Here is a 72,089-nt window from a genome sequence, read left to right as displayed (position 1 = left end):
TCTCCGCGCCGTGCAGCGCATCGATGCTGACGCCGTCGGGCGTGCCGGGTTGGCTTCGCTCGCCAGGAAGGAACAAGGTTCCCGTCTAGAGCAGATCTACGGAAGACGGTGCACCTCGCCCCATGGTGGGCGCCAAATGTCCGGGGTTGGGTGCGACATATGCCAACAGATGGCTTATCATGGTGGGAGCGAGTAGAACATCGCCGGTGCCTGGAAGCGGGATAAGGTGTAGACATGAACGCCGGCGCACTTTACCCAGGTTCGGGGCTCTCCTAGGAGATAACACCCCTTGTCTTCCTCTGCGGGGTCTCCGCATGATCATTAAGGCACAAGTGATACAATAGTGCTCCTTGAGCTGTGTGCTAGAGGTAGAATGAGGCAGGGCTAGCTCTCTTCTTCCTCTGGAGTAGTGGCTAGTTCTAATGGAGTGGGAAGCGTTTGCATGGGTGCCTTGGGGGGTTTATATAGGCCTACCACCCAGGGGTACAATGGTAATCTGGCCAGGTGCTGGGCCCGGCTATCAGTGTCTCTGGTCGCCGGCTTCTCCGCCAGTCGCCGGGGCCCGCCGCCTGGTGGGCCCCACCGACTGGTCTGGTACGGAGCCGTCAGGCCGCTCCCGGCGCTGGCGGGTCTAGTTGGTGGCTGATCACTGTAGCCGTGCTGCTAATGATGCATGCTTGGTCAGCAGAGTGTGGCTACAGTCCCACCGCCTGGTGGGAGATCACTGTAGCCACACCATGTCTTATCTGGTTGATGGTGCACGGGCCCCGAAGGAGGAACTGGCCGCCTGCTGGAGGCCGGCTCCCTCAAGTCCGGCTGGTCTGGTTTCTCCCGTCTTCCAGGCTCTCGCTGCCTGGTAGGGCCCGCCACCTGCAGGCCGTACCGACAGGTCGTCGTGGGGAAGAGGACTTCGCCTGTCAAGGGTGACGTCGAGGGGGGAGTGGCAATAGTGCTGCACTGTGTTGAGATCTCCGCCTGTACGAGGCACTGTAGCCATGCCACGCCCAGGATTCGAGGGTGAGGGACTACACTATAGCCTTGCCCTGTCTTGTCCTCTTAATGAGGGGCGCAGACTCTGAGGGCGCTGGGTGGGCGTCTGCGAGACGCCGGCCTCTAGGGAGGCTATCTGCTAGGAGCCGGCCGGTCTTGGTGCCGTCTGCTGGTGCTTGGCCGTCTTCGGTCAACCGACCGTTGAACCAGCCGGCCACTGGAAGGCGGTGCTTCATTATGAGGTTTCGTGGGGCGAAGCCGGCCCAAAGTCTTGGCAGGTTCAGGCGCTCGGGTGAGGCTACCCGTGGCCCATTACTCCGACAGTGAGGGGTCGAATGAATCCTATCTCGACTATAAGAATACGCCTCCTGCTGTACCAATGCTATTTGAACCAGCTCCCTAGCCCTACGTGTTTCAACCATCGCTGGAGAATCGCCTTCCACTGGGAGAGCCACCAATCGTGTTGCCGCAGCGATCATGTTATCCAAAGGGTTGGAATAATGACCCGGTGGTGTTGCCACATGCTGAGGCGGAGTATTATTTAGACGAGGTGGCTCTGTCACACGCGGTTGAACCGGCGCTCCAGCCCTAGGCACTGCAACCCGGTTTATCTCTGGCGGGTTACTGGTCCCCGCTCCAGGCGTGCAAAAGAGGTTCCTCGCCTCGTAAACCGGCAGCAAACGAATCCGGTGCCTCCTTCTCATGATTTCATTTGACATGTTCTGATCCAATGAGAGCCAGAAGGAACTAGCCTGAATATGTTGTGCCTGAGCATCCAAAATAGCCCGCTCCGTCATCAACCTAGCGTCCTCTGCCGCTAGGTCTTCCTTGGCTTGTGCTACCTCGTCACGAAGTTTTGCAATTTCCGCATTATCCTGAGCTTGATTCGCCGGGCTAACCTCTGCTGTTAATAAGGTTGTCAGCTTATCCAGCAAATCCATCAAAACCTGAGCTAGCGGGCGCACAGGGCCTCCTTCCCGGCTGCCATCACCGCGGCTGACCCAGAGATCATTGCTACTGCAGTCGAAGAATTCTGCCCAGGCTGTGTAGCGGCCATGAAGATTGCGACCCTGTTCGGCGACTCATAGGGGTCTGGAATACTGTCATCCTTGGAACAGCCCCCAAGCCCACCGTCTTGCAGTTGATACAATGAAGTAGTCTCGCCCGTGGATGACTCACCGTCATAATAGATGGCCGTCTTGCCGCAAGACATGGATCCTTCATCAAATTCAGCCCCATGGATGAATCCCACAAAGGCACGTTTCATGGCAGGCTGAGCTCGAGCGGGTCTTGCACATTGAGCTGTCTCGATGATGTCGGTGCACATGTCCGGCCCAGGGCCTGGCTCACTGATCTTGTCGATGAAGACGTGAATTCCACCGAAGGAGACCCGGTACCCGTACTCAATTGAGTCGGCCTCGGGGCCCCAGCCTGCATCATCGATGTAGAGCTTGCCGTGACGACTCTTGGTCATCCGGCCCATAGCGTATCCCTTGATCCCTTTGAAGCTGCCCTTTAAGAACTCGAAACCACCATGCGCTGGCCCCATGGTGGGCGCCAACTGTCGTGGAATAGTCACGCCAAATGTCCTAGTGTGAGGACTTAGTCGTGGTGCCATCGCAACTAGGTTAGCTTAAAGGGGTTAAACGGGACAAGGGACACATGAGTTTATACTGGTTTGGCCCCTTGTGGTGAAGGTAAAGGCCTAATCCAGTTTGAGGTGGTATTGCTTATGTCTCAATTACCAGGGAGCGAATACGCTTGACCTAGCTTTCGATCTCTTCTTTCTTGCCCTGAACTGCCGCCGGGTCGTCCCTTTATATACACAGGCTGACGCCCAGTGGCTCATGGAGTTCTGACCGGCTCATAGACAACGTGTCTAGCTCGGTGACTAACTATACTTGCCTTACAATATAAGTCATACACATATGGCGGTTTACCCTATGGGCCTTAAGTCGCTCTTGGGCCTTCGCCCCATGAACCGCCATCTTCAATATCCTCATGGGCTTCATATTGATGAACTGCCATAGGTATAACCCGGCCCCTCCTGGGCAGGTCATACCTAATAGTTATATCCCCAACATGGCGGTTCTAACTCCGGCTTCCAGGGTCACCAACACCATCAAGGTAATCAGGGTGGTTACAATCAAGGCAATCAGGGTGGTTACAATCAACAATCCGGTCAGGGGGGGTTAGCAGCAGTCTGGATATCAAAGTCATCTGAAGCAGTTGAATAGTGGGCACTATCACGTCTTCACCACAACTTTATGCAAGCGAGATCAGAAGCTTCATAAAAGGGCTGTGAACACCGTCGAGCCAGCAGTTCCCCATTACTTGCGATGGTCTGAGCAACCCATTATGTGGAGTCGAGATGATCACCCGCCCCGGGTTGATAATCCGGGTTAGTTGGCCTTGGTGGTGGCGCCTCAAGTTGGTGGATACAAATTCACTAAGGTACTCATGGATGGGGGTAGCAGCATTAATATCCTTTATTATGATACTTTCCGTCGCATGGGGTTGACTGACAAAAATCTTAAGCCGTCCAATACTGTTTTCCACGGAGTGGTGCCTGGTAAGTCGGCGTACCCTGTAGGCAAGATTGAGATGGAAGTAGCCTTTGGGGACGAACATGATTCCAGGGCCGAGAAATTAACCTTTGAAGTGGTCAAGATCAGAAGCCCGTACCACGCCCTGTTTGGACGGCCGGCTTATCGCTGCGAGGTTGATGCTATTGCTGGGCACTTCAAGGGTTATCAACTGGAACACATTGATCACAGGAAGAATGAGGCGGCTGATGCCTTAAGCCGGTTAGGGTCCTAGTGTAAGCCGGTACCACCTAACACTTTCTTGGATATTCTGCATAACCCTTCTGTCAAACTGCCAACAAAGGAAGATCTGGCTATTCCTGACCCGAAAGCGCACTTGGTGGCGGCTCTTCACGCTATCCCTGACTGGACAGTTCCATATTTGGCTTATATGACCCGGGGCGAGTTACCCGAGGATGAAACTTTGGCCAGGCAGATAACCCAGCGGTCTAAATCAATGACAATTGCTAACAGAGAGTTACACCATCGCAGTGTCACTGGGGCGTTTCAATGTTGTGTTTCTCCTGAAGAGGGTCGTGAAATTCTTCGTGAGATTCATGAAGGACATTGTGGTCATCATGCCGGCTCTAAATCTCTCATGGCCAAAGCATTTCGTCATGGATTTTATTGGCTGACGGCTCATGCTGATGCAGAGGATTTGATTATTAAATGTGATGGTTGTCAGAAATTTTCATGGCGAGCTCACGTGCCAGCTCAAGAATTGAGGATGATTCCAATTACTTGGCCATTTGCAGTTTGGGGGCTTGATATGGTTGGGCCTTTTAAAAGGTCCAAGGATAAAAAGACACACCACTACAAAAAAAAAGACACATCCGTGACATTTTGGGCCGAACGATTTTTTTTTCTGTCATACTTATGACACTTCTATGACGATAATTGTGACAAAATCCGGTATCATCATAGATGTGGTGGGCTCCTACTTTTATGACAAAAAATCATGACAGAAAATGGGCTTTTCGTCCTAGGCAGGCCGGAGACGCAGCTGCATGACATTCTTTGGGCCGTCCATGACGGAAAAAACCATGGTGGAAGCAAGGGCGAGGAAAATTTCAAGGAGTTCCCGGTTATGGTGGGTGGTCGGGGGCCGAGCGATGCGTGTTTCTCTTGTACATGTACGCGTGTGTGTGCGAGGCGTTGGGCTCTAACTGAACCCGAGCGAGGCGTCGCCTAACTGAACCCGAGCGATTGCACTGCAGGCTACGCGTTACTGGACCTGAGCGATCGAGCGATTCCTTCGCTACTGCTGCTAACTGAAGCCGATCGATGTTGCCTCTAGATGAACAGTGAGCGTTGCAGGGGGGTTTGGATGAACAATGAGTGTTGGGGGGGGGTGTTGGATGAACAGTGAGCGGTGGGGGTGGATGAACAGGACCCCGTGGCATTGCCTCTGGATGAACAGGATCCCGATCGATCGAGCCGGTTGGGGCTGGATGAACAGGACCCCGTGGAGGGCTAGATGAACAGGATGACCCCATGGAGGGCTGGATAAACAGTAGATGGTGGATGGGTGGGTGAACAGTAGCCCGTGGAGGGGTGGTTGAACAGGAGCCCGTGGAGGGGTGGTTGAACAGTAGCCGATGGAGTAGCGCGCGGTGGAGGCTGGATGAACAGGAGCCCGTGGATGAATAGTCACAGGTGGAGGCTGGAGGAGGTCGACGGTGGATGAACAGTAGCCCATGGAGGCTAGAGGAGGTCGGCGGTAGGGATGAACAGTATCCCGTGGAGTCCCGTTTTGCGGTACGCCACACTCCTCCCGATGAACAGGACCCTCGTTTCGACCATAGCGCTCCAACACAAGTCCGTTTCGTCCGTTTTGCGGTATGCCACACCCCTCCCGACCAACAGGACCCCCATTTCGACTGTAGGAGGTCCGTTTCCTCTGTTTTGCGATACGCCAGACCCCTCCCGATGAACAGGATCCTATTTCGAACGTGGCCGGTCGAACACAAGGCCGTTTCCTCCGTTCTGCGGTACGCCACCCCTTGTTTCCATCACCCGTTCCGTCCAAGCCCTCCTGATGAACACAACAATGCATTCTGTTCCGACCCAGCCGGTTGGCTCGCCATGAACACGACGACGACGCTGTTTCTCCTTTCCGACCCAGCCGGTTGGCTCCCCATGAACATGAGCCCTGGCCGTACATATGCGCGAGTAGGCGTTCGAAACCCCGCCCGTATGTACATATACGTGGCCGTATTTTCTTTCTTGCACACTGGCCGCTGTACGTACGTGTACATGCTACGTGCGCGCCTCTACTACGACACGTGCGCGCCTCTACATCCACCAGTATATACGTACACGTTCGCGACCAGAATGACAATGCTACATACTCTTCGACCAGGTGGGTCCCGACTGTTAGGCACTTCCTTGCGTGCGAAGATGTAGCTGGTGGGTCCCAGCAGTCAGGGGGGCGAATCGGATTTTTTTACCCGGATGCACTTCCTTGCGTGCGAAGGTGTAGCTGGTGCGTCCCAGCAGTCAGGGGAAAAAGTTTTTTTTGCGAAATACGGTGGCCCGTCCGGTGGGTCCCTACTGTAAGGTGGAGGAATCATTATTTTCTGCATAATAAGGAGGCACTTCCTTGCGGCCGTCGTGGACCCAACTGTCAGCCTCTCCATGTACAATACTCTTCCGATGGAAGTCATTCCTTGACCACGTTGACCATGCCGCGCCGAGAGCACCAAGGAGGTGGACGACGGTGAGGCCTAGGAAGGAAGGGGACGACATGGAGCTGGGGAAGAATCGACAGTGGATGCCCACGCGTAGAGGAGTATGAGGGTTCACTCATTCCGCTGCGGTGTGAGGCTGCCGTCGCTGCAAAATAACAGGGGGTGTGGGTGAGTAGACGGATGGCCTGGCCAGCTGCAGGAGTAGTAGGGTGCGGTGAGGCCTCCGCGGCATCACAGCCGGCCACGGGAGGCAGGAGCACGCGGCACGACGAGCGCTGCTTTGGGCGGCTAGAGCAAGAAGACCAGAGGTTGAAGAAGCGCTACGGCCGTTGGATGGACATCGTACGGTCACTGGAGCTAGAATCGTTCATATTGACTAAGTTGACAAAGCCCTCCATCCCCATCAACTTAGTGGGCCCACAAGTCACACCAAGGTGGGTCCCAGCTAGCAGGGGGAGTATTCATTTTTTTCTGCTTAATAAGGAGGCACTTCCGGTGGGTCCAAGATGATTGCGGGGGGAACATTTTTTTGCGAAATACGGTGGCCCGTCAGGTGGGTCCCAACAGTCAGAGGGGAAACATTGTTTTCGCAAAATATGGTGGCCCATCCAGTGGGTCCCTGTTGTCAGGTGGAGGAATCATTATTTTCCGCGTAATAAGGAGGCACTTCCTTGCTACGGTTGTGGACCCAGCTGTCAGCCTCTCCATGTACAGTACACTTCTGATGGAAGTCGTTCCTTGACCACGTCGCGTTCCATTGCATGCATGCGTCCATGGGCGTGGTGCGTCCCCACTGTCAGCCTCTCACGTACAGTCATCTTCCGATGACTCTCGATTGTTGACCACACTGACCACACCGTGCCGAGCGCACCAAGGCCGATGGACGACGACGAGGCCCCAGACTAGAATGACCCAGAGATGGGGAAGACGGGGCAGTGGAGTCACAGATGGAGAGGAGTGGGAAACTTGACTAGTTCGGGTGCGCGGCAGCACAGCCGCGGTGCCACCCACGGGAGACAGGAGCAAGAACAGGGTTGAAAAGGAGCACGGCTGTTGGATTAACATCCAACGGTCCAGCTTCTAGAATCATTTGTTGGTTAAGTTGACAAAGCCGTGCGTACACGTCTGCTTAGTAGGCCCACAAGTCAGCCACCAAATCTGATGGGTCCCAGCTGTCAACGGGATGAATAATTTTTTTCGCAAAACAAGGAGGCACTTCCTTCCGTGCGAAGATACAACCGGTGGGTCCCAGCTGTCAGGTGGAGGAAACAATTTTTTCAGCTTAATAAGGAGGAAGTTTCCTTGCGTGCGACCATGGACCTCGTGGGTCCCAGCCGTCAGGCTCTCCACGTACAGTCCTCTTCCGATGACTCTCGTTTGTTAACCACGTCGCACCGAGCGCAGTGAGGCGATGGACGACGGCGAGGCCCCGGATGGGAACTACTCGGAGATGGGAAGACGCGGCAGTGGAGTCGCAGATTGAGAGGAGGAGAAGGGTTATAACTGGTTTTGTTGCGGCGTGGGGCTGCAGTCTGTGGAGAATAACAGGAGGTCTCGAGGGGTGGAGGGATAGCTTGGCCGGCAGTGGGGTAGCGCTTCGCAGCGATGCGTGCTAAGCAGAGCTGCTAGCCGCCAGAGGCCAGACCAGGCAGTCCCGGCGACGCTGGAGGAAGAAGACGAGAGATTGAAGGTGCATGCCGGACGTTGGATATAAATCCAATGGCTGTGGATGTCACAATCATTTGTTGCCCAAGTTGACAACATCCTGCGTAGGCTTCGACCTATTGGCCCACATGTCAGCCTGCAAAAATGTGGCATATATTTAACCCATATTTTCTAGAATGTACAGTCCATTTGTTGGGTTGGGTGAACAAATAATTTCACGTCAATCAGGCCCATTTATATTTTCTAAGAAATCCCATCCCATTTGCACTTCCTTGAAATACACGAATTAGCTGGGCTCATTATATATATAATGTTATGTTAGAAGGAGCAATTAATATCAAAGAATAAACCGGAGAGGCACATTTTATATATATATATAATTAACAAATTCGAGCTATTGCTCAAAATAAAAATGAGCTCGTTATTATTAAATTGGTCCTTAAAATCTTTGCAAGCTTTTGTAGGCAATCACCAGGATTTTCCTTGCGTGTGAGTCAAAAACAACCAGGATTTTCCTTGCCAACTTTTGTTAAACATTTACTTTTATAAGTTAATAACACGTGGGATGTTTTTATAATGTATATATAAGTCTCTATAAAATATATGATAATAGTAATAATATAAATATATATAATGTGGTTAGAAGGAAAAACATAAATTGGACACAACATTATTAGTCTTATATATAGATAAATAGAACAAAGACCTGCGTTTTATTAAAAAAATACATTGGGCTGCCGATCTTTAAGAAAAAGCCCATAGGCTGGTATGGACCTCAAAAAATAAGTTGAAACCACTGTCTCCGTATGTCGTGGGCTACACATGTTAAAATACAAAACCTAGCCTAGCTGATACTTGTTCGCCCTCTCGAAAAAATGATACCAGATCCTCGAGCAAACTGGATTAAAGAGGGGGCCGGCGGCACGACTGAAGAAGCACATCAGGAGCAATTTTTCTTCTTCAGTGGATGGCTCTCGATAGCATTTTTTTACTTGCCTCTGCACCATACAACTTGTATTTTTAGCCTCCCAGTCCGTCGTGGTGGACCAGCAACCCATTTGCTTGGCGGGCCAACCTACACAAACCGGCACTCGATTTTTCATCAAGCCCCCAAAACAACGCAGTACTATGTTTGTTTTGAGGCTGAAAACATTACTACAAGGGTTGAGCAGGGGAGAGGGGAAGACAGAGTAATAAAAAGATTAAAAAGAGCTGATGCGCCGTTGCTACCCTAACAAAGCAGGCGCAATTCTTCTCGAGAAGAAGGTGTGCCGTTGACACCCACACGTCACATACCCCATAGTAGGCATACTAACAAGTTCACACATAAATACAATAGAAAAGGTAAACATTCATATCAAACTCAAGTTCACAGGACACGTTCATATTCGTAGCCAACATTCACTATCAACAACTCAAAAGATTCATATATACACAAGCCCGGCATATCTATGCATCCAAATGATTGATAGATCACATGACAATATTCATACATAATTCACAAAAATATTCAAATATACACATGTTCAGTATGTTTATGCATCCAAATGATTGAGATCACAACCAATATGATCCATGGACAAACTTTAATTACCTAGGGTACAGACTGGTAAATGGTGTTCAGTCAGAGGTAATTCTTGCTAAAATTAGTTCTTGTACGAGTAAACTTTCGAGTACATAAGAGGCATCACAGACAATCTGAACTTTGCTTGTAGGTTTATCCTCAAATAGTGGCCTTGTGCCGAGCGAGGTTTGAGCAACTTGGCCACTACTTTCATCCAACTAGTTTACTGGCTCATCTTGGTCCTGTAGCTCGCCAAAATTCTACATTGCGAGAAAGGAGGCGGTTGAGAAAATGAACCACCCAATTTTTTTGTGCAGTTCAACTAAAATGGAGCATCCCTGGCATGCAGACTGATTAAGTGCCAGATAAATATACACATCAACCAACTTGTCTAGAATCTTTAGACTCCATGCCATATAGTTCGCTACCATATCTGCCGATAACCAAAAGGCACAAGTTGGGACCAAAGGCTGGACTGTGTTCTTATGGGCTACGCGCCAAGCAATATTTTTGGCGTTCACTCTCCTAATACTTGGGAGTTTGACAACTGGTTGACGCTAGTTGATACTTGAATGAATATAGGCACTTCTTGTCAACATCGATGCTTGTCAGAGTGAACTTTGGAGTACATGGCAGCAACATAAGTATCTGTCCATCTGATCATTTTGTGCAGTTCTACTGAAATCACCCAATGCAATGATTTGCCTGCGAGTTCAGGCTCCAAGTTACTCCTTTATAAAATCAGCAAACAACACAATACCAAATTACCAATACACGACAAGCACAATAATCAGGATAAAGACCAGTACCAACCTGTGTGAGGTAGCATATCAATTACTATTTCCTTTAACTGGAAGTCGAGATAAGCAAAGCGACTGACAGCGAAGGAAGAAAGCAAGCCGAGATTAGCGACTGACAGGAAAGGACGGAAGCTGTCGAGGCAATGAAGCACCCAAAGTTTTTGTGCATTTCCATGAAAATCGAGCATCCCTGTTGGCACATATATTGAGAGAGTGAGATTACTGTAATAGTGGGACTAGTTGATGAAACATACACTAACAAATAGAAGCACCCTCATTATCTTAATGGGTAAAGTTAGCAACATAGTAGTCTTGCTTAAAGAGAGGTATTAGTTTATTTAATCAGTGCCAATTAGCTCAACACTCAAAGCATCGCCATTTATCATAGGTTGCAAAACTTTAAGATGCAAAGATAAAGGAGTTTCTCATGACAGTAGCACGATACAAATAGAGATGACAACAAACTAATATGGAAGGCCTTAGGCCCGTACCAACCTGAGAAAAAAAGCTTATTCATGTAGTCCCATAAGAGATGATAAATCACTCACTGGAATCACTCAATAGTATATATTTTTATGCACTTCAAATGTATGGTTGAAATCACTCTTGTTTACCAGTGCTGAGATTATATCGAAATATTATCAAGAACTTCCAGCAGAGTTGAAGCACTGGCTGGGATACAGTTCATTGTATTGTCTTGTGTAGTTCCACTAAAATGTACGATTGGCACAACATGATCCCTGTTTGCACAAGTAGGAACAAGGTGAAACCTTCATTAGCTTAGTGAGAAAGGATAGGAAGACATTAGCATATTACTCAAACAGTAGCATCAAACTCATGATGGACAATACGCAAAACATTGTCTCATTGAACCAACGGCTATAAATTGACATGCAAAACAATAGCACTATTATGTCATGACACTAATAATATTCCCTCCCTGCTCCACCACATGATTCACCCCCATAGACAAACATACACACGTACATGATTCATCATAGGGTCCTACTAAAGATTTGTTTAACTCCGACAGGAAAATTAGGCAGCAATAAATTAGTGGTACTTAAGTACTCCTAATTAATCAAGTGAGACAGCAGAATTGGAAGGGTGAAAGTGCAACTATCCCTGGGTGGTTTTGGTAATTCCTAACAACATATATCTCATTGAGCTAATGCTATTTCAAGATAAATATTTCAGGAAAGCTCAATGATTAGCATGGCATGGATGCGAAAAGTGGATCCCTCAAAATGCTAAGGACAAAAGGATTGGCTCAAGCTCAAAGCACAAGACTCTACATCTTCAATTTTAGTGATCCAAGATCACATTGAGTCTATAGGAAAAGCCAATACTATCAAGGAGGGATGAGGTGTTGCTTAATGAGGCTCTTGCTCAAAATGCTTAGTGATATGCTCCAAAGCCCTCAACTACTTTCTCACATCCACATATGACCCAAACCAAAAGTCCAACTCGGCCCCACCGATTCTTTCTATCCGGCGCCACCGAGTTCAGATGTCATAGCCACTGCCACAAACCCTAGTCAAATCGGTGTCACCGATAGGGATCTCGGTCTCACCGAGATGGGATTGTAATCTCTCTGTTTCCCTTCGTAACGTTTCGGTCCAACCGAGATGAGCGATCGGTCCCACCGAGATTGCAATGCAAACTCTCTGTTTCCCTTTCGTAACGTTTCGGTCCAACCGAGATGAGCGAATCGGTCCCACCGAGTTTGCCTGACCAACTCTCTGGTTAGCTTATTACCAAAATCGGTCCCACCGAGTTTGTGTAATCGGTCTCACCGAGATTACGTTATGCCCTAACCCTAACCATATCGGTCCCACCGAGTTGACATGTCGGTCCCACCGAAAACCCTAACAGTCACATTATTTGCTAAATCGGCCCGACCGAGTTTGACGATTCGGTCCCACCGAGATTGGTAAGTTGTGTGTAACGGTTAGATTTTGTGTGGAGGCTATATATACCCCTCCACCCACTCTTCATTCGTGGAGAGAGCCATCAGAACATGCCTACACTTCCAACATACATTTTCTGAGAGAGAACCACCTACACTTGTGTTGAGGTCAAGATATTCCATTCCTACCATATGAATCTTGATCTCTAGCCTTCCCCAAGTTGCTTTCCACTCAAATCTTCTTTCCACCAAATCCAAATACTGTGAGAGAGAGTTGAGTGTTGGGGAGACTATCATTTGAAGCACAAGAGCAAGGAGTTCATCATCAACACACCATTTGTTACTTCTTGGAGAGTGGTGTCTCCTAGATTGGCTAGGTGTCACTTGGGAGCCTCCGACAAGATTGTGGAGTTGAACCAAGGAGTTTGTAAGGGCAAGGAGATCGCCTACTTCGTGAAGATCTACCCTAGTGAGGCAAGTCCTTCGTGGGCGACGGCCATGGTGGGATAGACAAGGTTGCTTCTTCGTGGACCCTTCGTGGGTGGAGCCCTCCGTGGACTCGCGCAGCCGTTACCCTTCGTGGGTTGAAGTCTCCATCAACGTGGATGTACGATAGCACCACCTATCGGAACCACGACAAAAACATCCGTGTCTCCAATTGCGTTTGCCTTCTCAAACTCCTCCCCTTTACCTTCATATGCAATTGTTTTACATTCCGCTGCTATACTCTTAGAATTGCATGTGTAGGTTGATTGCTTGACTTGTGCTAAGTTGCTAAAATCTGCCAAGAACTAAAATTGGGAAAAGGCTAGATTTTTATTTGGTCAAGTAGTCTAATCACCCCCCCTCTAGACATACTTTCGATCCTACAAGTGGTATCAGAGCTTTGGTCTCCATTTGCTTTGATTTCCATAGCTTTTGGTAGTCATAGCCTTGGTTTCACAACCTAGGAGAGTATGGCGTCTAGCGAGGGAAATTACCACCGTAGAGGTCCTTACTTTGATGGTACTAATTTTGCTAGTTGGAAGCATAAGATGAAAATGCATATTCTTGGACATAACCCCGCCGTTTGGGCTATTGTGTGTATTGGCTTGCAAGGTGAATTCTTTGATGGGAGAGAACCGAACCGTGAAGCTACCGCGGAAGAGTTGAAGATGCTGCAATACAATGCTCAAGCTTGTGATATCCTCTTCAACGGATTGTGCCCCGAAGAATTCAACAAAATCAGCCGTCTTGAGAATGTAAAGGAAATTTGGGACACTTTGATTGACATGCACGAAGGTACCAACTCCGTCAAGGAATCCAAATTGGATGTGCTTCAAAGTCAACTTGACAAGTTCAAAATGAAGGATGGTGAAGGTGTCGCTGAAATGTACTCTAGGCTTGCTCTCATCACAAATGAGATTGCCGGCTTAGGAAGTGAAGAGATGACCGACAAATTCATCATCAAGAAGATCCTAAGAGCCTTGGATGGAAAATATGATACCATGTGCACATTGATCCAAATGATTACAAAGATCTCAAGCCAACGGAAGTCATTGGAAGAATTGTTGCTCATGAGATGTCACTCAAGGATAAGGAGGAGCTCCACAACAAGTCAAGTGGTGCTTACAAAGCCTCATGTGAAGCTCCCACATCATCAAGTGAGAAACAAACCTTCAATGAAGAATTGAGCCTAATGGTGAAGAACTTCAACAAGTTCTACAAGAGTAGGAGCAAGGAAAGAAGTTCCAAGTCAAGGTCCTACGATGAAAAAAGATCTTCTAGTCGTGAGCGTAATTGCTACAATTTTGGAAGACCCAGACACTATTCCAATGAGTGTACGGCTCCCCACAAAAGAAGAGAAGATTCTCCAAAAAGAAGAAGTAGAAGAGAAGAATCACCATCAAGAGAAAGAAGGAGTAGAGATGATCATTATGAACGAAGAACATCCCGGAGAAGCAAGGATTCAGAAAGGAAGGACAAGTCATCAAGGAGCTACACAAAACGAAGACATCAAGCTCATGTTGGTGAATGGGTATCCGGCTCCGACTCCGACAATCACTCCGAGAGAAGCTATCACTCCGACTCCGAATATACTCAAGATTAAGGTGTTGCCGGTCTAGCACTTGTGTCAACCAAGTCCTACGACATATTTGACTCACCAAATGAAGGACTTGGAAGATGCTTCATGGCTAAAGGCCCAAAGGTATCACACCCCGAGTATGTTGATTTCAATAGTGATGAAGATGACTTGTTAGGTGATGATGATTTACTTGTTGACAACTCTAGTGATGAATACTATGATGAAACGTCAAATAATCATGCTAATCAAGATAAAACGAATGACAATGATAAGGAGAAGATTGAGCTCCTAACTAAAGAACTAAACACTCTTAAGTTAGCTCATGAAACTATCTTAGGAGATCATCGAGAACTTTTAAGGACTCATGAGAAGTTACGCTTTGAAAAGCTCAACCTTGAGCAAGAACATGAGTTTTTAAAGGCAATCAATGATGATCTTCGCAAGAAAAGTTCTTCTTACATTGCCAAGCGTTTACTCTTATCTACTTACATGCCTCAAGTCAAGTCTAGTAACAAGAACAAGAAAGATTCTTCCTCTAGTAGTAACAATAATCATGCTAAATCCAATGTTGTTGCTTCTAGTAGTTCTCTTGATTCCACTAATGATTCTCTTAGCCAAGTTACACTTGAGCAAGAAAATAGCTTATTGAAGGGAATTATAGAGAAAGGTGTTTACAAGAGCCTTGCCGGGAGTAAGCAATTCGAGGAAATTGTACGCAAGCAAGGAAGGCACCGGAAGAACCAAGGTGTTGGTTTTGAACGAAAGTTCAATGCCAATGGAGTTGAGTGGGAAGAAGATCAATACCCCAAGACGAAGTTTGTTCCTCAACAAGAGAAGTATGATCCTACTTCTTTCAAAGGGACACAAGCTCAAGATGATCTTCCACCACAAGACCACAAGCAAAAAGGCAAGGACAAGCTTCAAGAGGAGATTGATGCATTTGAAGAAGCTCCTAAGGCCTTGGTCAAGTGGGTTCCCAAGACTACATCAAGTTCTACTTCATCAAGTACGACTACAACTCCAAGGATTCCCATCAAGATGATGTGGATCCCGAAGAAGAAGAACTAGAGAGTTCTTGAGGGTGACTCCGCCAACATACTTCACTCTTATCATTTTGGCGAGGACAAGTGCAATCAACTTCCACATCTTGCACTAGTTCAAGGAGTCACAAACCCTCTTGTTGGTAAGACAAGGGACAAGGTAACCTAATGCTTTCATAGACATCATCTTGTGTGTGCATCACTCTATGTCTATGGATATCCTTGTTTGTTCCTTGTGGGACTAACCCGTGTAGGTATTGAAAGTGCAACTCACTCCAAAGGATTGCTCCAAATGATCTACATCAACATTGAGCATCCACATCTTCAACACCTACATGAAGTCATCATCGACAAAACCCAAGGTTAGTTCATCCCTCTTAGGGGGGATCTCACATCTAGCGGGAGCTTTACTCTACGAATTGAGCTAAAGCAACTCTAATGGTGTGAACACAACAATGCTTTATGTAAAAGTGGTAACCCCACTTGTGCTTAAACGATGAGTATGGCCTATGATCAAATGCTCTCATTTGACTCCTAAGTCAATATACTCATATATAGATAACCTAGTCATCGCTAATTGCTTGATAGATGCTAGAATTGTGTGTGCATGCTTTGTCACATATTTCATTTGCCATTTTATTGTGTGAGCATGTTGGTTGCATAATTTACTCATTCGAGAACATCCACTTGTAGTTTTGATTGTTTGGTTTCCTTCTTTTGCCAAGTGGATGGACAAGAGTGCCTAAGAACCTTCTCTAGCTATCTATGCTTTTCTTGGCTCAAACTCTATTCATGCTATATCACAAAGTTTGATCAAGTCAGATTCGAACCACTCTGTGTGAGGAGCACTCAGAGTCCCCGATTCGTCATAGACTTAAACTTCCAAAACCTCTTTGTGCGTTTTGGTCTGACCGATTCAACCTTTTCGGTCATACCGAGATCACTAAGTTGATCTAGGTTTTCAATCTCGGTGCAACCAATTAGAACTTTTGGGTCACACCGAGTTGAAGTAACTGCTAGCAGTAATGCATCTCGGTGCCACCGAGTTGTTCCACTCGGTCACACCGACAGGGTCAGGCTATATACCCCCGGGCCAAAATTTGGAAATTTTTCCGAAACCCTTCGCCCACGCACAGCCTGCTCTGCCTCTTCGGGTCTCCGGATCGTCCTCCTCGTTGCCAGCGACCTCCCGCCGCTGGTTTCCACTGCCGTTAACAGGATTCTGCTCCGCCATTGTCGCCGTAGCAAGTCCATCACTGCATTAGGGTATGGATTTGAATCTTTGTGCTATTCTTAACTCCGATTCCTAGCACATTGCATTGCCATGAATCTTGCCACGTTTGATATCTTCCTATCCAGCAAAAATACTCCATAGATTAGTCTTGGATTGAAAATTTAGGGTTAGGTTTCCAACGAATTCATCTCAGACCGACCGAGTTGTAGAAATTGGTTCCACCGATTTGGCTCAGGCCATTGCACATGTGATTCTCGGTCTGACCGAGAATTACAAATCGGTGTGACCGAGATCGATTCTTTGTGAAACCCTAGCAGTCTCGGTGCCACCGAACTGTGACTCGATCTGACCGAGTTCACTAGTTTAGGTTCCAAAAGCTGCTTCGGTATCACCAACTTTACAAATCGGTAGCTCCGAAATGCTTTCCGTGGAAAACTAAAACTAAGTTTTTGACTCATTTTTTTTGCAAAAACCACTATGCTTTGTGATGCTCATCTACTCTACCTCATCTACATCTATTCATAGGGTTTGCTGTCAGAGTTTGCATCATGTCACATCAGAGTGACAGTCAGAACAAGTCTGAGGAGCAAGTTCACATGAGTGAGGGCACTAGTCCCTCTAGTACCTCAGATGATGCCAGCAGGAGGACACCCATCAATTCGCCCAAGGCAGCAACCAGGGCAAGGAAGAAGAAAACCTCAGATTCTTAAGATGAGGACTATGTGGCTGTTGAGGATGAGGCCACTTCGAAGAAGGTGCTGAAAAAGGAATATGGCACAACTGCTACCACAAAGCCAGTAATGAAGACAAAGGCTCCTGCCAAAAGAATTCCCATGTCTAAGGCCAGAGCCTCTACTCAAGTAACTTTGGGATCAAAACCCAAAGAACCAGTTATGGCTAAGAAGAAAAGGAAAGAAAGGGTCAAGAAGACCATGGCCAGAGTTATTGGAAAGCCCTCAATGATGGAAGAAGAAGAGGAAGAGGTTGCTGCACCAGCACCTAAAGGTCAGAAGCTGATGGGAGATGCTATAAGATCAGGGGCTGCTACATCTATGCCCAAAGATGCTCCTAACGCTGCTGCACCTAATCCCAAGTCTGCACCTAAGAGGAATACCAGGAGTATTCCAGCCGAAGAGAAGAACAAGGGCCCAGTGCCTGAGGCTGCTGCTGATGAAGAAGATGACGCACTTGTCTTGAGAAAGTTGAAGCCCAAGATTCCTGATCATAATGATGCTCTAGTTGCAGAGGATATGAAGCTCAGGAAGGATGCATGACTGAGACTGTGGAGACAGACTGATCCCTATGCTGTCAGAAGAAGAACTGCAGTGGACTACATGTTCCACACTAAGGAACAACAAGATTTCTATGAGACAGTTTTGCTTGACAAGAAGCCCATAGTATGTGACATGAGATGGGTTGACTGGGAGTACATCAGGAAGAATGAAGAGCACTATCCAGGAGTGTATGATAGCTTCAATGCTTGTGGAGTAGATGACTTTGTTGGCCAGAAGCTCACCAAGTGGAATGATGAGCTCATCATGCAATTTTACTCCACAACTCACTTCTACCCAGATGGGAAGATAGTCTGGATGTCTGAAGGTACTAGGTACGAATCCACAGTTGAAGAATGGGTTGAGTTGATAAATGCTCCAAAAGAGAATGAGGATGACTTGGATGTCTATGCCAAGAAGAAGAAAGACCACAACTCTATGGCTCACATGTACAGAGAGATCCCAGATGCTGCACTAGAGACACATAAGTTTGGATCTGTACATTACCTGTTGTCAGGATTACCTACTATCAACTGGATCTTAAGGCACACTTTGCTTCCCAAGTCGGGTGATCACAAGATGATCAGAGGCCATGCAATGAACTTGCTGCATATATTTGATGTGCCTCAGAAATTCAAAGTCATGAGCCTGATTGTGGAAACAATCAAAAGGACTATTGCTGATCAGAAGAGGAGTTGTGGATATGCCCCACACATTCAGGAGCTCATAAACTCCAAGATGGGCACAAGCACATATCTTTTGGACAAGGAGCACCTGCCCATCTACCCTGATTTTGAGGACAACACCATTGTGATGGATGAAAATGAACCATCATCTGTGCACGCACAAGAGAATAAATAGAAAGCAAGGGCTGAGAAAGCTGCTAAGATGCCAACTGCTGAAGAGGCATCTCAAATATTCCTAAAGAGTAAGCAAGATCAGCTTGGCTACTTGATTGCCTCCACCTTGAGGATTGAGAAGGGCTTGACCACCCTGACTCAAAACTAGGAGAGCTTGGAGAGAATCATAGAGCAGAAGTTTTATGCTCCTGATGTCAAAGTTATTGAGATCCAAACTGCAGTTGAGCAACTTCAGGAGGATGTGGAGGAGAAGATGGGCAAGTCTACCACAAATGCTTTTTCTAGAGTGCCCAGAGGACAGAGATCTGATGCAGCGCCTGTTCCAGACACCAGAGCTACATCATCTGCACGAGCTACAGCTTCAGTGCCTCCAGCTCCAGCACCCACTCCACCAGCTCCAGCTACATCAACAAAAGTTTCGTCCTTGGAGCCATCTCTACACCATCTCACGAAGACCAAACCTGAGAGTCATTTAGCACTATACATTTTTTTGTGAACTTTTTGGTAACTTGTTGCCAAAGGGGGAGAAAATTGTATAGATCATAGGCTTTGAGAGAGAGTGTTTCTTTGTTCTCTCTTATTTTTGGTGGTTGAACTTTGTTATTGGTGTGTTTGCTTGTTTGCTTGATACATTATGCCTTTTGTGAGATTCTTGGATGATCATGCGTTTGATCATATGCTATGCTACATTAATGCTTGTTGGATGATATTATCTCTTATATCCTCATATGATCATTCAATTTGCTTGGTGATGAGTGCATGTGCTTAATTATTATCATTTTGAGCGCTCCACCAAGATGTATGTGACATGGAAGAGTGACTCATGATACTAACTCATTGTGCATTTGCAGTCCAAAGCAAATTTTAAATAATGCACAAATTTAGGGGGAGCTCTTACTTATCACATACTTCTCAAAGCGACGATGTTTTTCAATCTTATTATAATTTGTCGAAGCTTTGATCTATATGTTGTCATCAATTACCAAAAAGGGGGAGATTGAAAGTGCAACTATCCCTGGGTGGTTTTGGTAATTCTTAACAACATATATCTCATTGAGCTAATGCTATTCCAAGATAAATATTTCAGGAAAGCTCAACGATTGGCATGGCATGGATGAGAAAAGTGGATCCCTCAAAAATCTAAGGACAAAAGGATTGGCTCAAGCTCAAAGCACAAGACTCTACATCTTCTATTTTAGTGATCAAAGATCACATTGAGTCTATAGGAAAAGCCAATACTATCAAGGAGGGATGAGGTGTTGCTTAATGAGCCTCTTGCTCAAAATGCTTAGTGATATGCTCCAAAAGCCCTCAACTACTTTCTCACATCCACATATGACTCAAACCAAAAGTCCAACTCGGCCCTACCGATTCTTTCTATCCGGCGCCACCGAGTTCAGATGTCATAGCCACTGCCACAAACCCTAGTCAAATCGGTCTCACCGATAGGGATCTCGGTCTTACCGAGATGGGATTGTAATCTCTCTGTTTCCCTTTGTAACGTTTCGGTCCAACCAAGATGAGCGATCAGTCCCACCGATATTGCAATGCAAACTCTCTGTTTCCCTTTCGTAACGTTTCGGTCCAACCGAGATGAGCGAATCGGTCCCACCGAGTTTGCCTGATCAACTCTCTGGTTAGCTTATTACCAAAATCGGTCCCACCGAGTTTGAGTAATCGGTCTCACCGAGATTATGTTATGCCCTAACCCTAACCATATCGGTCCCACCAAGTTGACATGTCGGCCCACCGAAAATCCTAACGGTCACATTATTTGCTAAATCGGTCCAACCGAGTTTGACGATTCGGTCCCACCGAGATTGGTAAGTTGTGTGTAACGGTTAGATTTTGTGTGGAGGCTATATATACCCCTCCACCCACTCTTCATTCATGGAGAGAGCCATCAGAACATGCCTACACTTTCAACATATGTTTTCTGAGAGAGAACCACCTACACTTGTGTTGAGGTCAAGATATTGCATTCCTACCATATGAATCTTGATCTCTAGCCTTCCCCAAGTTGCTTTCCACTCAAATCTTCTTTCCACCAAATCCAAATCTCGTGAGAGAGAGTTGAGTGTTGGGGAGATTATCATTTGAAGCACAAGAGCAACGAGTTTATCATCAACACACCATTTGTTACTTCTTGGAGAGTGGTGTCTCCTAGATTGGCTAGGTGTCACTTGGGAGCCTCCGACAAGATTGTGGAGTTGAACCAAGGAGTTTGTAAGGGCAAGGAGATCGCCTACTTCGTGAAGATCTACCCCAGTGAGGCAAGTCCGTCGTGGGCGACGACCATGGTAGGATATACAAGGTTGCTTCTTCGTGGACCCTTCATGGGTGGAGCCCTCTGTGGACTCGTGCAGCCGTTACCCTTCTTGGGTTGAAATCTCCATCAACGTGGATGTACGATAGCACCACCTATCGGAACCACGACAAAAACATCCGTGTCTCCAATTGCGTTTGCCTTCTCAAACTCATCCCCTTTACCTTCATATGCAATTGTTTTACATTCTACTGCTATACTCTTAGAATTGCATGTGTAGGTTGATTTCTTGACTTGTGCTAAGTTGCTAAAATCTGCCAAGAACTAAAATTGGGAAAAGGCTAGATTTTTATTTGGTCAAGTAGTCTAATCACCCCCCTCTAGACATACTTTTGATCCTACAAAGGGCTCCCTGGAGGATCGTCTCACATGTAAGGTAGTCGTTGCCGGAGCCCTTGAATGGCCTCTACTGAGGCCTCTGGCTTCAGCAAGATCGCCTTGGCACTGTTTATTCTTCTTCTTCCTCTTCATGCTCTGTTTCTTTTTCTCCTCACTAGTTGGTGAAACCAAGTATATGATTGGCCTTGTATTTCAGAATTGGTTTTGTGAGTGAGGGAGTACAAGTGTACTAGTAAAAAATAGCATTATTTTCTCATGGCAGTCGGAAAATAGAGATGAACACATGCATTAAATATCATTCTTACATAAAGGAAGGTTATGGCGCCAATATGGACGATGAGGATTGGAATACAGTTCTCCCTTTGTGCAGTTCCACCGAAATGAACCAACTGTTCCATTCTGACATTCCAGTTAAACAGCACAAAAGTCACTTCTTTTAAGAAGAGTTTTGTGTAGTGCACCAAAAGGTCACAACAGCAACCAGGTGAATTGGATATCCCTGTTTGCACAAAAAGGTACATAGGAAACAGTCAGAGTGTCAAACAATTATAGGCAAAAACATTTGGCTAAACTTGTCATGGCTTATAACAGTGGCATGGCTTCATTTTTACCAGGGACATTAGATTAAGAACAGCTAAATATTTGGTATAAGGGCATGGGACAGTGGGTGCACCAGCAGTCCAGCACCATGTACGTAAACATGGGCATAAAGTGGTGATTCATAGTTTGTTGCCCCGAGAAACAAATGTCCAAGAAACATATCTGGGTTGGTCCCATTTTTGTTCACTCTAGACACCTACTCCTATGTGTGGATAGCAAATCTAGTCCTGGTCATACTACTGTGTACTATGTTACCCCTATATTTCCCTTTTCGACCAAGAGACCGGTTGGATGACCAGTCTGTACTAGTTTCACCCCTTTCCTTCCTATTTGTACCAAGTCCGATGTACATACTAAATTCCCCCACCCCCACTTTATTTCTTGTTTGAACCAAGTAGAGTACAAGATTCGACTCCATGAAGTAGCTTTACCTCTAACAATAGAAGAAAAAAATAGGTGACGTTGGACCATCCGATCGAGAGGGCCTGAGAGGTAGAAAATGATGCACATGCAGCGACATAGCGAGCTGGGGAAGTAGAGCTAAGGCAGTTTCAAACAAAGATATACCTGAAGGTCATCGGGATGTGGATAGGTGGGCGGCGGGAGGCCGGATCCGCCCACAGGCAACGACGAAGGGATCGGAGGACCTCCCGCGCCGGCGCTCGGCCAGAGATAACGGTGCGGCCGGCAGTGGTCTCCTCCCTCGCTATCAACGACGGCCTAAACGTTGCCCCTCCTCCCCTTCACCGGTGGAGGGGGATATGTCTGAATCTGTAACCAGCCGTGAGGATCGAAAGACAATGTTTTTTGAAGGGAGAAAGACAGTGTTACCACCCCTATCTTGTTTAGAACTAGAGAGGATGAGAGTGTGTGAATAGAGCAACCCTAGCAAGCAAGCGCGGAGGCTCTGGCCTATATATAAGTAGTGGAGTATTTTTCCTTTTTCACTCCATCAAAACAATCGTTTAAAATTGTGTACTACATGCCAGGTCACGGTTTTTTAGTTGTTTATTGTTTTTTGAGATAGCTACCCGCTTGTTACAAGTGGTGTTACGGTGTGCCAGGTCGCACTTTGTATCGTTAAAGTCTGGTATACTACAAGTCCCTCCATCAAATGAACAACCACCCCCTCGTAAAAATTGTGAACAAGCCCACGGCTAAAATTAGCGGAAACGTGGGTTGCCCCAACATGCATTATTATTATATTTTCTACTCCCTCCATTCCTAAATATAAGTCTTTTTTATTAGCCACACCTAAGACAAGATTTTTTTATTAGCAGTGAACCCCACATGTCATAGACACAAAAATTGTGGCAAGATTCCCTTAGGCAAGACAAAGTGTGTCTAACAATTTGAGCAACTCAAGTTAGGCAAGTGTGGGAAAAATAATGTGGCAACATAAGACAAACATAGTCACAATCCAAACAGCCCCGTAATTTTTTGTGACATGCATGAAAATTTGGTTAGTTAAAGTATTCAAAAATTTGGCAAGGTGCATCAAATCAACACATGCAAGTATAAAAAGGAAAGTCACGGTATGCATGCATGCGTTGTACTCCCTCCGTTTCCAAATATAAGTCTTTTTAGAGATTGCAACAAGTGACTACATACGAAGCAGCATATGTCTACATACATCCGTATGTTGTAGTCCATTTGAAATGTGTAAAAAGACTTATATCGAGTGCAGTGCTTTGATGTATCGCGTCAACTCGTACAAGACCAAGAAATTTGATTACTACAACGCCCTCTCCCTCGCGGACTGAGCTCCGGTGCCTTAACTGCACCCGCCTTTGGCTACATGACAGGAGGGCCAACCACCTGTTGGGCCCACCTGTCATAGACGCAAAGGCAGGAGCAGTAAGTAGAAGCTTTCACTACACGCTATCCCCCCACACGAGGTGGATGGACAAGCAGCAGTGGATTCGATACTGTAGAATTAGGAGTAACATCATTGTTCGTCTGCTCAAAGAGGCGAATAGCCAAGCGCAACCCAAACATGGCAGTTGCGAATGCTCGCCGTGCGGTGCCTTGGAGCACGCATATAGTAGCCAGGCTCTTGCATGAGGCAAAATTGCTATTTGAGCCCACTATTGTAGTACTCCCTCCATTCCTTGTACAAGGCCACTATGAAAAATACATTTTGCATCTATACAAGGCCACTAACAGTAACCGGGGCAAAATTTAATGATGTTTTCTCGTAGTAGCAACTTGTTTAATACTTGCATGCATGTAGTCATAACTTCCTTCCCATTCCTTCCTTGCATGCATGCGGGCGTATTAATGATCCCAGTTAACAAGAAGAAAAGTTAGCTTGAAAAATAGTCATTAAATTTTACCTAGGTACCTGTAATTTGAGTTTGTGGCCTTTTATAAGGGAATGGAGGGAGTACTAGTACTTTCTACTCCCTCCGTGTAGGTGAGTAAGTCATTGAATTTGTAGCTAAGCTTCCCTCATTGAATTATTTAACAATTAAACTCCATCATCCATTGGTTGATACTCATTCTGCATAGGTCCACGCACTTAGCACCGTTTCCTCATGGAGTCACCAATGTTTATTTGCTAATTAATAGCATTTCATGCAATGAACTAGCCATTGCAAGTCATTAAAAGCATGCACACCTCTCATCTCTTATTGGTTGATATGTCAAGAAACAAGAAACAAGGTAGAAGTTAATGCACCGCGCCTAAGTGTTTTGGGACTATTTGGTTTTTGTAAGATGACTTACACACCTAGACAGAGGGAGTAGTATAGCCCTGTAAACCGGAAAGGAGTAGAGTATTTGCCTTTCTAGAGATTTCAACAAGTGACTAGACTACACCGCGTGCAGTACTCCCTCCCTTCCGGTTTATAGGGTTCAAATCTGAAATCTCATGAACCAAGGCATTTTGCGATTGGAGGAATGTATCTCGTACTTTACAAAACTACCCTAATTAAACTCATGCATTAATTACATAGTTCTCTCGTTTTCCTCTCCGCCTTGGTCGCAGTGCACAATATTGAGCACTCCTATATGACTAGCCGCTCTATCTACATGCGGGACATCAGACTAGCCACAGTGGGAGTAACTTTAGCAGTAACAACGAGTCCAACTCAGCAAATTTGCTTATGTGTCAATGAGTTAATGAGGAAAGAGGTAGTTTGAGTAACTTAGCTAGTTACTGTATCATCACATGTCCCAATGCAATATGAGTCTATAACCTAATAAATAAAGCTTTCATGTTACCACACTTATGTTACTACCCACTATGAAGGTAGTAATATAGTCTAGGGATATGTGTATGTTACTAGTGTATGTTACTCCCCACTGTGGCTAGTCTCAAAGCATCCGGGCCCGCGTGCCATCCACCAAATCACAGCGAGGTGCTACAGTCGAGACTTACCTGTCACCCCGGTGTGGCCGTCATGACCCATCATATCACAAAACCCACACCTTTACCAGCAGTGGTAAGGTGGCCTCCAGGTTGGACTGGACAAAGCAACCATCATTTCACTGGAACACTTGTTGAAGCCCTTTCTTCCCTTTCTTGAAGAAAACCTCACTCCAGGCTACTCACTTCTGCCATTTTTCTTCTGTACCGACGAAGGAAAGGTGGGCGAATCAGTTATGCTGCTATATTTTCATTCCAAGAATCTTCTTTTTGCGAAGCACCGACCGATTCTCACATCCTATTCTTTTCCCATTTTCATTGCGATTGTGGTTTCCTTTCGATTGCTTTTTGTTTGTCAGTTCATTGATTGATCCTGGAGCACTAGGCAAAGAGTTACCGGCGGACAACCCACTGGAGACAGTGATCTCTAGGAAGCGAGCACCGACCAACGAGTTGACCTTGTTGGCGGGCCAACCCATGGAGACGAAGAACTCCAAGAAACAAGCACCGGCTAAAGAGTTGACGATGTTGGCGGGCGAACTCCTCAAAGAAAGTTGGAAGAACAGCAAGGGCCCCACCGTGCCTACGCCAGAAACTCTGATGGCCACCTATGCGAGGCTCAAGGCCGAGTTTGAGGAGATAGTCGCCGTTGAGAAGCAGTATTCCCCTGGAAAGGTGATGGCCCCCATCGAGGACGAGGAGATGGCCCCCGGAGGGATGAGATCCCCCGGTGAGCTGCACAAGGTAAAAAATAATGGCTTATTACCATAGTTGTGGTTTTTGATTATTTGCAATGTGCTTGCTAATATGTTAGGGTTGTGCAGGTGCCAGTGGACGTCCTTGATGATTCCGATGTCGTGGCCCATCCTGTGGAAAACGCCCCAGAGATCGTTTTCGATGTCGCGGCCCGTCCTGTTGGCATCGCCCCGGAGATCGATTCCGATGCCGCTGTCCATCCTGCGGACATCACCCCAGAGATCGACTCCGATGTCGCGGTCAGTCCTGTGGACATTGCCCCAGAGATCGATTCCCATGCCGATGTTCGTGTTGTGGTCATTGCCCGAGATATCGATGACAAGAAATAGTTGGTCGCGCTAATCCTTCAGGGTAGTTTGCATTGCCCTGTGTTTAATTACCAGAAGGATGCGTGTTATCAAACCATCTTAGGGCTAGTGCACTGTCTTGTGTGGGCGGTACTTGCTACTTTTGTTTGATAGTGAATCATGCGAACCCTCTTCGAGTTATGGAAACAGATGTATCCTCACCAGCTTTTGATGTAATATATGGCATGCTTAGATGTAAGTTTGAACTGTTTATCATATCAGCAGGGCTTGTTTGATGATTCTTGGTGTTAGTAGGCTAGCTACTGTGCGAGCTATAGTACTTGCAAAACACTCACCAAAGAGAAACGTTGGGGCTGATGAGCTCATGGTACGCTTATACTTATCCGTCGTTGATCGACCAATAGCCCTAGCTCCTAAAATTGTAGGCTTAGCGATCGATCAGACAATAGTCGACACGGATACATTCAGGCCTCATTTGGTTCATAGGGTAGGAAAATCGTAGCAAAAGTACAGAGACGTACAACACAAAATCATAGCAGTGTAGAGACGTACTCCCTCCGTTCCAAAATAGATGACCTAGGCAGACTAGTTTGGCCTAGTGGGTTTTAGTGATATGACATGGTACAGTGCCGTCCAGTCTTCGCGTGTGGTAGCAGTATTGCGGGTACAGTAAGTTTTCTTGAAGAAGCGGAATTCACCAAGTCATGATGGTTCCTTCGTCCGAACAACTTACAGTGGGAAAGGTTGGGCCTGCGATACGACCGGGGTAGACCAGGATAATTTTGTGCATGGCAGGTGGACCAGGATGGTCGACGTCCCACATGTCGGCGAATGAAAGTATTCTTTCCGATATAGAGGACGAGCAACAAGTATTCATTGTTTATTTTTGATGAAAGCTATTGTCTCCACTGTTACGACGGAGGAGTGTGAAACATGACAGCCCAGTGAACTTGGCATGTGCACCACTCCCTCCTTCCTCATGTAATGCTACCATACTGTTGACTATAAGGTTGGCTATAAGGTTACAACTTTTTCTCACTTTCTCTCTATCTGTTTCCTCTCAAATGTTTTTTACCTTTCTTTTTTAGACGCAATTGTTTTTATGCCTTTTTTAGAATTATTTTTTTATACCTAGGAGCATGTGTATAGACGGGCTCTTGCAGAGCCCACTCCTTGACTTTGTCAATGCCTCTCTCTCCTCCACATAAGCGGGCTTATAGCCCAGTTTTTTAGTACTTGCTATGCATGCATGCGGCGGGCAGCTGGCGTCTTAAGGGGCCAAGGCGGTCAGAGCAGGCTCCGGAAGCGGTCCGGACTCCAGCATGGCCCACCTCACATTATCACCATATATTTCTTGGAGTCCGTGCGCGGCGGGCGGGCGATCTCTTCTCCCTCCCGTGTTTCTCTCTTCTCAGCCGACGCCCGCTGCGCGATTAGATTTCGGCTATCGATGGTTATTCAATTATAGTCCCACATGTAAGTGAAATTGCAAGACAACGTGTGTCCCCTCTGGTGAGCGGCATGCGAGCCGGACTGTCGGGGGTGCGATGCGTACAAGTCGTAAGTGTGCCGCCTTTTCCTTTAGAACTTGTGAAGCATAACATTTTCGCACGATCGATCGATAGAAATCCAGAGCAAAATGACGCGGGCGGTGCTTTCCCGCTTGTTAGGCAGGCTAGTTTGAGTGATATGACGTGCTACAGTGCCGTCCACTTGCTCCATTTTTATGTAAGCAAGAGTTTACACTCTTACGCGGGAGGAGTGCGAAACACCGCAGATCTGATTTTGATCGAGGGATAACTGTTCCCTGTCAAATAATGGAGCACTGTTAGCGATTATAGCATGATAGTTAGGGCATCTCCAGCGCTGGCCCACAAATTTACACCGGCATCTGTCCGAGGACACTGATGGATGCCATCCGAAGTTGCCCACATAACTTTCGACAACGATATGAACTAACTGTACGAAATTTGTGCAAACAAAGCAAATTTCAAATTAACCGGATGAAATTCATTACATTTCGAAAACTTTTCCTACAAACTGGACGAAATTTATTACATATTTCGCACAAACCGTACTAAAACCTACTGTAAACCCAATCTAAACGATCGCCGGCGCCCGACCACCATGTCCGGCCATGAACCTGAGAAAGCCGACCATTTCCTTTGCCTCCTCCTCATCCGCCTTGATAACCTCCTCCTCCGGAGCACAAGGTTCTGAAGATTTCTGCCTCCACGTCGCCGTCAAGCGGCTAATCGGCCACCGATGTTTACCCCACCAAGCTTGGCATTGACTGAGTGGAGTAGCGGTGGCCTTCCTGGGACCAGAGCGGCGGCGACCTACCGTGTACTACTCTTATTCGCTGTCGGCTGTGCCCGTGCACGCGCGCCGGCTTCGTGGTCGTGGCGGCGGTGGGCGGCCGGGGGTGCCGGTGATCTCCATCGTTTGCTCGTGCGACAGTACGTCGAAGAGAGCTTTGGATCGCACCCGGAGTGGAGCCACCGATGTCCCTCGGCTGCTCCTGCGACAGTACATCCAAGAGAGCTTCAGAGCACTAGGAGGCCATGGTTGGAGTGGTGCCAACAGAAGGAAGGGACCGGAGGAGAATAAGTGTGGGTCTTTGCCTATGGCTGGGAGCTGGAGATCAAGTTAATATAGCGGGTGAATGGCAATGAGCCGTGGCAGACGGATGGACAACTGGTGCCGGAGTAGGTTCGTCGTGCGTGAATGCAACCGCTACTTCAGTGACTTAACTGCAGATGCGTTGGGTTACTGACATGTGCGCCCAACGGGCATCTGGCTCGCATGTCAGTGACACACCAATTGCACCAGCAGTTAAGTCCGGTGAATGCGGCAGTGACGTTCTGGAGAGACGGTGACCGTTTCAGGTGGGAAGCGCGCACTAGCGATGGAAGGGGTTTCGGTAGTCCAAGGCGGTCAGACGCTGGCGTGGTGGTAATGTGTGAACTCATGGATGACGAGCCTTTGAAGCATATGCGACACGTATTGACAACCGCTCTTGTCGCCAGCTAGCCTTCGACGACCACCATAGACACCACACAACCATGCATAACTTACTAATAATGGACGAATCGATCAGACACACACTCGTGTGCAGTGGCACTAAGATCGGTCGCTCACGATAGTACATACTCCGTACCATACTACCATAGTACCCTCTCTAGCTAGGCTGTTTTATAGATTGTCGTTGTGATGGACGATATACATGAGCAAGGTGCTCCGTGTATGACCGTTGGTGTTGAGCCATGTGAATACATGCTCAGCGTTCACGTAGGCCTCTATCAAAGGTCTAAACAGTAATGTCAGGCACCGCCGGGGCGTGCAGGTGATGGGCTTGCCGTTTGCGTTGCGCCATGAGTAGGACTTTGATTTAGAGGGCGACATGCATGCATTAGCATGCTTTGACAGCGTGAGCGTGAGTGTCTGACGTGAAGTATTTCATTTTCATTTGGCTGACGAGGGTGCGTTGTAGCGACGAGTCCGTGGTTTGATTCCCCACATACGCATAATTTTGGTTTTTACAATATTTCTTTCTCCATTGACACGTAGGCCCGTGTAGATAGATAAAGAACACGAGCTGATGAGGCGCATGCGGACTGTTTGACTGGTCAACCAGACAAATACAGAGCTATATGCTGAGCCAGTGACCATATAATCACCATATCTCGTATACAATGATCAAAGTAAGTTATCAAGACAAGTTCGATGACCGCCAATGCATTTTACTCGGTAATAAATGACCAGGATTGAAGGTGAATCCAAATTTCTTTTGTCTTTTGTCCTTGAGCTCTTGACAAACCAATGCACTATACGGTTGTCCGGCCACTCCACCCCAGAGCTCTCACCAAGCGTCGTTCATGCCACCGCGCCGCACACTAACCGGTAAGGCAGCGATGGCATCCCGCCATGCCGAGTTCCTCACCGCCCACGACCGCACACAAAATGGTAGGGAAGCGATGGCATCCCGCCATGCCGAGTTCATCGCCGCTCGCGACCTCACAACTATGTGGGAGGAATTTGAAGATGCCAAGGCCGAATGGGCGGTAGAGCAAGAGGCGGCGAAAGCCGCACAGAGGGAGCGGAAAAGTCAGAAAGCACTCAAGAAAAGAGAGGCCCGCCGCCGTAAGAAAGAAAGGACGCATGCGCTGCTACGGAGAGGTCGGCGGAGATCCAAGCACGGTGGCGTGTCACCGACAAAGCCGGGAAGTAGAATGACGGAGTCTGGCCAGCATGTGAGAAGTAGTAGTACTAGTAGTTAGTGTGTGTGTATGTGTCTGAGTACGAGCATGTACCAGTACTACTAGTTACTACTGTAGTTTTTAGAGCAAATTACCAGTACATTAGCCTAGACTAAATGAAAAAATTCCTATCCTATGCATCAAATGGCATCACTTTCTCTATAGGAATTGAGATGCATGTCATCTCACTTCCTATGATTTTCATATTCCTATAAAATTCCTATCCTATGAACGAAAGGAGGCCTCTGTTGGAGTAACTACTGTAGCTAGCAGTACTGCTGGTACAGTAGTTTTCTTCAAGAAGCGGAATTCAACGAAGTCATGATGGTTCCTTTGTCCGAGAAACTTCAAAGTCGGAAGTGGGCCTATGATTTGACGGCTCATTAGTCATTGTTACTGTGGCATGAAGACCAGGGTGACTCTCCCTTGGAGTTCTGCATGCATGGAAAATGGACCAGGATGGTCGACGTCCCACATGTTGGCGAACAGAAGTATTCTTTCCGATATCGAGGAGCAAGGAAACCACGCGGTATAGTATCACTGTTGATTGGTTCTAAAAAAACAGTATCACTGCTAATTTATAATTATTTTTTATTTTTGATGAATGCTAGCGTTTCAACTCTTACGACGAAGAGTGCCAAACATGGCACGTGCTGGATGTCCCACACGTTGTCGGTGTCAAAACCAGCGGATCTCGGGTAGGGGGTCCCGAACTGTGCGTCTAAGGCTGATGGTAACAGGAGGCAGGGGACACAATGTTTTACCCAGGTTCGGGCCCTCTCGATGGAGGTAATACCCTACTTCCTGCTTGATTGATCTTGATGATATGAGTATTACAAGAGTTGATGTACCACGAGATTGTAGAGGCTAAACCCTAGAAGCTAGCCTATGGTATGATTGTTGTTGTCCTACAGACTAAACCCTCGTAGCGTGACAAATTTCACATACCACCATAGAGAGAACAATAATCCACAAATCTGACCTGCTGACAACTCTTTGTAGCATGACATCACGCCATGGACCGGCCATTATTCAAACCGTTTTTTACAACCAGCTATCGCACACATTGCGAGGCGGTTTCTTTGGTACATCTTGTCGAAGCAGAGATCGTGTCCCTATTATCGTGGGATCCTCATCAATACGGGTATGGGTAACCCCACCACGCCTGTTGGCATGACTCCATGCTTTTATGCAAGTCCCGAACGCTTACGCTGGGGACACTTGGTATCCGTCCCCTTTATAGAGGGGTCAAGGCCTATCCCCTTCTTACCACGCTTGCGCCTTTCTGCCTCTCGAGATCCAACACCCGAAGCTCAAGCGTAGGCACTTCGGATCTCCAATCATGTCCGGATCCAACCTTCAAGGTCGGTGGATGGCCTCCTCTGTCATAGAGGAGGACATTGCGAAGCTCAGGGAGGCCAGATATTTGACCGCCCACGTTAAGCACAGGCTTCCCGCCCCTGGGCAGGTCATCCCCACTCCCGAACCCAACGAGAGTGTCGTATTTGTTTCTCACTTCCTCCGAGGCTTGGGCCTTACTCTTGATCCCTTCGTGAGAGGGCTCATGTTCTATTACGGGCTAGATTTTCATGATCTAGCTCCGGATTCCATCCCCCACATCTCGTCGTTTATCATCGTGTGTGAAGCCTTCGTCCACATCACCCCACACTTCGGCCTATGGCTCAAGACCTTCAATGTGAAGCCGAAGGTGATTGAGGGGCGACACGCGGAATGCGGAGGCGCCGCAATAAGCAAAAACACCGATGTTCCATGGCCAGAAGGTTCCTTCCCGGAGGTGTCTGATCTGTGGCAACGGAGGTGGTTTTACGCCACAGCTCCCCGAGGCACAACGTGGGTGGCTGCCCCTGCCTTGCATCCGGGCCCTCCGCCTCAACTCGCGTCGTGAGCCAATGTGGGACTAGACTGGGGGCTTGCTAATGACGTACCGACATTGCAGAGTTGTATTCGGGAGCTTCTTGAGAGGGAAATCGACTTTGTCAAAATCATTCAGGTAATGCTAGTTTGGCGGATCCTGTCGTGCAAACGTTAGCCTCTCCAGATGTTGGAGTTCAATCCGGAAGGTCTGCGAACCATTCAACATTTCTTCGGCATGACACTCGAAGGGATGTATAAGTTATTCCTCGGACCACAAGTAAGGTGTCCGGACACCACCGAGGATGTGGGCCTGAGCTGCAACCGCCCAGATACCCAAGTAAGTAACCTTGTAACCGAACACTTCGCTTATGTTTAATACAACATTATTCTAAAAACTTGTCCGCGGCCAGGATTGGCTCAGCAAGGCAGAGAGGATCAGGTGTCCGACCCGACTTCCCGAAGGCTTGCCTAGTCCTGCAATAGCCAGGATGCTTAGACGACATTAAGCCAAGTGCCCTCGGGGAAAGGGGAATGGAAGAATAGAGAAGCCGAACTCCACACATTGCACATTCAAACCGGGGGAATTACTGTCTCCATGAAGGAGGATAATCGGGGAGGTTTTTCCAAGGTTTCCTCCCCCCGCGGGAAGAAAAGGGCCGCCTCCGAAGACTTGGAGACGGAGGTGCCTAAGCAAGGGAAGAGAACTTCACCAGGGGGCCCTGCCCCGAAGGGCGTCCTCACCGCACCGTGCCCGCAAACGGGCCAGCCCTCCACCGAGCTATAAGTTAATAAAAAAGAAGCTATTGCTTTTTCCACTGAGAACAATAACTAGGATCTATTTTTTTGCAGTCCGGCTAGTAGCTCGTCTCTACAGGGTTCGTCTTTGGGGGATCTTCTTCCGAAGATGATGGAGAGTGAAACCCCACCTGCCTCTTCGCCCCATGGGGCAGGCGACCCGGAGGTGTCGTCATGGAGGAGTCTAGATCCGCTGAGGCCCAAAGTTAACACTTTGACCGCCCCGAGCCCGGCATGTTCGGCTCCCATGGAGGGCAATGAGAAGGGTCCGGGACAGTCTGGTGCCCGGCCGAACATACTGGCGGGCTTCCTAGAGCAAGCTGCTCTCTCGGAGGAGCACCGTACGCTAATGGGTACGGTGTTGGAGAAGATTTCGTCCGCCACGAGCGGGTTAAATGAAGCTTTTGGAAGCTTGCTCAAACGCTTCAAGGTACATGATGAAATACACAATTTTTGGTTGTACCGCACGCGCTAGGTGTGCTCTGTATAGATAGTATCCCCTGAGACTCTGGTTGCCAGCCCTAGGCGGCAAACGGAGGACCACACTCTCAGGTAATGATCATACTGCATTCATGCGCAGGTTGCTAAGGGTCTGACGGTAGACCGGACGTCTGAATTCGCCGGACTGAGGTGGCAGATTGATGTGGTGGATGCCGACATCAAGCTTGTAAACAAGTGGCTTGACGAGTCACAGAGTATGCGCTTGTTTTTTCTCATTTGTTTAGGAAATATTAAGAAGATTGTAATATTGATATGGTATGATGGGGCTGTAGGCAGAGCTGTTGCCATTGAGGCCCTGAGCGCGGAGCTTGCCCTAGCCAAGGAACAAGCCCTGGCTAGCAATGCGGCTGCCCTAAAGGCAGTCGAAGACTTGAGAGCCAACAGGCTGCTCGTCGCCAAAGTGAAGAAAAGATAGCCGAGATGGCTGTGGAGCTGAGGGACGCTGCCGGCTGGTATGACCTTCTTGAGAAGGAGAATCAGGCAAAGGTGGCTGACCTGAAGAAGGCCCTGGATGCGGCTAAGGAGACACGCTCTGAAATTAGAGACGCGCGGGAGGAACTTCAACAAGCCGGAGAAATCGCGACTGGAAGCCCATATTTTTTGCGGATGAAGTTCTTAGATCCAAAGTATGCTCCTTTGGATCGGCTTTGGATCGCTGCAGATGAGTATGCGGACTTGGCGAAAAGTACGGCTGACGCGACCAAGTTATTCAAGAATCATAAAGATAATGAAATAGAAAGGCTCTTCTGGTCGCAATTTAGCGCTCCAACGCACTCATTGCCATTGAGTGAGAGGATGGCCGCCATAGCCGAGCTCCATAGGTTGTCCGGTATTGCAATGAGGTCTGTAATAGACCATCTATGGCCGAAGGGACCGAGGCCGGACAGTTACTTTGGTTTAGTGCAACAATTATTTGGCGCCGGATTGCGCATCGATGACATGAAAAGGTCGGCGTGCATAGAGGGTGCGCGGATGGCCCTTGCCCGTGTTAAGACATATTGGGCAGATATGGGCGCCAGCAGCATTGCAACCCAGAGTCTGGCAGGAAGCCAGGACCCAGCCCAACACTATTTTGAGCAGGTCATAGAAGGTGCCCGTATAATAGAAGCTCAGTGCTTGAAGAATGTCATGTTCGAGTGACAAGTCGATTAATTGTAAACAATTATGTGTTAAATATAGAGGTTGTGTTTATATTTTTGCCCGAAAGTGTTATAATGCCTCCTGCGCGACCGTTTATGTATGCATATAACTTGAAAGTTAGCAGTTGTTGGCTTTAACCCCCACGCATATAATGCGGGGATGTTCGAAAAAGCATGCGTAATCACACTTGATCCAACGTCTTGGTCCATTAAGGAGGTTATCGCACGTCAAACCAGCAACCAGACTATATAGCTGTAACACTTTCACTTAGCCATAGGAGCTTAATGGTGGGGCTACTATGTAGCCCCTAGTACTTCCGCGTGCATCCGGATTGGGGCGCATATGTACGTGACCGGGAAATGGTCCTTCGTTAATGCGGAGGAATCCTATAGATTCCGATGAGTCCTCGAGTGGTTGACCAGTCTCTCGTTGTATCATGATAGTCAGTTTTCAGTTTCTCTACTGAGGCGCTCATCCGAAATAACCAGGGCACAATCGCAGTAGTTCTCCTTTGGCCGCCTTAGCCGATAAAACGGAGCGTAAGGCAACAAACCCAGAGCCGGGCAAACCCAACATTTGACCAGAGACATGATTTGGAGCTGATGCATATAAGGCCAAACTCGTGACGCCGAACACTCCCGAAGGTATTCGGACTTTATAACATATACTGGGCTGAGCAACGCCCTTGAATATGAACCCTGTATTTCCAGGTACGTGCATTGATCTATCGTGGCGAAATGCCTATAATGCCAGTATCTGCTATGGGTGTATTGAATACCCACGGGATGTCAAGCAACAAAAGACAGTAAAGCAGGTTTACACAGGGGCTTAATCTAAAGAGAAACCTTTGAGCGGAGCCCTGCTGCACGTCTGTGCCTTTGTCTCCATTGTGCCGTATCCTGGAAGGGTGTCACATGAATAGTGTGTGTAAAAACGAAAACACATGTAAAAGAGTAAGCATGCGAGAGGTTGATTATTCTTAATGGATGTTAGAAATATGAGATATTGGCCTATTAATAAGGCAAGCCGAATTGTGGGATTTATTACATGTTTGCAGCCCCTGGTACCATTTATGGGGATATATGTATGGCACCCAGCTCAGATTTATCCGGGCTGTTGTTGACGGTGGTGCACTGGACTCGTCTAAGTGTGTCCGCGGTCTTAACGACCGATCATGCATTCTGATGGGAGAGGCTGCTTAGTGTTCGGCTACTAGAGCCGCCGCATACTGCTCTGTGTTTCCGCTAACAGTTATGACGCCACGTGGACCGGGCATCTTAAGTTTAAGGCAGGCGTAGTTCGGTACTGTATTAAAGCAAGCGAAAGCCATTCTTCCAAGTAATGCATGATAACCGTTGCTGAAGGGCACGATGTCGAAGAGTAGTTCTTCGGTTCTGAAGTTGTCGGGAGAACCTAATGTCACCTCTAATACGAGGGAGCCCCAGCAACGAGCCTCAATGCCTAGTACCACTCCTTTAAAGGTGGTGTTACTTTGGCTTATTCTGGATGGGTCTATCCCCATCTTGCGGACGGTGTCCTGATATATCAGATTAAGACTACTGCCGCCGTCCATTAGGACTCGAGTGAGATGGTATCCGTCAATTATTGGGTTGAGCACCAAGGCAGCCAGTCCTCCGTGCCGGATACTGGCTGGGTGGTCCCTGTGATCAAAGGTGATCGGGCAGGCCGACCAGGTGTTGAATTTGGTGGCAACGGACTCTATGTGAGTTGCGTGGACCATGTTTACTGTTTTGACTTCTGGTGGGAATATTTTCTGTCCCCCAGTGTTCGGCTGGCGAGGCTCATCCTCGTCTTCACTTGGAGTTTCCCTTCCCTTGTGTTCGGCGTTTAACTTGCTGGCCTACTTGAAGACCCAACATTCTCTGTGAGTATGATTGGCAGGTTTTTCGGGGGTGCCATGGATTTGGCACAATCTGTTCGGGACTTTATTCAGGCCGGACGGTCCTTCTTTGCTGCCCTTAAATGGCTTCTTTGTTTAACCGGGTCGAGAGCCCCTGAATCTGGCGTTGACCGCCGTGTTGTCCGGACTTTCTTCATTGTTCCGACGCTTGTTCTTATTGCCTGTGGCTTCCCGTTGCCATCTTGAATTTCGGATGTGCCTGGGTCACTGGTGCCTCTACGGGCCAACCAGCTGTCTTTGCCCGCACAAAAGCAGGTCATAAGGCTTGTTAAGGCCGCCATCGTCCTTGGCTTTTCTTGGCCGAGGTGTCTGTCCATCCACTCGTCCCGGATACTGTGCTTAAATTCTGCTAGGGCTTCAGCATCCGGACATTCGACAATTTGATTCTTCTTAGTGAGAAATCTGTTCCAAAGCTTGCGGGCTGACTCTCCGGGTTGTTGTATTATGTGACTTAAATCGTCTGTGTCCGGAGGTCGGACATAGGTCCCTTGAAAATTGGCCCTGAAAGCGTCCTCAAGTTCCTCCCAGATTCCGATTGAATTTTCGGGGAGGCTTTTCAACCAGTGCCGAGCTGGCCCTTTCAACTTGAGGGGAAGGTATTTGATGGCGTGGAGGTCATCCCCATGAGCCATGTGGATGTGGAGGATAAAATCTTTCAATCGAGACACCAGGGTCCGTCGTTCCGTCATATGCCTCTATATTCATGGGTTTGAATCCCTATGGAAATTCGTGATCCAGCACCTCATCGGTGAAGCACAGAGGGTGCACAACCCCTCTGTATCTGGACATGTCGCGGCATGCTGTAGGCTGTTGTTGCGTTCGGTGTTGATTCCGAACTGGTATTTGATCAGTGTGATTGTTTTGGTGACCATAATCCCGCATCGGAGCATGTCCTCTAGATCCGTAGATGGACCTGGCCGCACCGGCCTTTTTGTCCAGGAGCTCACGTAAATCTTGTGCAGCATCAGTGGCTACTCTATCGCGGCCATGAAGTGGTTGGTCCGGCCGAATGGCCGTATTGTTCTTTGGCGGAATGGGCTCTACAGCCTCATCATCGAATTCGGGCAGTAGCTTGTGTTTTGGGTAGCTCTTTGTGTGGCGATCATCGCCACATTTTCCTTCAGTGTCTAGCACCTTATTCCATCTGCGGTTGAGCGTATCCCGTGTGGCTTTAAGCCTTTGCTTCTGCTTCTTTAGGCTCCTCTCCTTGGCCATAAGCCTTCTGCGGAGGTTATCTTGTTCCAAACATTTTTCCGAGATGATGAATGCATCGTCAAGCGGACTGTCCTCCTCTCCAGTGGCAGTTTGATGAGTTCGGCCCTCGGGATCACTGTGATCGGGCATCTGTTCAGCGTGGACTGGCTCTTCTCGCTCCATTGTTGGGTTCATATTGTTGCCATTGGAGTCAGTCGGAGTGTCATTTTTCCTTGCGTTGTTATCGCTATTTTTACTGTGACTGGACTTAGAGCGGCGCCTGCACCGTCGTTTTGGCTTTTGTCCGCGGGGTTTATCCTCCGTTGTGTCCTTTTTGTCACCGTTGTCCTCCTTAGGAGTGTCCACCATGTATATGTCATATGATGAAGTGGCGGTCCAGCGCCCAGTGGGCGGTGGTTCCAGATCGTCCCCTGCATCGGCGTCCATACCGTTGTTGTCGTTGGACTCGAAATCAAGCATGTCTATTAGGTCATCGACAGTCGCTATGAAGTGGGTGGTGGGTGGGAGGTGATTTTCTTCGTTGTCCATATCCCACTCAGGCCGGACATAGTTCGGCAAGGAATCTCCTGACAAAGAGAGAGACCTTAATGAATTTAGCACATCGTCAATGGGGGAGTGCTGAAAGATATCCGTAGCGGTGAACTCCATTACTGGAGCCCAATCGGACTCGATGGTCCCGGGCGCGCGCGGTCCGGGACCTACATCCGGACGCAAGTCCGGGGGTCCGGTTACACAGATTCCCTTAACGGCGGAATCTGTGTTCAGCTCTACCGCCGAAGAGCAAGCAACCTTCGTGGCGGGGCCCATCCACCCATCCTCGGATGACGCGATCTGCCCCGGATTTAGGTCCGGAGCAGCTGCACGGGCGATATCCCGAATACTATCCGACAACAGATTTAGGTCGTGCTCGTCGTGACTGTTCGGCGCTCCTAATGTAAGCCTGAACCCGTCAAAGATCAAGTCTCCGCGGGCATCGGCCATGTCATTCAAGTTTCTGAACCTGACCTGATGGCCAGGGGCGTATCTATCGATCTGCTCCAGATAGCCAAGCGAGTCGGCCCGCAGTGCGAAGCCGCCGAACACGAAGATCTGTCCGGGGAGAAAAGTCTTACCCTGGATTGCGTTGTTGAAGGTTGAGGGAGCCATCGAGCCTTACAGCGATGACAGAGAGGAACTCCCAATGAAAGCACCAATGTCAATGTCAAAACTGGCGGATCTCGGGTAGGGGGTCCCGAACTGTGCGTCTAAGGCTAATGGTAATAGGAGACTGGGGACACGATGTTTTCCCAGGTTCAGGCCCTCTCGATGGAGGTAATACCCTACTTCCTACTTGATTGATCTTGATGATATGAGTATTACAAGAGTTCATCTACCACGAGATCATAGAGGCTAAACCCTAGAAGCTAGCCTATGGTATGATTGTTGTTGTCCTACGGACTAAACCCTCTGGTTTATATAGACACCGAAGGGGGCTAGGGTTACACAGAGTCGGTTATAGAGAAGGAGATCTATCATCCGAATCGCCAAGCTTGCCTTCCACGCAAAGGAGAGTCCCATCCAGACACGGGACGAAGTCTTCAATCTTGTATCTTCATAGTCCAATAGTCCGGCCAAAGTACATAGTCCGGCTGTCCGGATACCCCCTTATCCAGGACTCCCTCACACGTCAGCGAAAGGAGTGGGACATGAACAACGTGGTAGAGCCCAGCGCAAAAAAAAAACCTAGCGTGGTAGAGCATCTCCACTTCTTCCACTTCTGGGTCGGAGACCACACGTAGTAGTACTTAGTGGTATGAACGATACAAAGTGCAACGTGGAGAGAAAGACACGTCTAGTTGGAAGGTCTCAGGGCATACACGTTAACAAATATAAAATTTAATATGTGCCTCCAACTAATATAGTAGTAGTAGAGTACTTAGACACGTAGTCCATAACATCACCATGCATTGCACGTACAACATTTAGTGGTAGTACGTAGTAAGAGACAAATGCCGCCCAAGAGTTCCCTTCTCGACCTACTTTTGGGTGTTTGGTAGAGTGTATGGAGGGTGCATGAGTCCACACTAGTTTAGCACAAATACACTAGAAGCATGCATGAAGAGGGGTGTTGAGTTGAGCATGCATGAAGAGGGAACAACTATGCTGAGACGAGAACGCAACCAAACACACCCTACATGCCACGCATGTTCATACCATTTGTGCCTTTCTACTTCACTTACTGCGCTACATTACTTAGGTTTGTACGTCCACTCCTGGGTACATGTCCGTCTCGTAGTTCCAGTCCCACGTGTTCTTCATATAGATGGAACGATCCTTGCATAACACGTGCACCTTGATGCTAGATGTCTCGTGTGTTGGCAGAAGGATGAACAAAGCTCACGTAAAAAAACAGAGTGGAAGAACATAGATTCCCGATGACCGAGAAGGAGCAAGGAACCTCGTGGTGGAGCGTCTACACTCATAATATTTAATATTATTCAATGATATAAAATCAACCAATCATCTCCACAGTGGACTGGAAGAGTACGAAACACGGCAGCCCAGTGTAGTTACATCATACTAGTACATGGCTAACCCACGCTATCACCATATTTCTTGGCTTCCATGCGACACCTATCTCTAGTAATCCAGCAGCCTGTATCGCTTCTCCCTCGTCTCTCTCAAAGTGCGGCGGGCTGGCGTTTTTGCCATCTATTGAGGTCGGTTAACTCATCACATGTTAGCGACATGCCAAGAACATTCTAAAAAAAATTCCTTTCATGTTCCATTTTCAAAAAGAAAAAAAAATCCTTTCACGTACGAATTTGTCTGTATGCTTTGAGCAACTTGCATGTCCTATACTGCTCCTGTTTGATACTCTAACTTAGCTATAGGTTAGACTAACTCATGACTTATCCTGAACTAACTGTAGCCAAAGAGGTGTTTGGGTGACAGGGTTAGATTGACAATAAATGCACTTGATGGAGAGAGAAAAGTGATTTTTCAGTGGTCCCAATGAGAACTATCTCCAGTTAGCACCTCTTGGGTGGGATAGTTTTTTTGGTGGGTTCGGTGCAACTTGCTCCAATTTAAACCCTCATGCTTGGATACTTTAGGGCTATTTGAGCCCCAACTAGCTCAAACTAAGGGGTTGTTTGGTTCCTAGCCACACCTTGCCACACTTTGTCACACCTAACCTTACCAAAGTTTCACCAAGTTAGGTAGGTGTTTGGTTCTAGCCACACCTAAGGAAAGGATTTTTTTTATGAGTAGTGAGCCCCACATGTCATAGACACAAAAAATGTGGCAAGATTCCCTTAGGCAAGCCAAAGTGCGGCTAACAATTTGAGCAACTCAACTAAGGCAAGTGTGGCAAAAATCATGTGGCAATATATGGCAAAGATAGTCACAATCCAAACAATACCTAACTCTAACCCATGGATCCAAACAGGGCCCATGGCAAGTCTCGACGCGGAGCAGTCGCGTGCACCGAGAAGCAGCGCTCTCTCGGTTGTCGCGCCACTTCAAAGCCGGCGCTAGTGAGAGGCCGCCTCCACTCTAGCCGGGCATTAATGCGGCATTGACGCTCCAGGGTGACGCTGACCGTTTCACGCGGGAAGCGCGCACTGGCAAGGGAGTATAGGTTTTGAACCGTTTTAGGTGTAGTACTGGTAGTTTGCAAAACTACTCAATTATTGCACCCAGTTGCCTAAGAAATTGTGGTAAAACTGTTACTCCACAACCCGCTTCCCTTCTCCTTCCTCTTCCACCACCCGTGCACGTCAGCGGAAGTGACCGGTCAACCCTTATATAGGAGTGCTAGCACAAAAATATGCATTCATGACCACTAAAATTTCCATATTAAAGTGCCGCTCCGGCGGAAGTTGTTGGAGATATGCCCTAGAGGCAATCATGTATGATGATATTTCCTATGTGTTTATGAATAAAGATAGTCCTTGGACATTATCAATGATGTGTATCAGCAAGTACGTGACTTGTTTGTGGGACTATGCAAGTATGATGACTGTCCTAAAAGGTCCCTAGTTGAAAGGGCTGTGTGAACGCGCAGCCGAGTAGACTAGCATATGACACGGTCGATGGCTTGGTCTCACTAGCCATGGAGCATTGGATGCTAACCGAATAATATGGACTTGGAAAGGTCTGGTCGGATTCGACGTAATCGGATCCAAGTCGACATAAGGTCCGAGTCGGACAGACCCAACTATGACACGCAACGATATGTCATCTATGAGTCTCTAGTACAACATATGTTCTATGTCCTAAGACCTGAGCTGGCGCATGTACTCGGGATGGTGACAGACTTGCTTTGGGCCGACCAAATGCTACTCCGTGACTGGGTAGTTACAAAGTTAGGTTTTGGGTATGTCCAGTCCCATGCTGCGAGACATGGTCGAGCAAGATGGGATTTGCCCCTCCGATCAGGAGAGATATACTCTGGGCCCCTCGTGTGATCCGACCAGGATAAGCATGGCCATGCGACAAGGATTATGAGATAATCTGGGTAGTGGTCGGGATCACTGGAACGAGAAAGAGGTCGAGCTAGCACAAGGATGACAGTCTCGCCTTGAGCCCGGCAACATATATCGTGAGGCAAAGGGAACAGAAGTGTGACACGTTGTACAGGTTCGCCTAACCAGCTTCATAGTCTGCTTGGTGGTTGGCACGCCTTGCTAGAGGCCGCTACCAACTGTGCAGGTCGGAAGTGATCCGAACTGTGACCAAGCTGACTTGAATCTAAGTGGTCGCGCGCTTAAGGGAAGGAACCTACGAGGTCGGTTCGTAGGACACTGGTCGGATGTGATCCGAACTGGACTAGGAATGTGACCGAGTAGACTTTGGTCTTTAGGGTCCGTGCGAGGCCCAAGTGTTGAGCCCGTGACGGATGCCTATATAAGGTGGAGGTGCAGCATACTTATTTGGTTGATTGTTTCGGTGTTGCGAATAGGGTTTGCATGTGTTGCGAATAGACACCTCCACTCGCCGCCGACTGTGTGATCGGACCTAGCAGTCTGCCACACAGTGTTCCTCCTGCACGCGCGGATACCGTTAGAGGCGGTGCACTTGCGCCGCTTCGGCGAACCTGTTCGCGGGATCCGATCGGCTACGTGGGAGACCGGCAAGGAGGAGGCAACTCCGAGAACGTGAGGCGACTCCGGGAACGCGCTGCCTCAACTCTACTTCCGCTGCACGACACTGCGCGTCTAGTGGTAATGAACTGTGATCCATCTACCGTAGCATGTTCTTGGTTGTTCTGTGCATAGGAAATTTTAATTTGCAGCCGACGCACCCTACCGTAGATCCCAACAGTGGTATCAGAGCCTCTGCTATAGGATTTGGATTCAGATCGTATGCATATTAGATATGTGGAGGCGGAAGATGAGATCTGCTGTTGTTTATCATCAGATCGGCTATGTGCACGGTTGATGTGATCAACTGCACATGGGAATCGTTGAGGCTATGTTTTCTGTCAATCGGCGTCAATGAGGTCATGACACGATCTACCCATCGGGGTTAACAGTGAAACATAAATCAGAATCGGATTCGTGATGATCGATAAGATCGGTTGGATCAGAAAATTTGGCGTGATCGGAGATCAGAAAATTCAGCGTGAGCGGGACCGCCGTGTACGTAGCGCCGTGTATTTTGTACCCGACACACAAACCGGTAGAATGCGATTCTATGCATAATTTTGTTTTGCAGGTTTGATGTGAATAGTATGGCTCATGTGTATGTGATGCATGTATGTAATTTATACGTGGCCTGCGTGTCATGTTTGTCAGCTGGCAGGAGCCAAAGTGTCGTCATTATATTGTATAACGACTAAATTCATTACTAGTTGTAGTAGTTGGATAATTGAGATCAGGTTGGTGGCTTGGCGTCCCGACGTGACAAACAAGATGGAGTTCCTAGATGGTCATCGGAGTCGGAGCCGACCTGGAAGAACATCCATGAAGGAGCCATACTATTTCACAATATATGTCTATATGTGATTGTTATGCTTCTTTGTTTCTATGCATGTTAGAATGGTAGAAATATCCGTCATGAATATCAAGCGAATTTCCATCCCCGATGTTGCACCTTCGCACGTCAAGTATGTCTAGTAGTGGGCTTATAAAATTGGGGTGCTGCTGGGTGTCCTTGAATTGAAGGGTTCGTGTCGGACACGGACATGCACTGCATCAGGTTAACTTGACAAGGCTATCAAAACGGTTTTGGGCCTTGTGGCAAAGAAGGTTGGGAGCCGGGGTATGAGATACCTTCCCGACCGACAGGAGTCATATAGAGATACGATTAGCAAGGAGTTGCTTACCGGATAGGCATGTTGGCTAGCAGTGATGCTAAAGCTCACTAGTCGCATGCGCTAGTCGGATCTTGAATCACTGAGAGTTTGCGGAGGGATGCTGACTTCAGTGGGAGTATTTCTATTTAGGCGAATTACTCTACATAAACACATTGCTTAGTGATTGCATATTTTCTGTTGTAGATCAATGGCACCACCTGCTCAACCCAACTTTGCATTGAAATCAATTCTGGAAAAGGATAAACTGAATGGAATAAACTTTACCACCTAGTATAGAAATCTGAGAATTGTTCTCAAACATGATAAAAAGGTTCTAGAGGATCCACTTCTAGAGGAACCTGCCGATAATGCTAATGCCACAACTAAGAATGCCTACCAGAAACTCGCTGATGAATCAACGGAGATCAGCTGTCTGATGCTGGCTTGTATGGAGCCCGATTTGCAACAACATTTCGAAAATATTGAGGCTTACGATATGATCGAGAGTCTCAAGAGCATGTTTCAGACACAGGCTAGGACCGAAAGGTTCAACGTCTGGCGATCCTTGATGGATTGCAAGATGAAGGAAGGTGATCCACTGAGCCCACATGTGATCAAGATGATCGGATACGTGCTAGCTTTGGATCGTTTGGGCTTCCCGCTCTTGGATGAGCTGGCTACTGATGCTGTTCTGGGTTCTCTTCCGCCCAGCTATGGGACGTTCATCTCGAACTATCATATGCATGGCATGGATAAGAAGCTCACTGAATTGCATGGGATGCTCAAAGTGGCAGAGCAGGATATTAAGAAAGGCATGCATCAAGTGTTGATGGTGCAGAAATCGGCTAAGTTCAAGAAGAGTTCGTCCAAGAAAAAGGCTAAGGCAAAGGGCACGGAGACGGTAACCTCGGCCGCTGCGCCGAAGTCTGGACCGGACTCAAAGACCGTTTGCTATCACTGCAAGGAAACTGGTCACTGGAAGAGGAACTGTAGCAAGTGGCTTGCAGAGCATGGCAAGAAGGCCGGAAATGCTTCTTCAGGCAAAGGTACACTTGTTGCATATGTTATAGACATTTACCTTGCTGACATACCTAGTAGCTCTTGGGTATTTGATACCGGATCGGTTGTTCATATTTGCAACTCGATGCAGGGGCTGGTAAGAACTAGGCGTGTGGCACAAGGGGAGATTGACATTAGGGTCGGCAACAAAGCAAGAGTTGCTGCGTTGGAGGTCGGCACGATGCAGCTCCAGCTTCCTTCTGGATTCATTATGTAATTGAATAATTGTTATTACATTCCTACACTTAGTCGGAACATTATTTCTACCTCATGTTTGATGAGTCAAGGTTATGAATTCAATTTAAAGGACAATGGTTGTTCGATATTTTTGAATGGTATGTTCCACGGCTATGGACCCATTATTGATGGGCTATTTATATTGAATCTAGAACAGGAACCGGTCTATAACGTGAATGTCAAGAGGCATAAGCCTAATGAGATAAATCCGACATACTTCTGGCATTGCCCGCTTGGACACATTAGTCTGAAACGCATGAAGAAGCTCCATGATGATGGGCTCCTAACTTCGTCTGACTTCGGGTCGTTCGAGACATGTGAATCATGCTTGCTCGGCAAGATGACTAAGTCTCCTTTCGCAAAGAGTTGCGAGAGGGCGTCCGAGCTGTTGGAGCTTCTACATAGTGATGTGTGTGGTCCAGTGAGCACAACTGCTAGAGGTGGCTATTAGTACTTCGTGACTTTTACCGACGACTTGAGTAGATATGGATATATCTATTTGATGAGGCACAAGTCGGAAACTTTTGAAAAGTTCAAAGAGTTACAAAATGAGGTTGAGAATCAGCTCAACAAGACTATAAAGCTTCTGTGATCTGATCGTGGAGGTGAGTACATGAGCCAGGAGTTTGGTGATCATCTGAAAAGTCGAGGTATAGTACCTCAGCTCACACCTCCGGGTACGCCACAGAGAAACGGCGTGTCAGAACGGAGGAATAGGACCTTGTTGGACATGGTCCGGTCTATGATGAGCAAATCGGATTTACCCTTGTCATTTTGGGGATACACTCTAGAAACTGCAGCTTTCACACTTAATAGGGTACCATCAAAATCCGTAGACAAGACACCGCATGAGATGTGGACCGGGAAGAGTCCCAGTTTGTCTTTTCTAAAGATTTGGGGTTGTGAAGCATTTGTCAAGCGACTTATGTCAGACAAGCTTACACCTAAATCTGATAAATGCATATTCATGGGATATCCGAGAGAAACCTTGGGACATAGCTTATACAACCGGGAAGAGAATAAAGTGTTTGTTGCTCGGAACGGGGTTTTCCTTGAGAAAGAGTTTCTCAGACGGGAGGCCAGTGGGAGGACGGTCCAACTCGAAGAAATTCGAGAACCACTCAGGGATGGCTCGGCTGGTGATGAGATCATACCGGAGTCAGTCAGGGAACCCATAGTGGAAGCGGTACCGAAACCATGGAGGTCGGAAAGATTGCGCAGAGTGCGCTATGTATTGTTGCTAGAAAGCGATGAGCTGGCCACATATGCGGAAGCGACGGTGAGCCCAGATTCCGAGGCATGGCTGGAGGCCATGAGATCCGAGTTAAAGTCCATGGATGAGAATCAAGTCTGGGACTTGGTTGATCCGCCGCCTGGCGTAACAGCTATTGGTTGCAAATGGGTCTTTAAGAAGAAAACCGATGTTGATGGAAATGTTCAGATCCACAAAGCTCGGCTTGTCGCTAAAGGTTATGGACAAGTTCAAGGAACTGACTACGATGAGACTTACTCACCAGTAGCGATGCTGAAATCGGTGAGGATCATACTAGCTATAGCTGCATATTTCGATTACGAGATATGGCAGATGGATGTCAAAACGGCTTTCCTTCACGGAAATTTAACCGAGGACGTGTATATGATACAACCCAAGGGTTTTTTCGATCTGACTAGCACTAGTAAGCTATGCAAGCTCAAGAGATCCATTTATGGGTTGAAGCAAGCATCTCGGAGTTGGAACATTTGTTATGATGAGGTCGTCACTGGTCTCGGTTTCATCAAAAGCGAAGAGGACTCTTGTTTATACAAGAAGTTAAGTGGGATCTCGATAGTGTTTTTGATCTTGTATGTGGATGACATATTGTTGATCGGGAAGAATGTTTCGATGCTAAACTTGGTCAAGGAATCATTGAATGGCAAGTTTTCGATGAAGGACCTTGGTGAGGCAGTGTATATTTTAGGCATTAAGATCTATAGAGATAGATCGAGGAGGCTGCTCGGCTTAAGCCAGAGCACACGTACATAGATAAAGTGTTGAAGCGGTTCAACATGAGTGAGGCAAAGAAAGGGTTCTTGCCACTCTCACATGGTATAAGGCTAAGCGAGACTCAGAGTCCTTCGACATCTGATGAGCGAAGCACGATGAGTAGGATTCTGTATGCCTCAGCAATCAGATCCATCATGTATGCCATGATATGTACAAGGCCTGATGTTGCTTTTGCAATAAACCTAACAAGTAGATACCAGGCCAGCCCAGGTGCGAGTCACTGGGCAGCGGTGAAGACTATTTTGAAGTACCTGAAAAGGACCAAAGAGATGTTCCTAGTTTATGGAGGTGAGGAAGAGATCGTCGTAAGGGGTTACATTGATGCTAGTTTCCAAACCGACAGAGATGATTGTCGATCACAGTCCAGATTCATGTACGTCCTGAACGGAGGAGCAGTGCACTGGATGAGTTCCAAGCAGGATACAGTGGCCGATTCTACCACAGAAGCCGAATACATTGCGGCTTGTGAAGCTGCAAAGGAAGGTGTTTGGATCTGGCATTTTCTGGATGATCTTGGTATTTTCCCAGCCTCGGTGAAACCGTTGGACCTTTATTGTGATAATTCTGGTACCATCGCACAAGCCAAGGAGCCGAGGAATCACCACAAGGTCAGACATATAGATCGGAAATATCACCTGATACGAAAGATCGTAAAGAATGGTGATGTAGAGTTATGCAAGATTCACACAGATGCAAATGTTGCAGATCCGTTGACTAAGCCGCTTCCACAACCCAAGCATGAGGGGCACGTTAGAGCTATGGGCATTCGATGTATATTTGATTGACTCCAGTGCAAGTGGGAGACTGTTGGAGATATGCCCTAGAGGCAATCATGTATGATGATATTTCCTATGTGTTTATGAATAAAGATAGTCCTTGGACATTATCAATGATGTGTATCAGCAAGTACGTGACTTGTTTGTGGGACTATGCATTGTATGATGACTGTCCTAAAGGTCCCTAGTCGAAAGGGATGTGTGGATGCGCAACCGACTAGACTAGCATATGACACGGTTGATGGCTTGGTCTCACTAGCCATGGAGCATTGGATGCTAACCGGATAATATGGACTTGGAAAGGTCTGGTCGGATTCGACATATTCGGGTCCGAGTCGAGATAAGGTCCGAGTCGGACAGACCCAACTATGATACGCAGTGATATGTCATCTATGAGTCTCTAGTACAACATACGTTCTATGTCCTAAGACCTGAGCTGGCGCATGTACTCGGGATGGTGACAGACTTGCTTTGGTCCGACCAAACGCTACTCCGTGACTGGGTAGTTACAAAGGTAGGTTTCGGGTATGTCCAATCCCATGCTGCGAGACATGGTCGAGCAAGATGGGATTTGCCCCTCCGATCAGGAGAGATATACTCTGGGCCCCTCGTGTGATCCAACCAGGATAAGCATGGCCATGGGACAAGGATTATGAGATAATCCGGGTAGTGGTCAGGATCACTGGAACGAGAAAGAGGTCGGGCTAGCACAAGGATGACAGTCTCGCCTTGAGCCCGACAACATATATCGTGAGGCAAAGGGAACAGAAGTGTGACACATTGTACAGGTTCGCCTAACCAGCTTCATAGTCTGCTTGGTGGTTGGCACGCCTTGCTAGAGGCCGCTACCAACCGTGCAGGTCGGAGGTGATCCGAACTATGACCAAGCTGACTTGAACCTAAGGGGTCGCGCGCTTAAGGGAAGGAACCTACGAGGTCGGTTCGTAGGACACTTGTCGGATGTGATCCGAACTGGACTAGGAACGTGACCGAGTAGACATTGGGCTTTAGGGTCCGTGCGAGGCCCAAGTGTTGAGCCCGCGACGGACACCTATATAAGGTGGAGGTGCAGCGCACTTATTTGGTTGATTGTTTTGGCGCTGCGACTAGGGTTTGCATGTGTTGCGAATAGACACCTCCACTCGCTGCCGACTGTGTGATCGGACCTAGCAGTCCGCCACACGGTGTTCCTCCTACACGCGCGGATACCATTAGAGGCGGTGCACTTGCGCCGCTCCGGCGAACCTGTTCGCGGGATCTGATCGGCTACGTGGGAGACCGGCAAGGAGGATGCAACTCCGGGAACGTGAGGTGACACCGGGAACGCACTGCCTCAACTCTACTTCCACTGCACGGCACTGCACGTCTAGTGGTAACGAACTGTGATCCATCTACCGTAGCATGTTCTTGGTTGTCCTGCATGTAGGAAATTTTAATTTGCAGTCGACGCACTCTACCGTAGATCCCAACAGGAGTATGGCGTATGTTGTTACCTTCGGCCGGGCCATGGCTACCGGGCGATGGCGACCAGAGAAGAGGTGACGGGAGGGGAATGAATGCAGCTACTGTTTGGGTTCGCCTTCCGGCTTAAATAAATGCGCAGCATCACGTGTACCCGCGGGTGCACAAATTGTAACATACGTGTTTGCTTAAGTGGGCGTCATGTAACTGGTGTGTGTGAGAGAGATTCTGAGAGATAGAGTGCGTGTGTGCGACTCTACTCTTCGGACATGTACTCAACCTTTTGCATCGGGATATAAGTATAATGGTATTTACTTTAGCTAGTGATTTACGTGGCCATGTTAACATGGTTGTGTAAAAAAATGTCACTTCCTGCTCATGATTTGCATTATATATTTACAAGCAAGATGCTCGTGCATTGCACAGAACATCAATATGCATTTTTTTTACAAAACACCTATTGTGATTGACCCATGCAGGAGTAATCCCATGTGTAAAACTAATGATATTTCGAGAATTTTATCGAAAAACTGGTATCTCGAGAATGTCATCGAAAAAATGAAAGATGAGAGATAAGTTGAGGAGGAGTGGAGCACTACAAAAAAAAGACACATTCGTGACATTTTGGGCCGAACGAATTTTTTTCTGTCATACATATGACACTTCTATGACGATAATTGTGACAAAACCTGGTATCATAATTGATGTGGTGGGCTCCTACTTCTATGACAAAAAATCATGACAGAAAATGGGCTTTTCGTCCTGGGCGGGCCGGAGACGCAGCTGCATGACATTCTTTGGGCCGTCCATGACGGAAAAAACCGTGGTAGAAGCGAGGGCGAGGAAAATTTCAGGGAGTTCCCGGTTACAGTGGGAGGTCGGGGGCCGAGCGATGCGCGTTTCTCTCGTACACGTACGCGCGTGTGTGTGAGGCGTTGGCTCTAACTGAACCCGAGCGAGGCGTTGGGCTCTAACTGAACCCGAGCGATTGCACTGCAGGCTACGCGTTACTGAACCCGAGCGATCGATCAATGGCTATTAACTAAACCCGATCGAGCGATTCCTTCGCTACTGCTGCTAACTGAAGCTGATGGATGCTGCCTCTCTGGATGAACAGTGAGCGTGGGGGGGGTGGATGAATAGTGAGTGGTAGCGTTGCCTCTGGATGAACAGGACCCCGTGGTATGGAGGGCTGGATGACCAGGACGACCCCGTGGAGGCTAGATGAACAGTAGACGGTGGAGGGGTGGATGAACAGTAGCCCGTGGAGGGGTGGTTGAACAGGAGCCCGCGGAGAGGGGTGGTTGAACAGTAGCCGGTGGAGTAGCGCGCGGTGGAGGCTGGATGAACAGGAGCCTGTGGATGAACAGTTGCAGGTGGAGGCTGGAGGAGGTCGACGGTGGCTGAACAGTAGCCCGTGGAGGCTGGAGGAGGTCGACGATGGAGATGAACAGTATCCCGTGGAGTCCCATTTTGCGGTACGCCACACCCCTCACGATGAACAGGACCCCTGTTTCGACCGTAGCGCTCCAACACAAGTCCGTTCGTCCGTTTTGCGGTACGCCACACCCCTCCCGATCAACAGGACCCCCGTTTCGACCGTAGGAGGTCTGTTTCCTCCATTTTGCGGTACGCCACACCCCTCTCGATCAACAGGACCCCCGTTTTGACCGTAGGAGGTCCGTTTCCTCTGTTTTGCGGTACGCCAGACCCGTCCCAATCAACAGGACCCCGTTCCGAACGTAGGAGGTCCGTTTCCTCCGTTCTGCGGTACGTCAGGCCTCGTTTCCATCGCCTGTTCCGTCCAAGCCCTCCCGATGAACACGACCACTCATTCCGTTCCGACCCAGCCGGTTGGCTCCCCATGAACATGACGACGACGCTGTTTCTCCGTTCCGACCCAGCCAATGTACACGACCCCTGGCTGTATGTATATATGCACGAGTAGGCATCCGAGACCCCTGTCTAACCTTACTCTTGTGAAAGAACCACCCGTCACCTTCTTCTCGAAAGTCCAGAATCTTCCCTTGTAGCTAATGTCCACCAACATGCAGGTATCAACCATATCCCTAAAACCTTGGATCTGAGCATTACTCCTCTCTCCAACCCCCTCATGTTCTTCTGGACGTAAAACCTCGTTGAAATCTCCAATACAAAGCTAGGGGAGAGTGCTCAAACTTGCTATGTTTTTCATAGTGTCCCATGTCTGATGTCTCAAGTGCGTTTGAGCCTCACCATACATTAAAGTTAGCCTCCACGGGTCAAAACCCGGGTCACGCACCTCGCAATCCAAATGATAATCAGAATAGCCAGCAATATCAATATTTATTGTATTATTCCAAAACAAACCGTTCCCTCCGCTTCTACCAACACTGCTTACATCATAACCATTATCGAACCCAATTGAAGTAGCTAGACTTTCTACCCTAACTTTGTCGATTTGAGTTTCTAGAATACAAAGTAAGGTGGGGGCAAAATTCTTCATGATCTCGCGAAGTTCACAAACTGTCGAGGCTTTGCCCGCACCTCGATTCCAACAAATGATACTCATTGTTCCCGGCGGTACTCCTCACGGGAGCCCGCCGATGTTGCATTGTTTGTTTCGTTTCCTCCTTCCTTTCTGTCCCCTTACACTTCATAACCCTGAGTTACCAGGTTGTCCAACTTCCTTCCCTGGCCTTTACCTTTCTTTGATCTCTTCACTTCTTTCCTCGGAGAAACATACACTGGGGGCATCGGAGGCACCCCCGATGGCTTCTCCCTCACCACCATCGCTGTGGACACAATTTCTGCTGCTACAGCCCCTCCTTTTCCCGCAGTTAGCTCGGGCAACATAGTTGCTGTGTTGTCAGCCGAGAGACGCTTGAGCAAGACTCCAACTGGTCCATCAACCCCCTCCATAGATGTGTTCCTTCTCCTACCATCCAGCACTTCTGTTCCTCCATTGTTACCGCTCATGGGGGCTTTATTTCCCCCTCCATCTTGATTCAGAAGCCGCGACTGCCTCTGCAGTTCATATTGCTGGTTAGACTGCGTAGTCTCCTGGCATCCCTGTGGTCCATGGGACCCAGATGCTTCTCCATGGGGCTGCGGTGGCTGGGCATTGAAGCGCCAGCTCTGGTTTGGGTTATACTGTTCCCCGCCCCTACCGTGTACCCCCTTGCAAAGCCTCCTCTCCCTCTCTGTGATTGAGCAAAACCTTGCCGCTGAGCTCAAACTCTGACATTATCTGCAAATAAAAAGTCTCCCCACTCGAAAGCAGCTTCGTCAAGCACCCCGTCGCCGCACTCCTCATGCTAATGACCGAACTATCCACAATTGTAACAGAAAATTGGTAGTTTCTCATACTTGACTGGATACCTGACCCTCTCCTCGCCCTTTTTTCCTGTGACAAACCTTTTGATCTTGGCGTTAACGTCAATCTTGATTCTCACTCTCACAAATTCACCAAAGAATCCGGCCGGCAGCTTTAGCTGTATCTCTATCACCTCGCCGATCCTCGATGCCATCCCCTTAACCGCCAGCTCGATCAAGTAATTGTCAGGCAAATGATGGATCTGAGCCCATACCTCAATTCCATCCAGCTTGAATGAATCGGGGTTTTTGAATCCATCATATTCCTCCAAGATCACGGCCTGGTCCCTGAACAACCATGGTCCCTCGTACATAGCTTTCTTCCAATTTGCGAGGCATCCAAACTGCACCGAAAACAAGTTCTCCCTGATCTTCCTCCATGCTACCGGCTTAGCCGGGTTCCAGGCCGCCCTCATGTCGCCATACAATGCGTTAGGGCTAAATGTTTTTGGGGAATGAACCCTCGTAATCGCCAGCCACTTCGCCGGCTCCATCAGATCTGGTAGCTCCTCCTCCCACACAAAGTCATCCTCTTCCTCCTCCTGCAGGGTAAGGCGGGCTAGTAGATCCTCAGCCGACTCCTTCCCCTTCTCCCTCTGCGTGCCCCTGTCTTCTGGCATCGGCTCGATCCGATCAGCCAAAGCAACCATCGCTTCCCCAAAAGCGATCTGCTCCCCGCCCAAGGCCGGGAAGGATCACTCGGATCCCCCTTTGTCAGCCCGAGTTGGGAGGTTCAGTAACGATCGAGGGCGGCGCCGCAAAAAAAGATTCCGGCGAAGATCGCCGGAAGACGTCTAAACCCTAGCTTGTTGCCTAGGGGGAAAACTGAAAAAGGGCCTAATTAGCCGCGCCCCCAACAGCCCCCCTGAGGCGAATTTTTAGCGCTGGTGGCCGAAAATCGTCCCAGTCGCGCCCCAGGATCTCGTTTAGTGCCGGTTTGGATGAAATCCAGAGCCGGTGATCCCGCCCCGAACCCAAGCGGCCGGGTGTCGTCTGGGCGCGCTGGCACAAGCGAAAAGCAGCATGGGGCCGCTCTGTCAGTGACTGGAAGCCCTTTTCCCGCCGTTTCCTCCCGCTTCCCCCCTCTCTTCTCCATTCCTGCCGCCAAACCCCCGCCTCCTCCCTACCCTTCCGCCGGCCATGGCGCCGAAGAAGTACGTGATGCCGCACGCCGCGACGGATCCCACTGCCGCCGCCGCCGCCTAGCCGAAGCAAAGGAAGCCGAGGGCTCCGCTGTCCAAGCCCCCTGACATGACCAACACCGAGTGGAAGGCGGATGTGGAGCGATGGGAGGCCATCACCGCCGACAGGCGCAACAGGGCCAAGAAGGCCAGGGAAAAAGCAGCGCACTCTGCGGCTGCGGCGGCAGTGGCGGGGCGTGCGGGGGAACAGACGGAGGTGGCACGCACGGAGATGATACATCCACTCGGTGGGCACCCATACGCGGCCTGGAGACAGCAAAGCGTCAGCTCTCTGGCCAGATTCTCATCGTCGCCACACCCATGGAGCACGCCTTCGCCGGGCTATGCCGATGGGGACGCCCATGGTGGCTTCAACCCCAACATCACCTTCCCCCATGGGCGCCCTGCCTAGTGCACGCCCTTGCCCGTGTTCGCTGGCGTGCAGTACCCGCCGTAAACGTACTCACCATCGGACTACGCAACCTCACCGACGCCACCTCTTTGCCGTGGCCTCTACTCACAAGCCTCATCCTCGTTGCATCTAGGCGATGCCGACACGAGGAGGCCGACATGGAGGATATCATCGCAGCCGGCTCGGCTACCGCCGCCGCTTCCCCCGGGTTCACTATGCAGGATGGCTCGATTGACCTCTCCAACATGGACGACAAGCTCGACTACGGCGAGGAAGAGCTGAGGAGGAGGAAGAAGAGGAGGGGGAGCCGACGCCGACGAGGAAAGGTAGGAAGAAGAAGAAGAAGGCAGCCAAGTCCGGCGATCCACGCATCAAATGGGCATACAAGGAAAAGGAGTGCCTCGCCGAAGCGTGGAAGGTCGTCTGCCTCGACCCAGTCACCGGCACGAATCAAAGCATCAAGACATATTGGGACCGCATCAAGGCCGAGTTCGACGAGTGGAAGCTCATCGACCCCTACTTCAAAGGCATGCACATGAAGTGGGGGTCGAAGGCGATGGCGAACCATTGTTCGCTCATCCAAATGGCGTGCAACAAATGGCATGGGATCGTCGAGGAGGTCGTGGCTCGCCCGAAGAGCGGCACCAGCGTCGAGGATCAGGTATCACATGCCGTTCTTACTGTTACCTTTCGACGGGCGCGCGCTCTTTCGACGTGCGAGCGTTCTTTCGCCTTGTGCGCGCCCTGGGCACGCCCTGGCGTGCGCTCTGGTGCCGACTGATGTTCTTTCTTCGGCGCAGCTGCTACGCATGTTGTCCATATTCCGCGACGACAACAGCGACACAGACTTCAAGTACCTCCACGTCTTCAAGCGGATCAACAAGTGCGAGAAATGGGCGGCCGTCCGACGCACCATCGCCAAGGCCAAAGAGACATACAAACCAGACGCGCCAACCGCGGGCGCGTCCAACGGGCGACCGGATGGCAACAAGGGTGCCAAGAAGGCGAAATACGTCGAGTCGGCTGCCGCGCGCGTGCAAGAGTCCATTGAACACTGCCTCGCCGACGCCAAGACCAGGGCCGCCAAGCGAGAAGAGAAAGCTGAGGCGAGGTGGGCTGTTTTGATGATGAATAGCACCGTCAAACTCGACTTCCTCCGGACCAGCGCCGCCGCGAAGCTGAAAGCTCAAGAAGCCAAGATGTGGAACAACGACCTCGCCTTTTTGATGGGCGGCCCTAACATGCTCCAAAGCGGCAATGAGAAGCTCAAGGCGTGGTTCTTGGCCGAGCACAACCTCATCCAGAACCAGATACCGCCGATGCCGACGCCGCCGCCCAACCCGGTGGCTGATGATGATGCCTCCACGACGCCCAGCCCCATCGACGATGCCTCCGTCGCGCCCAGCAACACAGAAGCCGCTCTGAACTGCCCGGAAGCCGCGCCGACTCCTCCCAGCCCGCGTACGCCGACGACAATGACGCCAGAGGTTGAACTCGACGTTTGATGCACTCCTTCTGCTTCCTTCCTTTCTTGTACGCCGAACTATGTTTGATCGCCGAACTGTGGCACTGAATTGCCAAACTATTGCGATGATCGCCGGTTTGTTGTTTCTTTGAGAGGGAATGATGGATTTCGAATATGGAGCGCCTTCGGGGGTAGTACCTGGGCGCGTGGCTGGGGAGAAACGAACCCCAGGGGCCGACCTAGCACTGGCTCGCCCCTAGGCCACTCTTCTTCGGCGCCCTGGGGGGCCGAACGGCTGAAGATGCTCTTACGGTGTATACATCATTTCTAAATCAAACAACCATTGTCCCGACTCCCGAGACTTAAATGAATAACCATTGTTTCGGTGATACTCTATTTAAAATGGAGAAAAAGTAGTAGTGGTTCTCAGAAGTTTTTCAGTTTATTTGAGTCGTAGGTGTAGAAAAGATATTGGATGCAACTTAATTGTCTTCATCATCGGAGTCGTTACAATATATACTGATGACGTCTTGTGTCACAAGCCACCTAACCCAACAAAATCTCTTAAAGTTAGGCTATTACATGGCTAGAGATAAGAGAGAGATCAATTGGAGAAATGTGCAGATACGTCACATTCAACAACCTCCCCTCCCCTCCCCCCTGCATGCAACCTGAGCGTCAGTGTCGAGCAATGCAAAGACTGGAACGAAACTCTTGGAATGCAGTTGGCAACACTTTGGTCATAATGTCTGCAAACTATTGAGTGGTCGATAAGTGAAGCACACGAAGCTCTGAAAGTGCCCTTCTACACCCGAGCTCAAATGAGATCGAGTTGAACAGTAACTCAAAAAACATTTAAAAAGTGTTTAAAAATATCTGAAATTTTTTATGGCAAACTTTGACAAATGCTCTAATAGCTTGCAAAATTTCATCACAAAATCACATTTGCGGAAGTCGTGGCAAAAAAGACAAAAACAGTGCTCCAAAATGCCTTTGAAAGTAGCATTTTCAGAGTATCAAATTTGTTTTTTTTCACAACTTCCACAAATGTGATTTCATGATGGAACTATGCAAGCTCTTAGAACATTTGAGAAAGTTTGTCATAAAAAAATTCAGATTTTTTAACACTTTTAAAGTATTTTTCTATTTTACCGTTCACTCGGGTGCAAAAACATCATGTCAACGAAACTCACTCAATCGTACCTTCTCACGCACAAAGTGAACATCCAGCTCGATGTATTTGGTGTGCTTATGCTGCACCGGATTGGCAGCGAGATAGGTGGCCAAAACATTGTCACTAAAAACCATTGTAGCCTTGGGAACAGGGACCCGAAGCTCACCAAGGAGATGACACATCCAACAAGTCTCAGCTACAATGTTGGCCATCGCACGGTACTTAGCTTCGGCACTCGAGCAGGATACGGTGCGTTGCCGCTTAGAGGACCATGAGATGAGCGAGTCACCAAAGAAGACACAATAGTTGGACACTGATCGTCGTGTGTCGGGGCACCCGGCCCAATCTACATATGCAAGAAGCTCGGTGGATGTACCCTATATATTTGATCAAATAAAGCAAACAAGGCATGAAGATATAGAACTAATAAATATGCATGCACAAGCCTACCAAGATCCAAGGAGAAAAAAATTGGACACAAGAACACATAAGTCATGAGTACTCCAACAACATCACAAATCATTCATGTTGTCCAGATTGCATCGATGTGATGAATCAATACATGATCATACACAAAGTTCTACATAAGAACTAAGCAAAGCCCATGAACGCACCATATCTAATAAAGTACGGTTATGACGTTCAGACACACCATTACGCTGTGGTGCTCCAGGTGGCGTGAGTTGTGAAACAATTCCACATTGTTTTAAATGAAGGACAAACTCGTAACTCAAATATTCACCTCCACGATCAAATCGTTGAATCTTTATTTTCTTGTTAAGATGATTCTCTACTTCACTCTAAAATTCTCTGAACTTTTAAAATGTTTTAGATTTGTGTTTCATTAAGTAGATATACCCATATCTACTCAAATCATCTGTAAAGGTTAGAAAATAACGATACCCGCCGCGTGCTTCAACAATCATCGGACCGCATACATCGGTATGTATTATTTTCAGTAAGTCATTAGCTCGCTCCATTGTTTTGGAGAACGGAGTTTTAGTCATCTTGCCCATGAGGCATGGTTCGCAAGTATCAAATGATTCATAATCAAGTGATTCCAAAAGTCCATCCACATGGAGTTTCTTCATGCGCTTTATACCAATATAACCTACACGGCAGTCCACAAGTATGTTGCACTATCATTATCAATTTTGCATCTTTTGGCATCAATATTATGAATATATGTATCACTACGATCGAGATTCAATAAACTATTCACATTGGGTGTCTGACCATAGAAAGTTTTATTCATGTAAACAGAACAACAATTATTCTCTTGACTTAAATGAATAACCATATTGCAATAAACATGATCTAATCTTGTTCATGCTCAACGCAAACACCAAATAACATTTATTCAGGCTCAACACTAATCCCGAAGGTAGAGGGAGTGTGCCATGGTGATCATATCAATCTTGGAAACACTTCCAACACACATCGTCACCTTGCCCTTAACTAGTCCATGTTTATTCTGCAACTCCTGTTTCGAGTTACTAATCTTAGCAACTAAACCGGTATCAAATACCTAGGGGCTACTTTGAGCACCAGTAAGGTACACATCAATAACATGTATATCAAATATACCTTTGTTTACTTTGCCATTCTTCTTATCCGCCAAGTATTTGCCATCAAATATCCGGGCTATTAGGTATGACCCGCCCAGGATGGCTCGGGTTATACCTATGGCGGTTCATCAATATGAAGCCCATGAGGATATTGAAGATGGTGGTTCATGGGGTGAAGGCCCAAGAGCGACTTAAGGCCCATAGGGTAAACCGCCATATGTGTATGACTTATATTGTAAGGAAAGTATAGTTAGTCACTAAGTTGGACATGTTGTCTATGAGTCGGCGGAACTCCGTGAGATGCTGGGCGTCAACCTGTGTATATAAAGGGATGACTCGGCGGCGGTTCAGGGCAAGAAAGAAGAGATGGAAAGCTAGGTCAAGCGTATTCGCTCCCTGGTAATCAAGACATAAGCAATACCACCTCAAACTGGATTAGGCCTTTACCTTCACCGCAAGGGGCCGAACCAGTATAAACTCCTGCGTCCCTTGTCCCGTTTAACCCCTTTAAGCTAACCTAGTTGCGATGTCACCACGACTAAGTCCTCACACTAGGACATCTGCGCCAACTGTCGTGGAATAGTCACGGCAGATGTCCTAGTGTAAGGACTTAGTCGTGATGCCTTCGCAACTAGGTTAGCTTAAAGGGGTTAAACGGGACAACAGAAACATGAGTTTATACTGGTTTGGCCCCTTGCGGTGAAGGTAAAGGCCTAATCCATTTTGAGGTGGTATTGCTTATGTCTTGATTACCAGGGAGCGAATACGCTTGACCTAGCTTTCGATCTCTTCTTTCTTGCCCTAAACCACCGATGGGTCATCCCTTTATATACACAGGTTGACGCCCAGCGGATCACGGAGTTCCGGCTGGCTCATAGACAACGTGTCCAGCTCGGTGATTAACTATACTTACCTTACAATATAAGTCATACACATATGGCGGTTTACCCTATGGGCCCTAAGTCGCTCTTGGGCCTTCACCCCATGAACCGCCATCTTCAATATCCTCATGGGCTTCATATTGATGAACCGCCATAGGTATAACCCGGCTCCTCCTGGGCGGGTCATACCTAATAGTCATATCCCAAACATTAGGCCCCAGATTGATTTGAATTTGTGCATGTCAATCTTCAATAGAAAAAATCCTTCCACCTTCATTTGTGCGAGATCTCATAACCCGCCATGACGCCATCCCCTGTGATTGTGGTAACCCACAATGACGTCATCTGCAATTTAATTTTACACAATATCCAACATATCTTAACGGATCCTTATCTTTAATGACCATCCCAAAAATCGAGGTGTCCGAACCACTGGATAATCATTCCTTGGCCTCCTTGTTTTTCGTGCCCATCTGTTAACCTTCTCCTTATAAATAGGGTCAAACATCCCTTCTTTCATTCTCCCTTTTTCTCCTTCTCATCTTCTACCTCTCTCCGCGATGCATTCGTGCACTTGAGCACCACTGCCGCCGTGAAGCTCACCGTCTTCCTCATCCTTGGCCGCTGCATCGACCTGAACGGGACCAGAGAAACTGCAATGCCTCTTCGCCGCTCTTCGGATCTAGTAAGCACCTTATCATCTCCATCGTAGATCTCTGTTAGGGTTTCTGCAGTTCTTCGAGTTCTTCGTCGTTCTTCACTATACTACTAGTTAGCCCTTTACTTTATATCCAAATATATCCCTTAAGATGTGCGGAACCTGTTTCCGTTCCTTCTGTTGTCTCAAAACTTGTTTCACACATGCAGAAATCTTGCCCTTGTGCTAGTACCTCTGCTGCCGGAATATTTAGGTTTTGAATTATTTTCTTTTTTCACACTGCGCTAGATCCAAATCATCTGCCCCATTTTATAAAACTTGTTTATTCAACACTTAGCAGATTTCACCCTTGATAGATATCCATATGGTCATGTTATGGCGGCTTATATCACCAGTTGTAGCTAGTCATATATCATTAGGCCCCTTTTAAGCCTCCACTCTGAATATGTACTGTAGTGTTTTATCTCCGGCTAAATGAATCAACTTAAACCGGCAAAATTATTCTTTCTTTTAGGCTTCTTTCTTCACAATGCCGTCGAAGACATCCACTTCATGTAACTGGGTTCCCTCCATTGTCACTAAGGACACACTTAAGGACTTTGTGAAAACCGGCTATTTACTAGAAAAGACTGTCATGCATTATAGTGCCCCTGATCCAGAAAAAGAAAAGCCTCAGCCAAAGGATGGTGAAGTCACTATTTTTACTGATCACATGAACCGGGCCTTCTCACCGCCCGGTTCTAAATTTTTCCGAGATGTTCTACACTTCTTTGAACTTCATCCTCAAGACATCGGACCTAATTCCGTGTCAAATATGTGCAATTTTCAAGTTTTCTATGAAGTATACCTTCAAGAAGAGCCCAATGTTGAATTGTTTAGGGAATATTTTTATTTGAACCGCCAAAATGAGTTTACGAACAGACCCATCTTGGACCTTGGCGGAATCTCAATTCAACGGAGAAGAGATGCTATCTTTCCTTATGCTTGCTTGCCGAGTCACCCTAAAGATTGGAACCAGACATGGTTTTATTGCCAAGATACTTCTCCAACTGACGAGAATCCACTGCCGGGTTACCATGCCCAGCATCTTCACTCAAAACACATTCTTCGTGAGAAGCTTACGGCCGTTGAGCATAAAAAACTCGCCCCCACCATTGCAAAGGTAAAGGTTCTGATGGGAAACGGTTTAACTGGCATTGACTTGGTTCAATGCTTGGTTGCATGGCGAGTCATAGCATTGAGTCGCCGGTCCGGCTTAATTTGTACTTACACGGGTGGTAAGAAGGATCCACTACGCCACAGCTCCGTGTGCTTAACTAATGCCGCCATTAATGAAATGACGAAGTCCCTTCTAAATGAAGATGCGAAAGATTGCAACAAATTGGGTCTGAACCCTTTCTGCACACTTAACCCGACACCAAAGGTGAGTCTTTAAATTACTTACTTTACCTTCATCATTCAAATCTTCTATCAACTCAACTTTTATGACTTTCACAGGGTGATGATGATTTTTGGAGAAAGAAGTACGACCATGAAGCTGCCAAGAGGGCCAGGGCTGCCAAGGAAGCCGCCAAAAAAACCGCCAAGAAGAATAGGAAGAAGACCAGTACTTCCGAGTTGTTTGAACTGGCCGACAACTCTGAGTCGGAGGCAGCTATTGATTCTCTTGGCTCCTTTTTCAACTACCTTATTGACAATTATTATCATCAGGATGACACGGGGGCCAGTCAAGCGATCGAGGAAGAGGTAACTATCATTTCCTCCGACTCCAAGCCAAGACAGAAAATTCGAAGAGTAACCCGGAGTGTAAGCTTTTCACACCCTTTAGCTCATCTGGATCCTCACTTTCTTTTGAAGCAACAGCAGCACGAGAGCCGGCGACAAACTCGGACCAGCGGAGGTGAAGAATTATCTTCCGGCTTACCGAACACTCCAAGGAAACGTCGAAACAAGGTCATCCCAAATTTAAATTCTGATTCAAATTATCAGGAGACCTCTCGCTCTTCCTCCCGCAACTCATCACAGTCCCAGTTGCCGAATTTAAAAACTGCTCCTGGGTAATAACAAATACTTATTATTTGCTTCTTATGCTCCTTTGTATTTACACTGACCTCTCATAACTCATGTAGCGGAAAGGCCAAGCCTAGCAAGAAGGCAAGGGTGAATAAGCCGGCTGAAGGCCCCAAAGTCCATGAACCGGAGCAACAAATTCCTGCGTCTGACACCTCCGCACCACAACAAGAAGAACCTGTTCTTGACATTCCACCAGAAATTTCTGTCTCTTCCATTGACCAGACGAAGAACAATCCTCTGAATCCTGAATCCTCAAGCCCAATTAAAACGGCTGAGACACATGACAATATGTGTTAATTACCAGCATCGGCTTTAGAGAGCCGGGAAGACCTACTGTGTTGGCCAAGCGCTCTGCCAAGGAACAACACATTGAATGGAAAAAGGTGAGATTTGATGTTGCCAACTACTCTCAACTGAGCATTGGTGAAGTATATTCTGGCCATCTCAATCAAGTGCACACCAACCGTGATCTTGAAATTGACATGGTGAAGCATATGCATCAAAAATTTGAGGTATGAACTCCTTCTTTATTGAGTTATGCACATCCTGTCAGCCCCCAAGTCTACTGTTTATGACGGAATTGAATATGCTGTAGATTTAGATTAACCATGAGTATAAATAATACCCTTTGATAGAACCCTTCAAAATCCGGCTTACACCATCCGGGTTAAAGCAAATCTGTAATGATTAACACTGAATACGTAGCCCCCAAGGGCCGGTTTAATCAGCATGAATGAGCCGTTCCTTTGTATCCTTGTGTATAAAACAGAACTTACTTGTGTAGCCCTCATGAACCGGTTGTGACCGTTTGTGGCACAACCGGGTCATCATAAAGTGGTAAAAAGACAAGCAATATGCATTAGCCTCCAAGTGCCAAGTACTCTTGCTCGCAAAGTGCTTGGGACTTATTCACATGAGCCGTTACATGAGTAATTTTTTTGACAGGCATTAGCCCCCAAGTGCCAAATGTTGTTGCTTGCAACAAGCTTGGGACTTCATATCTGTAATCCAAATCTGAACATGATTTTGAACCGGTGTATGTATAGGCCACCACTGCTCAACTTGAATCACGATTAACTGATGTGAAAGCTCGGCTGGAGCAGCAAGAATCTGAGACCCGGAAGGCCGACTCAAAATTCCAGTTTAGAGTGGCTGAAACAAAAAAACCGAAGACAAATTTTGAAGTTGAGAGAAGCGCCTGGGCTAAAGAGAAAACTGCCTTGATACAACGGGCCGAGAAGGTGGAGGCGGCTCTTCAGGAAGTGACCACTGAGCTTACCGTGTTAAAACACCATGCGTCTCAGATGGTTTCTACTATCTTTGGTAAGTCGCCTTGCTATTATCAATGTTGATTTTCTTCCTTGATGAAATAAACCGCCTCTAACCCATCCATCATTATTATTCAGGTCCTAGGAGCACCAATCTTAGCCAAGAGATGCTTGTGAAGCTGAAGGCTATTTATACACTTGTTGAGCATCTCTATACTGGGACTCAGCGCACACTGGCCACAATTTCTCCGGCTAATCAAGCACCTACTCTCTTGATTGATGTCTTGAAGAAGCTTTCTGTTCTGCCAGAGAGGTTTAATGAGATGAAGCGATCATCTGCAAGAGTTGGTGCTACGACAGTCTTGAGCCGGGCCAAAGCATGGCTACCAGAGCTAGACCCGGCCGATATATCTACCGGGTATCCAAGCTTGAAAGAAGATGACACTCCTTTTGATAAGAAAGACTTCGCCGCCCGCGTGAAGGAGATATGTCCCCTTGCTAGCTTGATTGCCAATGAAACAGATCTTTCAAGATATCAACCGGCTTATGACATGGAAAACCAGAAGCTGCCGACACCGTCTTATAAAGTGATGGATCTAATTCCCCCAATCCGTAAGCACACTTTTGCTCTTGAAGTTGACTCATCCAAACATCATTATGATGAAGCTGAATTCCAAGCCTTGAATGGCATTGACTGGTCATCACCAACCTTCCAGGCATCAGAGGAGGACGAAGAAGTGGAGAAGGATGATCCAGAAGCTTCAAGCCATCAGAGCCAAGAAGATTGATCTGCTAGGCAGTTCATATATTTGATCTTCTGATAAACACTTAATCATTTTGGCTCCTTGAGTCATGTAATAGGCTAGCAAAAACTTTGCTCTGTCGTGCCATCATGCACGTTTATGTTTTGCCCAACGCTGTTTGAGTCGCCACTTGAGAAGTATCCTTGTACACTTATCATGACGTTGATTTGTGCAGATAAAACTTAGGATTATCCTGCACACAACTAAATTACAAGAGCCCTGGAGGTTTACCGCAGGGCGGGTCATAATATCCCATATATAATAACTGATGTGTAAAATAGTTTATAAATGGGGCCGGTTTAGTCATAATCAGATATAATCATAACAAAAATATCATACCTGTGATATTGAATCATACTGCCGATTTATGATACCTGTGCAGTAAGGGTGATAACCCAAAACTTAGAAGCCAATGCTTCTAAGTATTTAATATCATCATATCCTGGTGACTTATCGTCCAAAGCCAGGCCTGGTATGCTTCAAATATGAGCTGTGAGAATTGAGGCTACATGGCCTGAATCACTGTAAACCATATGTGAAAATGGTATCAAGATGAACCGAAAAAATGTTCAAAAAACCAAGCAAAACAAGAAAACGAGGCTATGCTTCGAACACGAGTAGGAAGCTGGACCAAAAGGGTTATTTTATAGCTATTCTTCGAATATGAGCAGGAAGCCCCTGAGTGGTTTGTGGCCTTGAGCCGATCAAGAGGGTATTTATAGCTATGATTCGAATACGACCAGGAAGCCCCCAAGTGACCATAAGGTTTGGCATTGCGCCGATCAAGAGGGTATTTATAGCTATGATTCGAATATGATTAGGAAGCCCCCAAGTGACCATAAGTTTTGGCATTGTGAGGATCAAGAGGTTTACCACAGCTATGATTCGAATACAATCAGGAAGCCCCCTAGTGACCATAAGTTTTGGCATTGCGCCGATCAAGAGGATTACGACAGCTATGATTCGAATACGATTAGGAAGCCCCCTAGTGACCATTGAAATTATGATGAAAAAGACTCATTATTTTTGGAAATGAAATGTTAGAGGCCCTGCTTTATTAGGGATGCCGACTTTATTATAATCTTCATAATATATACATTATCAAGTGTGGTAAGGCCGAAGATGAGCAATATTCCACTGCCGGCGGGTCTCCTCCTCTGACTTACGTGAGTCCTTGTGGTCTCGAATATCGATAAGATAGTATGACCCATTGTTCAAATTCTTGCTGACCACAAAGGGTCCTTCCCAAGGTGGGGATAGCTTGTGCATATCAATTTGATCCTGGATGAGCCGGAGCACCAAGTCACCTTCTTGAAAGGTTCTGGTCTTAGCCCGACGGCTGTGATAACAACATAGATCTTGTTGGTAAATCGTCGAGAGATCCGCCGCAAGGTCACACTCCTCATCTAACAGGTCGAGTGCATCCTGACGCACTCTTTCATTATCAGCTTCAACATTAGCTGCCACGCGGGGCGAGTCGTGATGGATGTCACTAGGGAGAACCGCATCTGCTCCGTAAACTATGAAGAAAGGCGTGTAACCCGGAGATATGTTGGGGGTAGTATTGATACTCTATAGCACTGAAGGCAACTCCTCTACCCAACAACCTGGCGTCCTCTGCAAAGGAACCATAAGCCGGGGCTTGATACCCCTCAAAATTTCTTGATTGGCTCTTTCAGCTTGACCATTAGATTGGGGGTGAGCTACTGATGACACTCAAGTCGAATATGCTCACGTTGACAAAACTCTTTCATAGCACCCTTGGACAGATTAATGCCATTATCAGTTATAATGCTGTGGGGAAAACCAAAGCGGAAAATCACCTTTTTGATGAATTGAACCGCCGTTGCCACGTCACACTTACTAACCGGCTTTGCTTCGATCCACTTTGTGAATTTCTCAACCGCCACCAAAAGGTGCACTACAAAACAAATACACTTTCGTGATGATACGTGTTTGTCACAGTAGGTCGCGTTTTTTGTCATGCATGTACATCCATGATGATTTTATTACAGAATCAAGATAGTCATACCTGTGCTGTCGTAGAAGTGTTCCATGACAGTACCAAAATTATCATCACGGAAGTGTCCACTTCCATGACAATAAATCGCGCATCACAGAAGTGCTTTCGTCAAGGGTGACTGACACGTGGCATCCACCGTAACGGAACGCCGTTAAGCTATCGGGTCGGGTTTTGGATCCGATAACCCGTTAACAACACCGACCAATGGGGATTTTCCACGTGTAAAATCATCATTGGCTGGAAGAGACGTGTCAGCTCCGCGTTGGCACAGGTGTCACTCATCCAATGGGAGAGATGCGCCTATGATACGTTGACACGTGGACCTGCCCATCAAGTTTAAATGGGCCGGCCCAACTAAAGGCCCACAAGATTTTGCGGACCATAATTGGCCGACCTAGCTAAAGGCCCACGAAATTTTGCGGACCATAATGGGCTGTCCCAGCTAAAGGCCCACAAGATTTTGTGGGCCATAATGGGACGGCCCAGGTAAAGGCCCACAAGATTTTTGTGTGCCATAATGGGCTGGCCCAGGTAAAGGCCCACAAGATTCTTGTGGATCATAATGGGCCGGCCCAGCTAAAGGCCCACGAGATTTCACCGGCATTAATGGGCCGGCCCAGCTGTAGGCCCACAAGATTTTGAGGACCCTAGTAGGCCGGCCCATTAACTGGCTGCCATGTTTTGGGCCAAATGCCGGCCCATATTTGATCCAGTCCATTAATGGTCTGCCACGTTCCGAGCCTAATAATGGCCCATATGAGATCCGGCCCGTTAAAAGCCTACCACGTTCTTCGCCAAATTACGGCCCAGATCAGATCGGGCCCTTTAAGAGGCTTTGGGCTAAATTATGGCCCATATCAGATTCGGCCCGTCAACTAGACACTATGCTTTTGGGCCCACTTGCTAAAGGCCCATTTAGTAATTCGGCCTGATATTAGTTTCGGCCTGTTAAGGCCCCGTTTAACATTTTGGCCCTATATTAATTTCGGCCTGTTAAAAGCCCGTCATATAGTTGGGCCTAACCATGGCCCGGTTTGCATCCGGCCTACTCGGAGCCGATATCTAATTGGGCCAAACAAGGACCGAGACAATTTTGGCATGTTAAAAGCTCGTGATTTGATTTGCACAATCATGGGCTGGGGTCCATTTCGGGCTGCTGCCGACCCGTGAGATGTTCGTCACGTTTTAGGCCCAACCTACTTCTCTGCCTCCTAAAAGCCCATTGAGTTTTCTTGCGAAAAGAGGGCCAGGGGTTACCCGGCCTATTCAAGGGCCGAAACTACTACTGGTGTAGTTTACTTTCGGCCTTTTAACGAACCAGGATGATGGGGCCCATGATGCGGATCATACATCATGATTGCATGACGGCCTGATTATGTACCATAATTTTATGGTTTGGCTGGTTTACTGCGAAGACAGGATATATATACAGTAAAATAATTGTAGCATCGTGAATAAGAAAAAACCTAGACTACACGATAAAGAAATTATGGCATATTACATCCACTAGGCATCAAAGTTCGCCACTATGATAATAAAGCACAAGCAGATAACAGATTACATACACTGGGCATCAAAGATCGCCACCAGTGCAAATAAACACGCCGACAAAATAATGTACAAAACTGACAGCACTTCAATAGAGTTCAAGAAAGGTTAGCCCTGCTAGGGAGCTGCAGCGCAAGCAGCTGAGCAAGCTGATGAGGTTGCGCTTGTTTAACACTTATATCTTCCTCACTCTGAAAGATAAACAAGCAGACAGATGACATGTTTTGCACATAAAAGTATCAGTGCTAACAATTCATCACATTTCTTACTGACGAATAAAGTGCACAGTTTAAAATTGCATTAACACAATATGGTATTGTTCAAGTCAAGACATGGCAGGAAATGACATTGTGAAGGAGTTGGCAGCTTCACAACACCACTGGATTACAGATCAAGAACTCATAAGTATCAATGGTTAGTGTGGTGTCAATTTATCCAATTTCAGATTGGCAAATAAAGAGACGGTTTAAATAATAGTAGAATGATATGACATTGTTCATAGTTAAGACATTGCGGAATATGACATTATGCTGTAGTGGGTAGGTTCACCACACCACTGGATTATGGATGAAGAACAGAAGCATACATGCAGTGCAAAAGAAGATCACTTGCTCTGTATAGTTTAATTTACATGGTATGAAGAAGAAACTTGGTTGTACAACTGAAAACTTAAATTGAGAAGGACAAACTTTTGTTTATGAACTACATAATAAACTTTAAACATGCAATTTGATGCAAACACCAAAAATAAACAGTTGTTGCAGTCATGCCTAACCAAATATACACAACAAAGTTTGAAGGCTTGAGAAGGACAAACTTACATTATTGGTGAAGACAGCCTCTATAAAGCCCTTGTCCATGCTGATGGGGGGGGTGGGCAATTCAAGAAGTTTACCACAGAATCTTCTTCATAAGCATTGCCTTTATTCTACATTTTGTTAAGAGTAAATATATATGTGATAATATACGAAAAAATGGAGAATATTTAAGATAAGATGAAGAGTGATGCTACATAACCAAGTAGCTATAAATGTAAGTGCAGCGATATAGGCAAAAGGTACAGCCAAGAGCAATGCACAGCTAAATTTCTTCAGTACCAACCTTATGGTAAGAGTAAATATAGATCTGATGTGTAGAAAATGGAGGGCAAAGGAAAATAAGCTGCAGAGTGATGGTCCATGAACAACTACCTGTCAATATAAGTACACCGATAAAGGACATAATGTACTTACAAGAACAATGCAGAGCTAAAAAAATTCATTGGCATTGGATATATTTTACACTAATGTAACCATTCATACAGATCAGATAATTTGGAGCGAACAATTGATAAGCAAGCTATCATGCATACTGTTGTCACATAATGAACCAGGTATGAATGCAAGTACAGTGATACAGAACAACAGGTAGTAACAAGAGCAAAGCAGCGGGCAACATATTTGCGATATCATGTCGTTCTTTTCAAACCGGAATTCTTTTTCGAGCAGATTTCCTGCAAAAAAGATCCGTACGGCACATGCAGAATAGTAGAAGTTCAAATTGTCATGCGATATCATAGACAGTACCTCATCCTTGGAACGAGACCAGTGCATAACAAGGTTTTTCCTTTCAATGTCTTCTAAATTTAGCACAAGAGACTTCACCAGAAATTCGTTTATAGACTTGCCATCAAAGTGTGATTTCCTCAGGTAACACCGATACTGCTGCAATGCTTCCTTGAAAAGCGCAAGAAAGCTTTGCTCGTCATGATCATCCAGATTGACCCTCGCCTACTTACAACAATGCAATGTAAATCATTGATGTGTTCAATCAGCAGAAAATAGGAAAATAATCACCATGAATAATAGCACTTACACATGAGTGGGACAGCAAGATGTGAAAATGGTGTTTGTCTTCACTATAATCTTCCCTTGATGGGAATATATGCACGTAGTCCCTAACAACATTGAAAGCATTGTCTTTTAAACTAGGAATAACTGGAATTGGGTTCCAATCTGCAGGAATTGGCCGTCTCTGCAATTGAGATAGGTCTTCAGTCGGTGGACTTGCTGTAGTTTTTGCTGGAGTGGGATTTTTCTGTGATACGACTGGTGCTATGGCAACTGAAATCGGCATACCTTTTGCTGGAGTGCAGGTCTTGTGTGGTGGGGCTAGTGGTGTGGCCAGTGAAGTATGGGCACAGTCTGCTGGAGTCGGTCCTACGTTTTGTGTCACTGGTTGTACAGCCAATATAAGTGAGGTTGAGGGAGTCCTGGATTAGGGGGTGTCCGGATGCCGGACTATGACCTTTGGCCGGACTCCCGGACTATGAAGATACAAGATTGAAGACTTCATCCCGTGTCCGGATGGGACTTTCCTTGGCGTGGAAGGCAAGCTTGGCGATACAATATGAAGATCTCCTCCCATTGTAACCGACTCTGTGTAACCCTAGCCCTCTCTGGCGTCTATATAAACCGGAGAGTTTTAGTCCGTAGGACGAACAACAATCATACCATAGGCTAGCTTCTAGGGTTTAGCCTCTCTGATCTCGTGGTAGATCAACTCTTGTACTACACATATCATCAATATTAATCAAGCAGGAGTAGGGTTTTGCCTCCATCGAGAGGGCCCGGACCTGGGTAAAAACATCGTGTCCCTTGTCTCCTGTTACCATCTGCCTAGACGCACAGTTCGGGACACCCTACCCGAGATCCACCGGTTTTGACACCGACATTGGTGCTTTCATTGAGAGTTCCTCTGTGTCGTCACCTTTAGGCCCGATGGATTCTTCGATCGTCAACCACGACGCGGTCCAGGGTGAGACTTTTCTCCCCGGACAGATCTTCGTATTCGGCGGCTTCGCACTGCGGGCCAATTCGCTTGGCCATCTGGAGCAGATCGAAAGCTACGCCCCTGGCCATCAGGTCAGGTTTGGAAGCCTAAACTACACGGCCGACATCCGCGGGGACTTGATCTTCGACGGATTCGAGCCACAGTCGAGCGTGCCGCACTGTCACGATGGGCATGATCTAGCTCTGCCGCCGAACAACACCCCGAGCGCCGCTCAGGTGTCCGCTCCGACCATTAGCTCGGAGCCAACTGCGCCATTCGGGGACGGTCGGTTGGACGCCGCCCCAGGAGCCACAATCTCCACGATGATAGAGCCGAAGACCAGCCTAGTCCTTTGCAAGGCCCGTGACTCCAAGGTGCCGGACTCCATTCCGGACTCCGAATCTTCCGCACCCTTTCCGATCGAACCTGATTGGGCTCCAATCATGGAGTTCACCGCCGCGGACATCTTTCAGCACTCGCCCTTTGGCGATATCCTGAATTCACTAAAGTCTCTCTCTTTGTCAGGAGAGCCCTGGCCGGACTATTGTCAGCACGGTTGGTATGCGGACAACGAAGAAATTCGAATCCCACCCACCACCCACTTTGTAGCCACTGTCGACGATTTAACCGACATGCTAGGCTTTGACTCCGAAGACATCGACGGTATGGATGTCGATGAAGGAGACGACCAAGAACCAGCACCTATAGGGCACTGGAAAGCCACCCCATCATACGATGTATACATGGTGGACACACCTAAAAGAAACAACGACAAGGACCAAAAGGGCGCAACCAGGGATCGCTCCCTCGAAAAACAATCAAAGTGGTGGCATAAGCGCCACGCCAAGCCCCACCTCGACAAAGACCCAGCCATAGAGCAGGGCGAATCAACGGAAGACAAACATGCCATCGAGCAACCATCCAAACAGGGCGGA

The sequence above is a fragment of the Triticum aestivum genome, chromosome 5B, assembly GCF_018294505.1.
Source record: "Triticum aestivum cultivar Chinese Spring chromosome 5B, IWGSC CS RefSeq v2.1, whole genome shotgun sequence".
NCBI lineage: Eukaryota > Viridiplantae > Streptophyta > Magnoliopsida > Poales > Poaceae > Triticum > Triticum aestivum.
Note: the sequence above shows the minus strand (reverse complement) of the source record.